Raw genomic sequence first — 72,089 nt, forward strand, 5'->3', positions numbered from 1 at the left:
TTTTAAATTAATTTTTAAAATAGTGAACAAGTCTAATTTAGTTAAAATTTCGAGTTTCCGATGCCATCGAGAGTTGATTATGGTGTGGATAAGTTAATTAATGTCTAATTAATAATTTAGATAACATTTCAGGCAATAGGCAGGTTTACCTCTTGCATAATGTATGTTTAAATCAACATGTCCATAATACTATATATTGGAACTAATCATAAAGACGATATTATACAAACAATATTGTATTATAAGGGGGGGGGGGTTAAATCAAAAATTTTCGACCTGCTACACGAGGACCTATTCAAATTATGTGGTATGATGTACTCGTAAAAAAAAATTGGGGGGATCGGACCCCACTAACCCCCCAGTACATGCCCCCTGAAAGTTCCCACCCCTATTTTCGCCCCAAAATAGTGGTTTTTGGCTTGAAAGTCCCCAGAAATATCTCAAAGGTGGCTTGTATGTTGTCTTTTTGTAGGTTATTAATGATGCCGAGTCTGATTATTTACTTCATAATTATTTTCGATATTCCAAAATGGCGGAAATTCAAAATGGATGTCTGACAGATCTTTCCTGGCTGAAGATCGAGTTGGTGTTTTTGATAAGCTGTACATGTTGGGTATTACACATTGGACGACATCACTAGTACACTACGATAACACCATCTGAAATGTTACGCCAATTGTAATGTGTGAATCGTGCATGGGATGAGACAACTGCAGTGCATACATCTAGTTAATCTAATTACATGATAGACACAGAGACACAAACATACAGACATTACCATAACATGGTTATCATTTAACATTTAAGCCCTAAATTTGAGGGTTTTTTTTCAAATTGTCACCTGATTATGTGTGAGTTTGTACAAAATGACGGCCATGTTTGTATACACCATCGTGAGTTTCTGCCATATTGGATGGTCGAAACTATTTTTCAAGATTCGATTCAGACTTTGCAGCAACCAAAACCTATAAAAAGACATATTACAAGCTATATATTCGAAATAAACAAAGTGCTCGAGCAAAATGGAGGCTATTTTGGCCGCCATTTTGAATTTCTGCCATTTTTGAAAATCGAAAATAATTATGAAGTCAATAATTAGACTCGCCATCACAAAAACCTGTAAAAAGGCAACATACAAGCCACCTTTGAAATATTTCTGAGGATTTTTACGCCAAAAACAGCATTCTGGGAGCGAAAATAGGGGTAGGAACTTTCAGGGGGTTTGTACAGGGGGGTTAGAGGGGTCTGATCCCCCAATTTTTTTTGGTTAAATAATCAGTATAGTAGGCCTCATGTTTCTAAGGGGTCCTCGATCGAAAGTAAAATTATCACCCCCCCCCCCCCTAATTATAAGGTCTGTCCTCCAGTCAACTGGCGTGTTTTCGATTCCCCGGTTGTACGTGACAATGAGTAGGGTCGCATGGCCAACATCGTGGGTTTTATCCGGGCCCCCGGTTTCCTCCCACTACTAAAGACTCCTACGAACAAGCGAATTATTGAAATAAAATGAAAGCACATGTTAGTCCCGAAAGAGCATAGTTTGTGTCAAAGGGCCACTCTGGATTAACGAATTCTCGTAATTTTCACGTCTGTTTTTTTCTGTCTATTGGTTTAGTCAAGTAATATTCTAAGGCCAATTTATTCACAATATGCTTATAAATGATACATTTACTTGATAATTCAAATTTCTCAATACACTCCTGCCTAAGCCTATCAAATAATCTCTGTCTGATGATATGGATACAATTTGTGTTTATGAGATAAAAAGGTTTTTCCTATAAATCTCTCAAACCAATTTTAAAAAGTTCATTCTTAACATTGAGGACCCATAGATATTAGCATTACTAAACAGGTACAAGTTTCCTATATAAATAAGGAACATATTAAGACGTCATCGCAGCCATTTTGAAATTGTGACGTCATCACGTTTTAGTTAAGAGAAACGTTTTCCTGTGTTTAGTTTGTTATGAATAAGTAACACATTTTAAAAAAACCAACCCAAAACCATCATCATATGTAATATGCAGCAGACATTGCCTGAGTAGAGCGAAGCTGATTATTGTCAAATATAAAACCTTCATAATTAAGATTCTCAAGTGATACAAATTTTTTTTATTTTTCCAAATTGATTTTTATTCAGATCTAAATTAGATGATTAATTTTGTTTAAAAAAAAGAACAAATAGTTTGAGAATTATTTTCAAAAGTATGTGATGTCATTGATTGGACGCGTCATAGAAATAGTTCTGTAAAACGCGTAGTTGACATGCGCATGCGCCTTGCATGTTTTGCCCAGTGTATCGGGTTCCTGTCTGAATTTTGTTTAACCAACAGTCTGTGGGTTTTTATTAAGTTACCCCCCTGTGTTACCAGAAAAGAGTTTCGCGGGGGATGAATGTGTTCCTTAGATAATGTTCTTAACCATCAAAATAAAAGGGATCTCTCGCGCCCCTTCCCCACCTTTCTATGTCCCCCCCCCCCCACCCCGTCTCTCTCCGCCCTCCCAGCTTAAATTAAGTATGAATTGTAAGCAGGAAGTGACGTATCTATTATATTGTAAGCGGGTAATTAAACATACATTATGCAAGAGCTAAATCTGCCTATTGCACGTCTTTCTTTAGGCCTGAAATGTTATCTAAATTATTAATTAGACAATCATTAACTTACAATATATTGCGCAATGTCTTGAGCTCGAGACCATTAAACAACTTAAAATACAGACACATGCACGTGCTTTGCAATGAAATACGTCACTTGGGTTCAATATTTTAACTAGTTACAATTGGCACATTGCCCGTACGATTATTTGAAATAATGGTACGTCAACATCAAAGGATGACGTCACATCTGTATTTTAACCCCCTTTAAGGAATGTAACATGTAAGTATATAATATTTTAAATTATTACAATATAAACGGTTTATATTCCCCTTAAAGTTATTTGATTGTTTCCATCAGCAACTCGCCAATATAAACCACGCGGTTCTCTTCTACAAGGCATTAACTGTCATGTTTCTGTAAATCGCTATCTTATTGAATTAGATGTGATTTCATTTGCTCCAAACGATTTTTACGCCGTTTGAAAACAAAGGAGAAAGGGAAAGAAGAGTCTAGCATTCGATCTCGGCGGGAATCGTAACATCTGAGGTCTGTTTTCAGAGCTGAATCGAGTTTGATCGCGTTCGTTAACATAGTTAAAATCCAATTGTAGAAGGCGCCAAAACGTGTCTTGTCATTGCAGACGTCGATTTGATGGTCAGGTTTGTAACGATCTGCTATCATGAAGAGATGAACGCGGGAACGCGACAGACCAAGTGACCAATTGAAGAAGTTTACACAGTCAGTAATCATGTCCCTTAAAGGGCAAAAATTAGAAATTATCAATTTCCCCGTAGGATAAATATTTGCCAATCTCTCTTAATAGGGAGCGAACAGAGATGTATAGAGTCTATTGACCCATAGACGTGATTTAAAAGCAGCGAATGTTTCAGCTAAGCGACTTTGAACTAGGAAAGGATAGTAACCATGAAAACAAGCGATTAAATCGGCAACAATATATATCGAACAATGTGAACAGCGGGCAAAGTGAGAATTAAAACTGATACATACTAAATATCATGAAAGCTTTTACCAAAGTTGATAACTTGCTACAATAAACTTTATGGTGTACCGGTCGTGCAATTCGTATAGGCCCTCCCTCTCGATCTCGGGACTAACACATTTTTCAATTTTTATATTTCCTTTCAATAATTCGCTTGCGCGTTGGGGTCTTTGGCAGTGGGAGGAAACCGAAGGAACCCCCCCGGAAAATACACCATTGAGGTTGGACAGGTGAATTATGATATTGTTTATCCAAAAGTTACCATTTATTGTCATGACGAGAGTAATAATGACGCTTTCAGAAGGTGAATTGTGCCAAGGCAGTGGAGTTTCCGCCTACTCTTCGTGGATTTCAAACTGTTGTGGTTTCTTTAACGTGCACCTGCACGAGTTCAAGTGTGGGCCTCAACCGACTAGACACCTATCCTTACCAGAACCGATGTCCTGCACCACCGAGGGCCTGCACCCCTGAGGTCCTGCACCACCGATGTCCTGCATGCCCGAAGTCCAGCGTCACCGAGGTTCTGCACCACCGAGGTTCTGCACCACCGAAGTCCTACATCACCGAGGTCCTGCACCACCGACAACGGGGGGATTTACTCGGCCAACACCGGACCACTGGGAACTGGGAGCGAACCAGAGACTCCCCGATTACCAACACAGGACCACTGAGAACTGGGAGCGAACCAGAGACTCCCCGATTAGCGCGCCATCGTCTTACTTACCGAACCACCGTGGCTTCAAGTACAGTTGTGACTCATTAAACCATATAACCAGTGATTACCATTTGAATATGAGAAATGTTAATTTGTTTTTTCTATAGAATGAATAAGAGATAAGCTGATGGTAGAACTTAGTCTGTATTATATCAACAATATGAAGTGTTAGAGATATTTATATTATAGTGTTAAGGGTTAGACACTGTGTATTAAGGTCCTGGTAGCCTATTGTAGGATAACACCCTTTCTTACGACCCTTCATCTTACCAACCACGACGATTCAATCGTACATTTACCGAACGTGATGTTTTATTATATCTAGTGTATTTGCGACGACCCGGATGGTTTGTTTAAAACACCTGGAGGGCTGTCTGTTGTTTGTAGGGGGAGGATAATGGGTTGGTATATGTTGCCCTTACTATATACTCCCCAACTATTTCAACATAACATGAGTACTTAAAGTTGTTGTCTGGTATATGTGACTAACGGGAAGAACTTCCCACTAAACCCACTCAATGGCCTAAGGCCGCAAATGGAAGATTACAAAATCATATTCTAAACAGGAAGAAGCTCCGGCTCTCTTACGTCCTGTCTGCGATATCACTTCTGTGAAAGCAGACGTTAAAGCACCAGGTAGTAGTAGTAGATGACAAATTGTCTGCGATATCACTTCGGTGGACGCAGACGTTAAAAAAGCTTTTTCACACTACCTAATAAGAGAATATGGTTTATGGAGAGAGAGAGAGAGAGAGAGAGAGAGAGAGGGGGTAACGTCCACTCGACACAAACTAGGTCATTTCGGGACTAACATATGGTTTATTTATTTATTTTCTTTTTCAATAGTTCGCTTGCGCGTAGGGATCTGTAGCAGTGGGAGGAAACCGAAGGATGCGGAGAAAACCCACGAGGTTGGACAGGTGACCCTACGTCTTGTCACGTACACCCGGGCATTCGAAACCACACCAGCTGACTCAATGACAGGCCTTATGATACAGCGCGCACGTGCTAACCGTTCGGCCACACCCCACCCCCCCATTATGGGGATATATGAGTAATGCTTTAATTTAAATTACATTGAGCCGAGGTGGCTTAGTGAGTAAGACGTTGGCTCGTTAACCTGGAGTTCTAGTGTTCGATTCCTGCGTTAGCCGGGAAAGTTCATACGAATTTGTCTGATGCGGTTCCCCTTTGTCAGTGGTGTAGGAAGAAGGTTCTGGCAAGACACAACGTATAGTTGATAGTTGTTCGAATGGGACGAAAAACCGAGGTCCCGTGTACACATTGACGTGCAAGTAAAAGATCCCTTGACAAATGAAGGGCGGTATCGCAGACAAGTTGTCTTATTTTTATTTGTGTTGTCTTAGGGCACGCACAGTGGTCTTTCCTGTGGGAGGAAACTAGAGTACTCGGAGTAAACCCACGAGGTTGAGAAGGTGCCCCTATCTCTAAGACAAATACGCTAAAACAGGGATCGAAATCACGACCGCAATCCATAGGTGGACTGACAGCTAGAGTTGCACGAAGCGCGACACTCTAGACAAGCCCATGCCGAACACCCAATGGTGGTGGATCATTCTATACACAATGATCACTTATATTCTCAACATGCATGCTTCTGCTCATGTCCGACAAAAGCATCATATTTGTTTTGTTTTTTTGTTAAAAAATACGTTGGTTTTAAAGAATTGATTTTTTTTAAAATTAGGAATGAACCTTATTCTCGTTGGTCTATTTAAAAACTTGTCAGTGGAAATTGTTGATGTATTAAAGGGACAATAACACTCTGGCTGGCTTGACAGCTCCAGAAAAGAAAGAAATAGCCTTATTCTAAGTACTAGATGTGTTAGTGTCCTACCTGTTGTGTAAATTATCCATTAAATCATATTTTACTTGTCCAGAGGGTTCAAAAATATTTTTAAATCCAAGTCACATTTTAAAAGCTTTACGTCAGGCTTTTCAAATCATTTAGTTGAATTTTTCCAATTTTTTAAATTAGGTGTGTTAAGATGAAATTTATATCACCAATTAATTGGAATATTGTAAAATAGTACAATTTGTTGACCAGAATAAAGATTGGGACATATTATTCAGTTACAACGAGAGTGGTATTGAGCCTTTAAGTAAATTGTCGTTCCTATAGTAGAAATGACGAATAAATTGTTTTACCATTTTTGTTAATTTCGACTTAGTGAAAACATTTATTTAAACTCGGCCCAGAATAGAAAAATATTTTTTTTTATTTTTCTTCAACGATTATTTTAGAAAACCAATCTTTTATTTTAAATTTCAAACTTTCAAATTGTTTTAAAAAATACCTTCTCATAATTGTATAAATTCTAGAAAAAAAATAACCTTCCAAATAATGTAAAAACTCTAGAAAAAAACTTCTTAAAAGTGTAAAAATTATATATAAAAAAACCCATCTTAATAAGTATAGAAATACTACATAAAACTTCTAAATGGTGTACAAACTCTAGGAGATATATTCTCAATAGTGTAAAAATTCCAATACTAGAAAAATGATCTTCTTTAGAGTGTAAACATTATAAAAACAAATTGCCAGTCGTGTAAAATTTCAATGCTAAATAATTTCGTTTTTCCATTATAGTGTAAACATTAAAAAACAATTTCTCAGTCGTGTCAAAATTCTACAAAATAACTTCTGAATAGTCTAAAAGCCTTAAATAAAGCTTCTCATTAGTGTACACGTTCTAGAAAAAAAATTCTCAATAGTGTAGAATTCTAAAAGAAAGGTCATGTGTTGGTAGTGTAAAAATTCTAGAAAAAACCTTCTCAATGGTGTAAACATCCTAGAAATTAGCTTTTAATAGTGTAAACATTCTAGAAAAAACAAAACCTTCTCAACAATGTACAAATTCTAGACAAAAACCGTGTAAACATTCTAAAAATTAGCTTTTGAATAGTGCAAACATTCTAAAAATAAATCTCCTTAATAACGTACAAATTCTAAATAAAACTTCTCAATATAGTGTTAAAATTCTAGAAAATAACTTCTCAATATAGTGTTGAAATTCTAGAAAATAACATCTCATTAGGGTAGAAATTCTAGAAAATAACTTCTCATTAGGGTAGAAATTCTAGAAAATAAGTTCTCAGTCCTGTACAAATCCAAGAAAATAACTTCTCATTTGTGTCAAAATTTAAGAGAAACAACTTCTCAATTGTGTAAAATTTCTGGAAAACCCATCTAAATAATATACAAATTCTGGAAAACCCCTCAAAATAGTATACAAATTCAAGAAAATAATATTGTGCGCTAAACGTTTATATTTTATCATTCTTGATACCCACAAGGAACGGATGACAAAAATTCAGTGCAAACTGTCTTGGAACGCCTATCAATACACACCGCTTCTAAATTACCTACAGAAATACAATCTAAGTTAAATATGTAAATCATTTGTTAAATAATTTTAGTTTTTGACTATATAAATCTATCTACTGTGTGTGATTATATTTATATATTTCTAATGCAATGTTTTTTCAGGATTTTCTCCTATCACCAAGTATCCATGGTGCGGACTTGCCATTTAACATCACTTCATTTCATTTTCTATCACCAAATTCTGAAATCTTTCCGCTTGTCCATGTGTATTATTAACCAATTCGCTCTTCTCTATTAAAAGGTGTGAAGTGTAACAAAGGGAGCGGTTATTATTTGCATCCGACACGCGTGTGTTTTAATACTGCTATCCCAATAATCAACCAGAGTTAAATAACCACTCCCCGGGGTAATGATGTTTGGTTTCTGGAGTCGTTATTAAGTAAACGAACCTCTGTGTTATCTATTTTACTAGCGATAGCGAATTAACAAGCAGCTCAATCGTTACTTTTCACACATTCCCTTACCATACCTTAAATTATTTTTTCATAGAAATTTGACACGACATGTTAAAAACACCGTTCTTATGATAGCAAACATTGCTTTCCTTATCTTCACCCTCTCGGGTTCTCCTCGATCAGTCCGAGTTCTGTTAATTCACTTTGTTGACATACAAGTGTTAGTTTCTGTATATTGATTCAGTATTTGCTTCAAGTCATTAGAACTAAATTCCTCACAAGCCGTCTTTAATCATGCATATTTTAATTTTTTTTTTTTTTTTAAATTTTGTATTTTATAATGGTCAATTAATTTTTCTTTAATACTAATAGTCTATAGTTAGTTAAATTCTTGGTTTAATTCAGAAGGGGGTTGGACGGTCCAGTGGTCTAACGTGTCCGCTTTAGATCATAATGGTGTGGGCTAGATCCTAAGCTTGTACGTGACATCTAGTAGGTCGCCTTCTGAACCTCGTGGGTTTTCTTCTGAACCTCGTGGGTTTTCTTCTGGTCCTTTAAGTTCCTCCAACTGCTAATGACCAATACGATCAAATGAAATTGTACCATACGTTAGTCCCTAAATGGGCGCGGGGCGAATTGTTAACGCGTGCGCGTTGCATTATAAGGTCTGTCATTGGGTCAAGTAGCGTGGTGTCGATTACCCGCTTGTACGTGACAAGGAGTAGGGTCGCCTGTCCAACCTCGTGGGTTTTCTCCGGATCCTCCGGTTTCCTCCTACTGCTAAAAACCTCTGCTCACAAGCGAATTATTGAAATGAAATTGAACTATATGTTAGTCTCCAAATGACCTAGATTGTGTCGCGTGGGCGTTAAACCCCACACACCTCTCTCCCCAACTCTCTTCCTTCCATTCGTGTGCAGTAATTACAAACGGTACACGGTTAATATTAGTACGATAGGTTCAGATCACTTCCGCTGTACGTAGAACTCATACAACTGAATTATTTCTATAACGCTCATAATGCTCGGTTTCATTGGTCGTCAATATAAATAACTAGCGGGTAACTCGGTGCAGCTCAGGTGGAGGCAGACCACCATTAATTTCTCCATTGACTTCAATGTTAATTCTGGCCTCTTTGCCCACCTCCAACTTTTCCCAAAATTTTCGTTGGGCTGAATGCTTTTCACTACAGACAGAGGAACAAATGGTCATGTCTTTGCACTTAAATTTGTATGAAGTTGACCACCAAAATTTTGAGATACACAAACTTGAAGAAGCATACTAAAAACATGTAACTAGTTGCCGTACATATCGCCGTAGCCAACCTGATAACCCCGTTATCCTTCCGCCTCAAAATCATTAATATTTACCAAAACTTGGCGGAAAATGTTAATTCAACCCCTCTTCGTCCATTCTAGACCAAAAATCAACAAAATGGGCATGTAAAAGAGGAGGAAAGAGAGAGAGAGAATTGCTATAAATAGACGATGGTGAAATTTAATGGTGGTCTGCCTCCAGGTTGTGCCCGCAACTCCGAAACCGGAAGCGGTAGGCCCACTACACCTAGCCTATGTCACTCCCTGGTCCCAGCTACCCCTATATACCAAATGTCGGTCTCGGGACAGACCTAGTGTATCCGCCAACCCTAAACAGACAGACAGACAGACAAACGACAGTCACGTATAGATATTTAAGATCGCTATCACAGTAAATTTATTAAACATTTTTCTTGACGTACATATTTTACAATTTAAAGAATAAAATTATTTTTACAAAATATATACATATTTACATATCAAATGAACCAATCGAAGATAGCACATTCCACACCACAGAGAAAGCACAGATTCCGGAATCGCTGCAAACATTTCAAATCACGGTAACTTTAATGCATTAACTCTGTAGTAATTCACAACTAAGACGAAATCTAATCTCAATTAATAAAAATAATAAAAATGTATTCAAACTTCCTATCCATTATGATGAAGCACTGTTAAATCTTAAGTAATTGTTCCATGGTGGCCAGTGTCCCGTTGTAGATTCCGGCCCCTGCTGTTGGCCAGTGTGCCGTGGTAGATCGCAGCCCCTTCTGTTGGCCAGTGTGCCGTGGTAGATCGTAGCAACTGTTGTTGTCCAGTTTCACGTTGTAGATCGTGGCCCCTGTCTTGGGGTAAACCTCGCCCGCTACTGGCCATCGGACCCTCATCGTGGCCAGTGTTTCGTGGTAAGCGTTGGCTTCTGCTGGTTGCCAGTGTCTCGTGGTAAACCGCTACTGGTGGCCAGTGTCTCGTGGTAAACCTCGGCATATGCATGTGTCCAGTGTCACGTGGTCGATCGCGGTCAGTGCTGATGGCCAGTATCCAGTGGTACATATAGCTCCCTGCAGGTGCCAGTATCCGGTGGTAAGCTTCGGCTTCCTATGGAGGCATCGACAGGCAGCCACTGTAGCTTGGTGTAAGCCTTGGCGTCTGTAATCCAAGTACATTTAAACCTATCAGAAGTTCCATTTAATCATTCGTGTTGAAGTACGATATCCTAAAACTTTCTAGAACATCAATTCACATATTTATTATACTATAAGAATAGCCATCAATATCCCCCAGGTAACTACTATCAGTGCCACAACCATCTGCTACCACCTTTCAATTGTCTCGGACATCCACAAAGTTAATGAATTTCGTTCTTTAGAATTCACAAAAACATGTTATGTCATAAATAGATATTAAAATTATATGAACTATTGAGGTAAATGTGACGTCATATGATATTTCAGTTCAAATGGTAGGCTGAATGATTTTCCACACACATTGCACGTACATGGACGCTCTTTCACATGCGTCCTTCTCACGTGACTGTCATGAGCCGCGTGTGACGCAAAGGCTTTTCCACAATGTTTACACTGAAAATAACCCAAAAGATGAGATTTAGTACAAGAGGGGCTAATATTCATTGATTTAATTGAAAAAATCTGGCGCCAATTTCAGAAAGCATTCTCAGATTTAAGTTAAAAATTTACTCAAAACTGTTCACCTTATTTTAACTAAAATATAGCCCTGTATAAAACTGTTTTAATGTATCAAATGCATCAATAAGAAACTATGTGCAAAGTTTTGTGTTTCTAGATCAAAGATATTTCTCCTAAACAGTGATTGAAAGTTGAGTAAATTCCTAACTTAAATCTGAGAAGGCTTTGTGAACTTGGGGCCTGCATTAATACAACAAAAAATAAAATGGCGTTTAACGTTCTACTTGTGTGCCCCGTCTGGGCTAATGAAGACGTAAGCGTCTATGGCGCTATACAGTCCCCTAGACCAGTGATTCTCAACCAGTAGCCGCGAAATCTTCCTAAATGGGCCGCGAAATTTTGAACGGCACGCTAAGACAATTTCTCACTAAAAATGCCAGCTATTTGATGAAACTCGAAACACTGCAAAAAAGTAAGTTCATAGCTGTGTTTTTCTTGATAGTTAGTTTGAGTCATTCTGTGTTTTTCTTGATAGTTAGTTTGAGTCATTCTATGTGTCTATGACTAGTCTGTATCTACGGTTGTATGCCGTCTATGAATTGCCATGTTTTTATTTTGCAAAATATATTTCATATATATATATAGCCAGGTGTGCCGCTATATTTTCATAAGTTCCAATGTGTGCCGTTGGCATAAAAAGGTTGAGAACCACTGCCCTAGACTGATAAAATATAAATTTGAATATCTGTATAATAATTGATACCTTGAATGGTTTTTCACCAGAATGTTGCCTGATGTGCGTTCTGAGAATGCTGGAAGCGGTAAATGCTTTATTACAATACACGCATTTATACGGTCGTTCACCGCTGTGGACCTGCAACAAAATAAATAAAATAATATATATTGTTCAATGTGAAACATCTCTCCGTTTATTATTAATAGAGTAAAAATAGGATCACCGTCACCACCCTACATATTTCATCAATACAAACACATTTTATTGTATACATATTAAACATACATTATACAAGAGCTAAATCTGCCTATTGCAGGTCTTTCTTTGGGCCTGAAATGTTAGTCCCTATCTAAATTATTATTTAGACATTTATTAACATGAAAGGACCTTAATCAATTATTGATGCCATCTTATGTGTCGTATTTTCACTGGATTTGTATCCGATTTGCTGCTCAACGCGCCTTGATGATTAAATCCTAAAATTCAAACGCTAATATTTCGGTTCAGAGTGGAGCAATTTGATTGAAATTTTCAGAAAATTCCCTTTACATTATCTAGTTTTTAACTTTGATATTGAGAATGTCAGCTTTTTATCTAATCGTCCACAATGCCCTTTTGATATTGATGTCAACTGGAAACAAACTATGCCATTTCAATTTCAATAATTCGCAATAGTAGGGGTCTTTAGCAGTGGGGGTAGGGGGCGGGGGACCCGCAGAAAACCCACGAAGTTAGACAGGCGACCCTACTGTGTACTCGATGACAGACCTTTCGATAAACCCCCACCCACTCCTGGGTAAAATACCAGAATTCAGCGTAGACAAAATCAGAAATATAAAAAAAAAACAACAAAAGAACAACATAATATCTTGGAAGATCTTTAAGAATTAAAAGGCATTAATATTCGAGTCGTGTGTCGGTTAACTTGTCTTTGTACAAGTAAAACAAGATGAGTATTTTAACTATTTACAGTAAAACAACTTGAAGAATAAATAAAGAAAGTTGTCGGTTACTTTCGAGGACTTTAAACTAAAGAACGAGTGTTTTAGGAAAAGTTCATGTATATTGAATTTTAGGCTGAGTGGTGAGAATTGGGAGGACACGACAACTAGAGACATTCTAACAACCGGCTTGTATTACATCACCTAACATCGTCTAAAAAAATAAATAAAAAATAAAATAAATTAAAACCAACTAAAAAAATTGAAATAAATTGAAACTACCTAAAAAAATTCAAATAAATTGAATCTAATAAATTCATATAAATTGACAATAAATAAAAATTCAAATAAATTGAAACCAAGTAAAAAATTCAAATACATTGAAACCAAGTAAAAAATTCAAATACATTGAAGCCAACTAAAAAATTCAAATAAATTGAAACTATCTAAAAATCAAATAAATTGAAACCAACCAAAAATTTCAAATAAATTGAAATTATATAAAAAAAATTCAAATAAATTGAAATTAAATAAATTTTTCAAATAAATTGAAACTACCTAAAATTTAAAAAAATTAAAACCAACTAGCTTCAAATGAATGAAAACCTAAACAAAAAAGAGTATTTTTAACCTTAATGTTCAAGATGGCGTTCATTATTCAAAACATTGTCTTTAATGAATGAAGAATTAAATAAATAGCAAAATCATATTTTTTTTCCTGTGTGATTTACAGTATGTTTGTAACATTTCAAATTTGGAATTTCATTTTTAAATATTAGATTTCGTATTTTTCATACACACGCCTCAATTAAAAATACAGAGATGCCACACACTTAATTAATTCTCACTTAGAAGCCACTTTAAGATTATGGTGCTAGATTTGGCTAAATTCCTGAATTTTTTATTACAATTTTATTTCCTCAACATGTTCAGACCTATTTGCCCTTGGTCCGGATTGTTAGTTGAAGTAAGGGTCTGTAGTATTTTTAAAAAAAAAATAAATGAGAAGATTTTGTTTGACACATTGTACCACGCTAACCTGGGTATAACACGCCGAGTACTTCACATACACAGAAACATTCCGTACATGTGATACCCTTTAATTAGTCAGGGTATCAGTTTAAAGTGTTACATTTGAAAGTGATGCAAACAGCTCTATTGTACAGCAAGAATTGAAGGATTAAATAAACGCCACGGACCACCCGGTAATAATCGCACCCCCCGTAAAATCAACGCTAGGAAATAAACCACGACATTATCACCCAGTAAATATTTTCTTCCTAAATTGGATTAACAATAGTGTGAATACGTTAGGGGACACAGTTGTGATATGCTAGGACTACTAAAATCATCCCTTGTGTTGACATTGCGTGAAGACCGTGTTGATATATTATTCTATCAGTATCTACAAGAAAAGATGAGGGTCTAAGCGCATCACCTTTGTGAGAGCCCTAATAATGATAATATCGTCAATTGGATCCAAGCGATAATAATAGGGAAAGGTATTACAGGGTGATAATGAAAATACACCCAGGTCATACCAGGCTCGTTAAGACACTCAGGTGCGTGAAATTTGACTCCTATTTGAATTCACGCGGCCCTCACGCGCTGTGCTCGTGTTGACATAACGTCATCAAGTATGGTATATGTATGAAGTATATTGTTAACAAGCTGTGCGACAATCATTAAGATGTTTTTGCATCCAATTTTCACTTTATATTCTCTATTTTTGTTTGGTTAATTTTGTTATCTTAATTCAGTGGCTGATATTTAACTAGTTTTCAATTCAATCGTCGTATAGAAAGAGTAAGTGTGCTTTTTTAAAATATTCAGTATCATGAATGAAGTGGCGTCACTTGGTGCAGTAATTTTAAGTTGTGAAAGTGACATTATACTGTGGGTTTTTGGACATTTAAAGCCCTCGAATGGTCCACTACATACTTTCCTTGTTTAGATTTAACAAACACGACATGAAAAGCGCTCGATACATATTAATTCAAACCATTAAAAATGAATTATGTAAGAGCTAAATCTTCCTATTGCAAGTCTTTTTTTTTTGACTTCAAATGTTAGAATTATTCAGACATTTATTCACACGGCAAACCTATAATCGACTCTCTAGATCATCGGATGACAGAGATTTAAACGGATTGAAACACGGTCCTCATATAATGATTTACTTTAAAAATGGTGAATCGAGGCTTAGTCTCGAATAACAAGTACAGCTGTCTCTGTCTAGCTGTCTCGATGTCTCTCGGTCTCCTGCTGTATGTCTGTCACTAACCCTGTCCCTTTGTCTCTCTGTGTCTCTCTCCCCTTCTTCCCCCCCCCCCTCTCTCTCTGTCTCAATAAGATTACTCGTACTAACTGTGTTTATTGAGGTGATATGAATTACATTACTTACCTGCATGTGTTTATTGAGGTGATATGAATTACATTACTTACCCGCATGTGTTTATTGAATATATGAATAACTTTCCTTACCCGCATGTGTTTACTGAGGTGATATGAATAACTTTACTCACCCGCATGTGTTTATTGAGACTTGAAGATTGACTGAAACTCTTCCCACAGACCAGACATTTATGTGGACGATGTTTTTCATGTACGTGCAATATGTGTATTCTTAATCTGTCCCGTTTCTCAAAAGATCTGAAATGATTAAAATTGATTATAAAACTCGGGAATAGGGAGCACGAAAAGTGTATTAGAGGTTCAAGAAATAGTAAGCATATACAGTCGCGTATAAGACATCTACAGTTTTGACTCAGTGATAGATAACGCATTGGGGTTTAATATCCACTTGGCACTAACCAGGTTATTTCGAGAAATCTTATGATCTTACAGCGCACGCTATCCAGCTCCCGCGACCGACAAAGCTCTTTTTTAATCATGGTATATTATTCTGTAAAGTTAGAGGGGATATATACGATTTATTTTACAAATGCAATTGCCGATTTCATTAAATGTCTGTGTGTTGGAGGGGGGGGGGGTACGAGATGGGAATTTGTCAACATTTCGAGATTTTGATTATTATCGAACCAACGGTAGTCATGATGATCGAGCCCAGTCTAAAATTGAATCGTTAATATTTCGGTTCAGAGTGCTGCAATTTGACTGAAATTTTCATCATATTCTGTTTTCATTATCTACTTTTTAACTATTATAGCGAGAATAAAAAAAATATCACAGATGCATTATGTAAGAGCTAAATCTGCCTATTGCAGTTTTTTTTCTGGCTGCAAATGTTATATAAACTATTATTTAGACATTCATTCGTTTATTATTGTAGCAATGCTCATTGGGACTATGCTATTTCTTAGCAAATCTTGTCAAATCTTCAAACATACATAACTTTGCTCCGAATAAAGTAATTTGAATGAAATTTTCAATATTCATTTTTCATTAACTATTTATGATAACGAGAATAATCAGATCTTTATTTAAATCAATCTGATTACAACACAGATCCTATTTCGTTTCGTTTTTTTTTAGTTCAAAATTTCGTTTTACTTGTCCTTACTACACTAAACGGTCTGTTAAGGCGAGCTTTAGGTGTGTTTTGCACGGAACTGTGGGGAATCCACTAGTAACATCAATGCTGATTGGTTAATCAAATGTCTAACGTCATAGGTCAAACGCCACATGTATGACCCCTGACGCGACCTATCGCTAGAACCGGTCAGATCTTTATGTAGTGTAGGCCATCGAAAGTATAAAAAAACGAAACGAAATATAGATCTGTATTTTAATCAGATTGAGATGTGAACATTATTATTTTATCAGATCCTTATTTAAATCGGACATAATTCATTTTGAGTATAAAATGAAATAAATCATCAACTTACCTGGAACAGAGATGACACGGGTATTTACGATCACCTTGATCAACACACCTGGTGTATTTTAAATGTTTATCCCGGTAATATTTGTAAGCGAAACATTTACCACATCTTTCGCAGCTGAAGCCCTCACTGGCTAAACAGGGAACATCCATCCAAACAAAAATAAAAATGGACAAAAAAATATATGAGAATAGGTGAAGAAATACAAAAGTTTATTAATATCTATCGTTGCTGAAATATTTACTCCTACTTTCAGCTGTGTTTGTATCAAAGATCTGCCGATCATAAGAGAGAGAGAGAGAGAGAGAGAGAGAGAGAGAGAGGGAAGTAACGGTCCACTCGACACAGACTAGGTCATTTCGGGACCAACACACGGTTCAATTTTATTTCAATAATTCGCTTGCGCGTAGGGGTCTTTAGTAGTGGGAGGAATCAGGAGGACCCGGAGAAAACCCACAAGGTTGAACAGGCAACCCTACTCCTTGTCAGTTTTTGTATAAATCTCAGTTTTATTTTTAATAACTATTATTATATTTAAAGGTCATTATGGGAGAATAGATATAGAGTTGACAGTTCTCGCTATAATAGTTAAAAAAAAGAATATGCTGAAATTTCAGTCAAAAACCTCCACTCTGAACCGAGATATTAGCTTTTTAATTTTAGGATAACATCGGTCATCATTATGCTAAAATCGGTACGATGAAAAACAAAGCCTCGATTATCCATTTTAACGTTTAATTATATTTCCAAAAATGTATTCCAAATCGCTAAATATTGCAGCAATGACATCGGGAGTTGATTATGGTCTGGATAAGTTAACTAATATCTAATTGATAATTTAGATAACATTTCAGGCCTAAAGAAAGACCTGCAATAGGCAGATTTAGCTCTTGCATAATGTATGTTTAATAAACATGCACCACGGACCGTTTAAGTACGCTTCGTTGTTGGAAAAGAAAATGGACAAACACTAAACCCAAATTATTTCTGGTGCTGTAAAATATATACTATCTTTGATATTGTCAAAAATTGAATTATCCCAATCTGATTAAAACACAGATCCTATATCGTTTCGTTTTTTATAGTTCAAAATTTCGTATTTTTACTTGTCTCCCCAACACTAGGATCTAGAAGAGTTGTTATATAACAGGCGTTCTGGATGATGTAAGGGATAAATCAATGAAACGTTCTGTTACGGCGAGTTCTTGGCGTTCTCTGCACAGAACTGTCGGTGAACCCTTAGAAACGTCAACCCTGACTGATTAATGAATGTCTGATGTCAGAGGGTCAAAAACCTCTCGCACGACCCCTGACACGACCTCCCAGTACAACCAGTCAGATATTCATGTGGTGTAGGCCATCAAAAGTATAAAAAAAAACGAAACGAAATATAGATCTGAATTTTAATCTGATTCCAATTATCCACAATTCTGTCAATTTTGTCAAATTTTATGATTTGTAAAATATGCATATGTCTGACGCTATTGGCCCCAAAATGCCCTTGTCGGTAGGACAGAAATATCAAAATGTACTCACTGTCGGCTTCCTCCTGAGCACCGCCATCTGCCATTTCTTTAAGGGCTACAGGAACGCCCATAAACTGTAAATAACAATCTCCATACCAGACTAGTAACTCGCTACCCTGGGGTATATCTTTACACACTTCGTAATAAATCTCTCCCTCGTGTTGTACTGCTATCAGGTTCTGTTCCTGGGCATAACGAGCACAATTAACACACGACATCCAACCACCTGTACTACCTCGACCATCAATAAAATGACTTAATTTACCTTCCTGAAATACCTGTAAAAATGTCGAGAATTATGGAAGATTAGACAAAGGGATGGCAATTCTCACTATAGTATTTCAAAACTAGATAATGTAAAGGGAATATGCCAGAATTGTCCGTCAAATTGCTCCACTCTGAACCGAGATATGAGCTGCAATAGGCTGATTTAGCTCTTGCATATTGTGTGTTTAACAAACGTCTAGGAAACATCTACCATAAATAACACGACTTAATTTATCCTCTCGGAATACCTTTAACAAAATATTGTAAACATATTACGAAAAGTTTTGGAATAATATCGGAAACATTTCTGTTGGTTTCTGAAACCCGTATAACCCCAATGGTATCCAATGGTAACGTATGCGATCAGGAAGGAACTTATAAAAGCTTACACACGTACTCATGGTGGAATTTGAACACTGAACTTTTTTTTATGACTGTTCACTTACCTCCCACATAAATGAATTATCATCGTTGGTTTTAACTTCACTAGTATTGACAACTCGACCTTTAAATGGACCGTATCTGGTACCTTTAGCTATAACAGTTTTAGAACAGAAAACACCACAGTGAATGGTGCCAGCAAATCCAGTCTGATGTATCGCTATTCCTGTAGAAATAAAAAATTTATATTGGTATCAAGTAGGCTAATTGGTCTTTATGTTATGACATGGGATCTCATCTTTTGCGTCTACGAACCTCGAATAGAACAGTGGGATGTTAAACCCATTTATTTCAAGGGCGTTTCTTTGGTCAATATCGCCCAAAGTATAGCCAAATGTGATGGACAACGAAAGATATGTTGTACACATTCTACCTAAAGTATTACAAAGGTGACTGGCAAGGTAAGATGTGTTATAGATACGCTCATTCTATCCACCCATCATATCCAAAATTTAAATGGTTTCATAAACCACAGACAAAATTATGGATTATTAATGACCCTTGTCTTTGCGGTCGAGATATTTCAATACTGTTTCACTTGCCTACCAGCTTGACAACCCACGTCTTTCTAGTCAATCGTATGGAACATCAAAAAACAACGTCCCGTGAACAACTGGACCTTACAATTTGAAAACGATAACCCGTGTACAACTGAATCTTGACAATCTGAAATCGAAACCTGTGTCCAGGCGAAATCGACCCTCCCTTGCAATGCAGGAATGAGGGAAATGGGGTTTTACGTCTCTGGTGTACTTTTCTGTTTTAACAGGACAAAAGATGACGGACACATGCAATGCACACAGAATTAAAGAAATTAAAAATTAGGTTACGATAATTGTCTGGACATATTGGGAAATATCGTGATGGCTAGACGGTAATAGCGGGTGCTAAAAGGACGGAGAGCTGGGATTAATATCCTTTACAATATTTAAATTATATATTTCTATAGAAAAAGCTCGGAAAGTACAAAAGCAAAGGTCGGGTATAATGTACCAATACTAAACAAGGTATATATGGATATATTCATATATACCTTGTGTTTTGTTATGAAAAACAATCTAACATTTCTAGAAAGCATTTTCCGTTTTTAATAACCATCCGAAGGACTAGATACTGTTCCTTGCCAGACCCTCCGTCCTGCACTACTAGCAAAATGGTACTACGCTGAAACGATTCGAGAACATTCCTCGGGCAACACCGGGATGAAAACAAGGATTCCTGGTTAGTTTCCCAGCGCGGTCATCACTGAGTCACAGTGCAACCCCTCCCCCACCCCAACCCACCAACTCATCAATAGTGTACATGTACCTTTAACATGTATTTTACCTGCACGTGTTGCGCTACTAACAAAATGCTACTACAATGAAACGTCTCGAGAACATTCCTCGGTCAACACTGGGATGAAACCAAGGATTTCTGGTTAGTTTCCCAGCGCGGTTATCACTGAGCCACAGTGCAGCTCCTCCCCCACCCCAAACCCACCAACTTGACCATGGTGTACATATACCTTTAACATGTGTTCTACCTGCACCGTGTTGCATGATTCACCTGTAATACATGGTGACGTGGAGGAAAGATCAAGTGTTGACACATTCCCGTGCCAACAATCGAAATAAGTTCAACAGGTATAATGCACATGTTCTCTTTGATGTTACCGCTGATTAGTATCAGGTGCTCGTATCTTAATAATCTACCTGTTAACTATAATTAAGGTAAAGAATAGCCAATTACTGTATTCACAGATCTCAAGTCGTCTGCACTACACGTTTAGTCTAAGATGAGTTTTGGGGGGTCTTTTTTATTTACCGCACAGATTCTTTCACATCAGCGAAAAAGATAATAATTAACCAGATGTAATAAAATGAAATGGGTGTTAACATCCTAGTGTTCTGCTCCGACTGGGTTAAATGCAATTGGCTCAAACATTATTTTATGTTCAACTGACTAAGAAAATAGCCTCGTGTCACTTTAACGACTTTTTCTACAAATTGTATTTCAAAGAACACTATAAAACCAAAAATCATACCATCTTTCTTTTCAATTTATGTATGTAAATTTGCTCCTCAACCAAGACAAAAATATGTTCTCTAGAACATCACCCAACCCAATAAAAGTTGTCCATAACATAACCCAGTTCAATAATAGTTCTCTAGAACACCACCCAGTTCAATAAAAGGTCCTCTAAAACACCACCCAGCACAATGAAAGTTCTGTAGAACACAACCCAACCCTATAAAAGTTCTCTGGAACATCACCCAGCTCAATAAAAGTTCTCTAGAACATCACCCAGCTCAATAATAGTTCTCTAGAACACAACCCAAAACAAAGAAAATGTTCTCTAGAACATCACCCAATTCAATAAAAAGCCCTCTAAAACATCACCGAGTTCAATAAAAGGTCCTCTAAAACACCACCCAGTTCAATGTAAGTTCTCAAGAATATCTCCCAGCGCAATGAAAGTTCTCAAGAACATCTCCCAGCACAATAAAGTTCTATAGAACATCGCCCAGCGCAATGAAAGTTCTCTAGAACATCTCCCAGCACAATAAAGTTCTAGAGAACATCGCCCAGCGCAATGAAAGTTCTCTAGAACATCTCCCAGCACAATAAAGTTCTATAGAACATCGCCCAGCGCAATGAAAGTTCTCTAGAACATCGCCAGCCTAATAAAAGTTCTATAGAACACAACCCAATTCATCCCAATAAAAGTTCTATAGAACACAACCCAATTCATCCCAATAAAAAATTCTCTAGAACATTACCCATCTCAATAAAATAAAATGAAAGTTCTCTAGAACATCGCCCAGCCTAATAAAAGTTCTATAGAACACAACCCAATTCATCCCAATAAAAGTTCTATAGAACACAACCCAATTCATCCCAATAAAAAATTCTCTAGAACATTACCCATCTCAATAAAAAAAAACATACACAGTTAAGGAAACAAGCCTGTGTGTGTGCATCAGTTTCTCATCCGAAGAATGGTGTGCGTCGGTTAAACAACTGTCATTTGGAATATGCACACATGGTTCAATTTTATTTCAATAAATCGTCTGCGCGTGAGGGGGGGGGGGGGTCTTTAGCAGTGTGAGGGGGGGGGGGGACCGGAGGACCCGGAGAAATCCATGAGGTTGGACAGGCGACCCCACTCTTTGTCACATACAGTCGGGGAATCGAAACCTGATTCCGTGACAGACCTTATGATGCGACGCGCACGCGTCACACATTCGACCACCCAACTCTCCCAGTAGACACGTTCATCAAGTGATTGGGTTTTATCTCTAATCGTAGTATGCAACGTGACACAGAGGGTTACAAGTTGGTAACATAACTTTAAATGTTTTTGGTCAAGGCATATTCCCTGGACTAATATCTCATATCGACCTATGTTGACCGCATGTCACACTTCACAGTCAGTTACCGGTGGACGACCAACACGTGTCCGGTCAATAATTACCTCTCACAATACGACCACCGGTTAATGAAATAGAAACTCAACACCTTTCTATATTCCCTCTTTAGAACTAGATACAAGTAACAAAATCTCAAGTGTTAGTTTATCTCCGGGTCAGAGGTCATCGTCTAATCACACTCTTTTTGTCACTTGAAAGGGAAAAGAAAGTAAATGTGTATTGAGGTTTTTGACATGTGGATTGGAAGCTGGTCGAATAGAATGAACAAAGATTGACCAAGGTAAATAAACGCTGCCCTCCTGTTTTATTTGTTGTCATTTTCTGCTCGATTCTAATCCCAATAAACTATTTTATCAGCATTCTTTTCATCCCGGTGACGCTTTATATATACACACATACAATATTTAATTAAATCTACTTTCGATTTCATGTTAATTACAAGTATATGGTAATTGTGTTATTTTTGGATTATCTTCCTTTGAACCGTTTTATATACAAATGAGAATCTCAATAAACTAGAAATTGCATGTTTATTGATATATTAATGGTATTATTTCTGGATATATCAGCCTTTATATACAATATTTAATTAAATCTACTTTCGATTCCATGTTAATTATATGTTCTTGGTATTATTTCTGGATATATCTCCCAGATTAAAATACATGTACCAGTCTTTATATACATACATACAATATTTAAGTAATTGTACTTTCGATTTCATGTTAATTATATTGATATGGATATATTTCCCCCCTTTAAACCGCTTTCTACACAAATTATAATCACAATAAAGGATATTCCAGTATTTATTTTATCCTAAATATTTTTACAACTCTACAATAAACTATAAAAATACTTATGGAAAACAGCTACTGATTTATTTAGGAGACGTTTCGAAGAGTATTAGCTTGAAAACGTTGAGAGAATACTCTTCGAAACGTCGCTTAAATAAATCAGTAGTTGTTTCCATAAGTATGTTTATAGTTTATTTATCTTCCCAGTTACTAAATGCCACTTAAAGAATTCTACAATAGTGATGTGATATTTTAACTTCGTAATTTTGGTATTTTTTTTCTTGTTTTATTCTTATTTTATATAATTTATAGATTATATTAATGTGAAATTTTAACCGTGTCTCGTCAGTCGTCATCGACTGGCGTCTACTTTTTACTTTTATATAACTATATGTATTAATATTTTAAAACATTTGTAGGCATGTTGATGGAGTGGTTAAGTTTTAAAAAAAAAATCTTGTTTTAAGATATTTTATAGATGATTTGGGTTTGGTTAGGATATCCACAAAATTATTTTTAAGTTTTACAAATTTTGCTGAAGCGGGTGGGGGTGGGACTTGAACGTCCTGACGGACGGTAAAGGGATATATTATTTTCAATACGAAAAAGACAAAAAAAGTTAAAATTATTCTTGAAATCTGGTTTATATATTTTATCTCTATCTTTTATCTATAAAATATCAATTCTAAACCCAAATAAACTATTTTATTGTAGTTTTTGTTCATTGTACACCAATTAATTATTCGAACCCCAATAAACATAATATTTATATTACTGCATTAACAGAATACTGTTGAGAGAATTCTCTTCGAATCGTCGCCTAAGTATACTAGTAATTGTTTTCCATAAATATGTGTTATAGTTTAATTAGTCTACCAAATTACTAAATGAAACTAGAATAGTATTTATTTTTTTTATCCACTTACTAAATACCTCGATAAGATTAAAAATCAAATTTTGTTCTTTTTTTTTAAAAAAAAATAATATATATATTCTAACCCTAAAAGTTTTGACACATAGAAAATCACTTTTGCGAACGACTGGAATGCGTCTTTAAATAAATAAATAATCAATAATTATTCTATAACTTTAACTGTATATCTAATGTAATTTAGTTAGTTGGCGCGGTGGTTAGAACGGCTTGTTACTCATTTATTTATCTTATTAATTTACATTGTTAAATTGGAACTTTCGTCGTCAAGAAACAAGTATATTATCATATTCTTGAAATATCAAAAGTAAATAACATAAACATATATGAAGCAAATTTATATAAGCTTTTAGTTTGTTTTTGTATCATATCTTTAAAACTGTAATGTATTATATGATATTTTATGAATAAATATTGTTAATCTAACCCTAAAGGTTATCGCGATACTTCTCTTGTTATCCTTCATACGACTTTATTTACGCATATTCAAATTATAAATCTACTTTCGATTTCATCCTAACTCATCTTTTAGATGACAATATTTTGTTTACACATTTTGACAGATTTCACATGAGAGAGAGAGAGAGAGAGAGAGGAGGGGAGAGTGAAATGGGGTTTAACGTCCACTCGACACAAACCAGATCATTTCTGGACTAACATATCGTTCAATTTTAGTTCAATAATTCGCTTGCGGTAGGGGTCTTTAGCATTGGGAGGAAACGGCGGGACCCGGAGAAAACCCACGAGGTTGGAAAGGCGGCACTACTCCTTGTCACATATCATTCGGCCATCCAACCCCCTTTCACATGTATGCATTATATTAACCTAAACATGCTTCAAATATAAAGATTTTAGATTTTAGTTAATGAAACGTTACCCTCCCACTTCGACTACAGCTTATAACAACAGATTATATGGTCTGGTGGTTTAATTATCCCTTCTTATCCCTACCCTCGTATTAATTTAAGTGTTAATTGGCTCCAGGATATTATGGAGTAGTAGTTCTTGTTGTTTAACGTCTGCTTCCACATAAGTGATATCGCAGACAAGGATATTATGGATTGTTTTAAGTAGTTTATATACAGTTATAATTATGCATGGAAAGATTGGATAGGGTTAACACCTATTTCCTATTTTTTGTAATCCAAAATATGAACTATTTTCTTTAATAAAATATGAACTATTTTCGTTAACAAAATATGAACTATTCTCTTTAACAAAATATGAACTATTCTCTTTAATAAAATATGAACTATTTTCTTTAATAAAATATGAACTATTTTCTTTAATAAAATATGAACTATTTTCTTTAACAAAATATGAACTATTTTCTTTAACAAAATATGAACTATTTTCTTTAATAAAATATGAACTATTTTCTTTAAAATATGAACTATTTTCTTTAAAATATGAACTATTTTCTTTAAGATATTAACTATTTTCTTTAAGATATTAACTATTTTCTTTAAAATATTAACTATTTTCTTTAAAATATTAACTATTTTCTTTAAAATATTAACTATTTTCTTTAAAATATTAACTATTTTAAGTATTTTTTATTTATCTGTAATATACGAATGTAAATGCTGGGTTTTTTTATTAAAAAGAAAATAATTTACCTTCTGGAAGATCTAGACTACTAATATCGGAAGTTGTAGCGGAAGGACTAGATTTAACACTACTGGTGCTGCTACCTGGTGTCGGTGGTGATCCACCTGATAATATCTTCTCAATACCTGAAACATATAGGCTTTTATAGTCTAACTCATTCTTCATAAAAATTAAAGGAGCTAAATCGGTAATATTTGGTACCTAGAAATTGAAACAACTGGGCCACAATGCATATAATGACATAATATGAATGTATATAAATTGATTTACATTCAATCGTTTCTGCTCTAATTTTTCAAATCATTTTTGTTCAGCGAAATACGCCAGAAGTCTCAATCGAATGGCAATCCCTAGCGTCTGGTTATTCGAGTCTACACAGAGAGTATTTATTGCGCATGCTTTCCATGGCTTCGCCATTCGATGACTTTGGGTGATATTGAGTTAGAGACTTGGTGACTGCATTTATTGTAAGATCATCTGTCCAACCTCGTGGGTTTCCCTTGGGTCTCCGGTTTCCGCGACTGCTAAGCACATTGCTGAAATAAAATTGAACAAAACGCCCCATACACTAAATATTTTCAAGTGAAAAGCAATACACCCAAACACTAAATGAATCTTTATGGACGTTCAACCTCGTTTCATTTATTCCGTCTACGTCTCAAACCGATAGGACGTTCAACTTCATTTCGTTCATTCCGCCTACGTCTCAGACCGTTGGACAGTCAACTCCATTTCATTAATTCCGCCTACGTCTCATACCTGTAGGACGTTCAACTCCATTTCATTCATCCCGTCTACCTACGTCTCAGACCGTAGGACGTTCAACTCCATTTCATTCATTCCGTCTACGTCTCAGACCGTAAGACGGTCAACTCCATTTCATTCATTCCGTCTACGTTTCAACTCCATTTTATTCATTCCGTCTAGGTCTCAGATACATTTTGTTAAGCGCATCTGTGCTGTGTTAATTTATGAAATCTAGTTTGTTGTTAAAACCCATCGACCAACCATGATGTATTACTATATATGATTATCAATAAATGATGTGGGGATTAAGTGGTTTTATCAATAGCCATATAGAAATCTCCATCTCTAACGTGTGTTTCATCAATATAGATAGAACTCAATGATCATTGAATACCGCTCAAAATACACTATACTATCCAGATTATCAAAAACAAATCGTCAACACTAACGTTAAAATTCATCACAGGTTTCGCCCTTTTTTGCATGTATTTATAGAATAAATCGAAATTTCAATAATCATATGATTTAATGTTTGAATAAATTGTTCGGAAACGCTGCTTTAATTATAGGTGGGAAAATAATGGCTAAATCCACTGATGGACGACAAGTTGATCTTTACCAGATTATTTCCTTGTTTACATAAATCCTTAATATACCCTTTCTAAACCTTTTATTACCCAAATATACACTTAATTAAATCTTTACATCGTTCACTTGTTCACAATGACCTTCTTATCATCGATACAACCATAATCCCATTTGTTTTGATTACTAATAAAAGACTGGATAAACAAATGTAATTAAACTCGAACAGTTTTAGCAGTCATCGATACAATTAAAATCCCGTTTGTTTTGATTACTAATAAAAGACTGGATAAACAAATGTAATTAAACTACTCGAACAGTTTTAGCATTCTAGTGTTATATAGTCATAATCTGGTACTATAATGACGGATTAAATACTCAGTGTATTTGACCTAATCGGATTATATTTTTACAATCGTTTCGTTTAAATTTCACTGCATTCACAAATTTTGTTGATTTCATTTGTGGTAAATTAAAATAAGAGATTGGTACAAATTGATACGGAACGAAATGATAATATTATTGATGACCTGAGGGAACAGTTGACCTTTAACCCTTTGTTAATAGCCAGACTATTAGGATAAACGTGATAACATCTAATCTAACTATAATTAGTTTTACCCACTTAAAGATGGCGGCCATTAGATAACGTGTATTGATCGGAATAAGTTGGCACCAGGATTTTCTGACCACGTTTGTTAGACACCCGAAATGTAAAGAAAACATATAATTGCAATTGAAACTTAAAGATTAGTGTCTCGTCGTTCGTTTATCCCATCGTCGCCTGTAAAACACTCTCTTAAACTTATTAAAGATACATTATGGGAGATTAGATAAAGAGATGGCAGTTCTCGCTATAATAGTTACAAACTAGATAATGTAAAGGGAATTTGCTGAAAATTTCAGTCAAATTGATCCACCCTGAACCGAGTATTTAGCGATTGAATTTTGGGCCTAGCCTCGATCATCATTACTAAAGTCGGCACGATAAAAGCATAGCCTCGATTATCCAGTTTTTGATTTAATCAGAAGCAGCAGACCGGGTTCTAATCCAGTAAATATCACAGGCTAGTGATGACATCGATAGTTGATTATTATCCAGATAAGTTAATTAATGTCTAATTAATAATTTAGATAACATTTCAGGCCTATAGAAAGACCTGCAATTGGCAGATTTAGCTCTAGCATAATGTATGTTTAACGGCTCAATACCACTCTTGTTGTAACTGAATAATATGTCCCAATCTTTATTCTGGTCAACAAATTGTACTATTTTACAATATTCCAATTAATTGATGATACAAATTTCATCTTACACACCTTATTTAAAAATTTTGAAAAATTCAACATAATGGTTTGAAACGTCTAACGTAAACCTTTTCAAATGAAACTTCGATTTAAAAATATTTTCTAACCCTCTGGACAAGTAAAATAGGATGTAATGGATAATTTACACAACAGGTAGGACACTTAAACATCTAGTACTTAGATAGAGATATTATTTATTTTCTGGAGCTTTCAAGCCAGCAAGAGTGTTATTGTCCTTTTAAAGCGTACGAGTCTTCAATAGCGGAACCCTAAAATCCTGTGATTGCCATGGTATTAAGCACAATATAAATAATAATAACGACAAGAGGATACGTGTTAAAACGTTACGCTATCAAAGTTGCTAATGGCTGTTATCCATAAAGCTGTGTTCGTGTTGTTTCAATATTTATCTAACGGTAATAACTTATTTATATTCTTGCCCAGCTATCAGTACCAGTTCCTTCATTCGATTTTTAAGGCTCGGCGATTGTAGAAATGTATACTTTATTAGTCCCATCCGAACGACTAGACAGCTGTCCTTGTCGGGTCCTCCGTCCTGCATCTCTGACAAGGGGAAACCACATCTGAAAATTCCAATGAACTTTCTCGGCCAATGCAGGGATCGAACACGCGACTTCCAGACTTGTGAGCTAGCGTCTTATCCACTTAGCCACCGTGGCTCCATTTTTTTCAAGCAATGTCGTTAGCTATAACATATTTAACGAACAGTCAACATGATATTTATTTACAATCTTATTTAATTAGATAAATATATAATTGAATGGGGATGATTAATTTCGATTGACATTTTAATAAAACCTGTAAATTAAATTGAAAAATACAACAATATCCAGGTATATGGGGACAATTATAATGTAAACAATGTGTTTTCGTAATGGAATGAATCAATCGATTAGTATCGAAAATAATTTAACTGATTTAGAATTGCTAAAAGTTTTTTTTAAAAACAAAAAACCAATAAGTGTCTAATTAATAATTTAGATAAAATTTCAGGCCTAAAGAAAGACCTACAATAGGCAAATTTAGCTCTTGCATAATGTATGTTAAATAATTTAGATAACATTTCATGCCTAAAGAAAGACCTGCAATAGGCAGATTTAGCTCCTGCATAATGTATGTTTAATATGATTAATACAATGACATCATTATTAATGTGACGTCATAATGCATGTTTAATCATTTATTGCTAGAACTGAACGAACAATTAGAAAAAGTGACTTTGATCGCCAATAAGATATTATTCAAGTAATAATAATATATTAATCGATTATTTTTAATCTGAAGTAAGAAACAGGAAATCCCCACACCCCCAGCCCCCTAAAAAAAAAACACCAAAAAACAAAAATCACAAAACAAAACAATATGATACTTACCATGAGTAAGATCTCCAATACGAAGACAAGAAAGGGCGTGTCCCAGACACTGATCACCAGCCTTGCTCTTGGTGTAGCCGTATAATATCATGTCCACCTCATCTTGACTGAAACCGAATCCTGGGAAGGGTGGAGGTAGCGGGGGTACCCTGGGACTCATCATATTCTGTTGTATTGCTGGGTGTGGCATCGGTACACCTGGAAACACGGGGGAATTAAAGGATATCATCTGATGCTGAGGCTGAGGTGTGAAACGAAATCTGAAATAAGAATTTAATTTTATATCCTTACATGACATTAACAAGTAATAAATATAGTTTATTCCAGTGAGTGAGTAGGTCTGGGAAACCATAGTTACAAAATAAAAGACAAGTATGTACAGTAGTGATTTAAAGAAAAAACAAGAGAGAGAGGGGGGGGCGGGTGACAGAAATGGGGTTTAACGTCCACTCGACAGAAACTAAGTCATTTCGGGACTAACGTATGGTTTAATTTTATTTCAATAATTCGCTTGCGCGTAGGGGTCTTTAGCAGTGGGAGAAAACCGGGGGACCCGGAGAAAACCCACGAAGTTGGAAAGGCGACACTACTCCTTGTCACGTACAACCGGGGAATCGAAACCCCGCCAGTTGACTCAATGACAGACTTTATGATACAACGTGAACACGCTACCCATTCAGCCATCCACCCCACCCCCACCCCCACCCAAAAGAAAAACGAAACGAGTAGACATATAAATATAAATAATATATATTCAAGTAGATAAAGCACAAGTACTTCTATGTTTACGGTACATAAATGAATAATAAATAAAAAATATGTCCAGGTAAAAACTCCAACACTTTACTTCAAATATATATACATAAGTAGAATTCTAAATATAGTTTGATCTATAAATTAAAACGGAAATAATAAAATGTGAAATTGAAATTAAATTAATTTATTTTTAGTTATACAAGTAGTGGTATAACATTATTATGTATATATCTGTAAACGTATTGAAACGTTGTATAAAAAAACCCTAAGAAATGGTTGCTTGATACAGATACATGTATGAATATTGAAACTTTGTATGAAATAAAGCTAGGAGTGAGTAAATACATAAAGCTGTGTTTATATTAATGACATTTAATTGGTCGCATTATTTCTGTTACGTCCTTTTTGTAAATCATTTTTTTTTCATTTTTAGTGAAGCCGTAACTATAACAGGCCCGGGACTGTACAGCGCAGTGGACGCTTGCGGCTGCTGGCCGCCGGATCAATTCAATTGATTTGATATTTGTTTATTTGGTGCAATGTCTATTTTCTGTCTTGTTCGCAGGTTTATCTTGTAGATTTTTGTTTTGTCGGTAGTGCGGTCCCCTTGCACTTACTACTAAAGATAATAAATACAAAAACATAAAATGGAACACAATTATTATTTTCATTATCATTTGCTTGATAACGTCGAAAGAACTCTCGATGAAACGTTACTTTAATTAAAATGGCAGTTGTGTTCCATATAATGTTTTTGTGTTTATTAGGTGTGTCAATTATTCAATTACTCAAAGAAGATATTACGGTTTTTTATTTTATATTTAACTCAGTTGTCGTATCTATATCTATACTAATTTCAATACCAATACATTAACACAGTCATCGTAATGTTATGAAAATAAACACGACTATACCTCTTATACAATAATCTTTTTTCTTTTAAATGCATTTAATAAAATTTAATAATATTTAACTTGCAACTGCATTAAATATCTTATTTTGTATGTAATTATAGTGTTATTCCTATATTCTACGTGTATAATGTATATGTTTTGTAGTTTAGGAGTGACTTCCCAAACTTCCTACTGTAAAATGCTATTGCATTTCAAATGATTTTGTATTTATCCTGATATTACATGTATATATGTGTTTGTAGCTTAGGAGGGACTTATGGAAGATTAGTTGTTTTTTTTACAAACTAAATAAGTTGCCTCATTAAATAAAGTTATTAGTATTATTATAATAACTGGATAGAGCAATACACTATAACGCTTGATAAAGGCCAGAGAACCCTCGTCGAAACGTCGCTGTAATAAATCCTTTAAGTAACTTGTATTCCATATAATTGTGTCATGTGTTAATCTTTTATCTTTTAAAGATATTTAGTGGATAGAGCAATGGACTATAACACATACTTATGGAAAAACAGCTACTGATTTATTTAAGCGACGTTTCGAAGAGTATTCTCTCTTAATATAGGATAGTGTACACATTTAATTTAATTCGATCTACAGCTTCTATAACCGCTTATATTACACAAAGTAATTTAAAATATCTAATTTTGTTTTGCCATGAATCAGTGTATCAGCATTCATCGTTTTATGTGAAGATTAAACGAGTCTGGTTTATATAAACGTTATTTCACCCACAAATTTCAAATAAAATATAAAATAATTTGTGTTCATTTTATTAAAAACTCTAAATATTTTCTAAATATAGTATTTTATAGGAATTTTTTTGAGTGGCATTTAGTAATTGAACACTAAATACTATTTATGGAACAACAACATCTTCAAATCGTCGAATGTTAAAAAAAACCCCAAAAAACCCCCCAAAAAACATAACAATTATTCCATGTATCTTTTCATTTTAATTATTTATTTTTTCATTAAACACATTCATATCTATATTTTATTTATTCTATTTTTTTTTCAAAAAACAAAACGTGATATTTATTTTTATTTTTAATAAAACTTGTGATATTTGTTTTTATATTAAAATACTCTGTGATATTTGTTTTGATTTATGCAGATATATGCACATCTCCATAATAATATAAGGATGATATGTCTATACTTATCAGTCTCTATACTATATGGGGGGCTGGAACTAAATACGAGAACAACTGGTCAGGTTTCTAATAAGTTTATATCATTACACATGAAAGAAATAAAAAAAACCCATCAAATATATAAATGAAAATAAAATAATAATTGATAATATCCGTAAATAGTTCTTTATTTCATAGTTTAAACGTTAATAGTTTCTATAATTCATAGTTCAAACGTAAATAGATTCTATATTTTATATTTCCAGCGTATAATTATTATTTCAATTATTATTTCATTTATATTTAATGTTTTATATTTCTAACGTTTTTAATGTTGTAAACTTATTAGAAACCTGACCAGTTGTTCCTACTTTTAGTTCCAGCCCCCCATATAGTATAAAGACTGGATATTAGACAGAGATCATCCTTATATTAATATGGACTACCAGACTAATGAACCAGATTGTGAAATCAGAGGGCAAGTATATCAGAGTTAGCAACAATTTGAATTTTTTTTAATGTGATGCAGAGATAAATTGTAATTGATTGTTATTTTTGTTGCGTATTCTGTATATATTTGTCTACTATTCACATACCTGTATCATTTGCTTGATAAAGACGAGATTATCCTCGTAGAAACATCGCTTAGTATCAAACTTAGTAATTGTATATCCATAAAACTGTACCTTGTGTTAATATGTTCAATTACTAAATGTCAATCAAAGTAGATATATACAAATAGTTTGTCTGATTCAAATTTCACCATATATTTGGCGTATTATAGACCGATTGGAGATGACGTGCCATAACATTTCATTTATTTTCATTTAATATTTTAGAAGTGGAGTCTCGAAGACGTTATAATGAAACCACGCCAATTGACTCAATGTCAGACCTTATGATACAACGCGCCATCGGATTATACGGCAGCTAATCTTGACTTTTTACAGATTCAGGACACTGAATTTTGAGTTAGACTACCCCGGGTTCGATTTTCGTCAAGTCCGACCCTTACTTAATCGATCGGATTAGTTGTTTAGATAGGACAAAAAATCCCCCGATGTCCACCCGTGCACCATTTCACGTAAAATGACCCCCCCCCCCCCCTCACCGCCCCGTCGCCCTTGAAATGTTGGAAACTGAAGATAAAAAGACGGAAACGTCACGGTCCGGGCAAAATTATCAACCGCAACAACAGTAAATGCATGTCCATAGATTTCGTTCAGATGTGACGATGGCAATCCGCGTACACAGTGGCGTCCACGTAAGATAACACCTCCCCACCTCTAACAGTTAGAAATCGACGACGAGTAGACCGTCCGGTAAACTTTGTATCGAGAAAAATTAATAATCTATTAGCAACTTTATTAATATGTTATACTTTTTATCATCACACGCATAGTCCACTAGAAAAAAACACCAAGGACATCTTAAAATCCAATAATATGTAATAAAGAAATTTTATCTTGTATGTTAATTACATCAAATATCGAGAAGAACGATTCCTATCTTAAAGTTACAAATACATTTTAAGGAAAAATCAATTGTACTTGAAAACGATAAATGAACACTTGTTGAAATGTCGTGTTATATCTGTAACAATTGGTCACGTATCAAATGAAATAAAATGGGGTTTAACGTCCTACTTTTCTGCAACGTCTGGGATAATCCGGACAGGGTATACGCTATGTAATGTGTTAAAGGGGATCATTTGAAGGACATCGGAGCTACGGCCTACTCTTATTTCGATATCCAGCTTTTAAGGTTTCTTTTACGTGCACACCAATGTTTACACGGTATACTTGTCAAAATGTCGTGCCACATTTGTCACAAACCATTGCTGTTACTGTTTATTACAAAATTAAGGTTCAATACATGGACAGGTTGATTTAAATAAAGTTATTTACATATGAATGAGTAATATGGGTAAAGCACTTGTATATCAAAAGAGGGGTTGGGTGGCCGAATGGTTAACACGTGCGCGTTGCATCATAAGGTCTGTCATTGAGTCTACTGGCGGGGTTTCGATTCCCCGATTGTACGTCGCCTGTTCAGCTTCGTGAGTTTTCTCTGGGTCCTCCGGTTTCCTCTCACTCCTAAAGACCCCTACGTGCAAGCGAATTATTGAAATAAAATTCAACCATTTGTTAGTTCCAAAATGACCTAGTTTGTGTCGAATGAACGTTAAACCCCATTTCTCTCTGTATATCAAAAAGTCACTTTAAAACACAGTTTTAAAATCGCTGTCGTGAAAGGAGAGGGCGCGTCATCTTCTCACTGTGTGACTGTTTTCAATATAAAGTGTGTTTTTATTTTCCCAATCATTAATTAACATCCAATGATATTAATATGTTGACTCAATGACAAACAGACTTTATGATTAATATGTAACAATATAATATTCGGAATAAAGACCGGGGAGATCGAATTCCAATATTAAACTTACAATAAAATACACGTATTTACAATAAAATATATCCCAGAGGATACTGTTATAATTAATATATTTTCTTATTTCTTCGAGGAAAATATTTAATTTAAAAACCAAAATTTCTTGATTGTGCTGTTCAAAAGTTTTAGTTCTATTTTTTATGTTTTGAGATGTTAAACAAAACATCTTTCATGTGATTCACGTGCTTATTGATTTACCAAGATCCGGAAGAATTGGAAATTAAATTAGTTTGGTCCGAGTACCAAACAAAAAGCAACAAAAATAAACAACAACATTTCAACACATTATCTTAGTTTGGTCCCAATACTCAAAACAAAAAGCAACAACCTTTCAACACATTATTTTGGTTTGGTCCGAATACTCTAAACAAAAACCAACAACATTTCAACACATTATTTTGGTTTGGTCAGAATACTCAAAACAAATAGCAACAACTTTTCAACACATTATTTTAGTTTGATCCGAGTACCCAAAAAAACAAACAACATTTCAACACGTTATTTTGGTTTGGTCCCAGTACTCCCCAGACCCCCCCCCCCCCGCCCAAATCAACAACATTTCAACATATTTTATTGGTTTGATCCGAGTACCCCAAAACAAAAACAAAAAACAACGACATTTCAACATATTATTTTGACTAAAACCTGTAAGTTCCGACATGCGCTATAAAATTATAATACAAATTTTTTAATTAACTTTAAATAATATGATATTTAAAATGAGTCAGTTCGTGTAAATCTTTAAATATTAAACAGGGAATATTATACGTAAATAATACGGATTAATATTTCAAGGATATTAACTTCATCAATATCTTTTTTTTTCTATATAAATTTAACCGACAAATATTCCGAACGAATGGAATATAGGTTGATTAAATTTGATTGAAAATATATCATACGAATTAATAAGAACAATCAAAAGGTAGCATAACAACTGCATGTCAAAACCGCACGTTGGATAAAATGCATGTAATAATATATTTTTTTTTAAAAATTCACAAAATATATTTACCCGTTAAAATTGCCTGGTACCTGTCCGGGGAAAAACGGAAACATATTTGGTCTAAGTTGTTCCATATTGTACAAACGCACGTGCACTAAAGAAGCGATTCTAAAAACCAGTTCCACAAATAGCCGAGTTTGAAGACGGTAGACCACTTTTCACGGGTTTTAACCAAGATCAGTTCATCATAGGACACTTTCACAGAAACTTTGTTAATCTTAACAATACGAGCCTCTTATTTGTCACGTGATAGAATACTTAAACGACTCGTGCGCATGCTCATGTCAAGTATCCTCTGTGAAGTGAGGTAGTATCGTGTTAAAAGTTGTCTTTATTGAATTACGGTGCCCGTGTCGTGTTAAAGTATGGGTTATAAAAGTGGGTGGTTTTCGCAGCTCTAATCACAGTCTCGGATCCATTTAATTGATGTTTAATCCCCATTAACCACACGTTCGTCCGCAATCAGCCTTTCACACCCCTATCATAACCTTATTACTCGCTTTTTAACACTTTTATTCAGCTTAACAACAACCTAACCTCCATCCCCATCACAATCTAGACATCTATACAACATCCCTTTACAGCCAGACATAAGTGATTGTTGTCCTTTATATAGATCACAAATATATCATTAAAGACAACCCCCCCCCACCCAACCACCACCAACTACATTACAAGTTAATATTTAAAAAACTTTAAACGTATATAATTATGTTTAATATCAGGGAAAAAAAGTGTTTTTTTATATGTATAAGCTTACATTAGGTAAATGGAAAACTCTCTTCTTTACTAGATAATAAAAAAAAAATATAATTTTATACATAACTGTTTTTATCAGTGGGGTGGGGTAGGACGGGGAGGAGGTGGGGGGGGGCGGCCTCATCCATTTTCGGTGGGGGGGGGGGGGATCCAATCAAAGAGTGGGATTAAATAAAGTTTTTTAAAATTTGAAATTATCTCCGGCCTCTTTATTTAATTTGAATAAATTGTTTATTCCACCTGTTTTGCACTCCACTAGTTTTTATCTTTAATATGAGAAATTTAGGTTTTTTGTTGTTGTTTTTTTACGATTAGAAATAACAGAACTCCATTTAGAGATGTGTTTTAACGTCCACTTGACACAAACTAGGTCATTTTGGGACTAACATATGGTTCAATTTTTTTTTAGCAGTGGGAGAGACATGAGGACCCGGAGAAAACCCAGGAGATTGGACAGGCGTCAATTTTATAAATTAGTAACATTGCGCTTTACTTTCAATAAATAGAAACCCCACTTTTACTAGTAACTTTAAAAGAAAAAAAAATGAAATCCCGAAAATAAACAAGTAGGGTACATGTAGTTTGGATTTTATAAAAAAAAAAATATATGAAAGTTTCCCTGGTGTAAAAGCTCAATGAAACCATGACAATTTGTCACTTCCAAAAACAACCCCAAACGAATTATACTATTAAAAACATGAAAATAAACAAACCTTTTGGACTTTTATAAATTAAAAATATAACGGTTAACATTAAGTTTGGAAACATCCTAACCATATATACAACGGTAGTAAATAAAAAAACACAAGAATATTCAAGTGGTTTGTCCGTTTTATAAATAAGAGATATACGAAACACCTATTTATATCTTATTTATACAAGATTAATAAACTATAAACATACTTATGGAAAACAGCTACTGATTTATTTAGGCAACGTTTCGAAGAGTATTCTCTCAACGTTATCAAGCTAATACAATATAAGAAAATTTGAAGCAAGATATATATAGACAAAATTACAATAACAAGGTTGAAACCATACATGACAACATTCATTAATTAAATGAATCTAGTATCTTTAATTATAACATTGCTGAGCGCCCTAGATCATAACACCAAGGGCGAGAGCTTGGGATAGAAACCACGAAACTTGACCCAATGCCTCACCCGTCACCCCCCACCACCCTCCCTCGCCAACACGTGTAAATTGTGTTATATATTACAAATTATATGTTAAAAACCGAGAATATAATTAAACAAAAAGAGAAAATATGATTATAAATTATGTATCTATATTTCAAAAGTCAATTAGGTTTTTAGTTTTAATTTTTCTAGCTTAAGTTGTTAGGTTTTTTCTGTCTAGTTTAAGTTTTTAGATTTTGTCTTTCTAGTTTAATCCTTTGGATTTTGTTTTTCTAGTCTCGGTTTTATAGGTTTAATTTTTCCAGCTTCAGTTTTTAGGTTTTAGGTAAATAAAAGACAGAGAATGAAGTCTATACAAATAAAATAAATGTTATCTGTTGCTTTCAAATTGAAATATCCAAAATAAACCGGATAATATGTACTTTCTTTTCACGAAATTAGTAAAGAAAATAACTGTAAAGAATTGAAAAAACAAAGTATTTTTAATCAATGATAAACAAGCGAGGGAAAGATTTGAAAAGTCGGACATGTATTTTCATGAGTACCCCATCCGTTTGTATTTACTATCATTGATGAAATAGAGCACTGTTAGTGCTGATATGACTTTAAATTACATTTACTCTCTCTCTCTTTCTCTCTCTCTCTCTCTCCCTCTCTCCCTCTCTCTCTCCCTCTTATGATTACTTTGGTTTCCTCACACCGGAAAATCCCCCAAGCACAAGCTTATTATTGAAAACAACTGTGCAATATATGTAGTCCCGAAATGACCTAATGTACTTTGTGTCGAGTGGCCGTTAAACTCTCTCTCTCCCTCTCTCTCTCTCTCTCTCTCCCTCTCTCTCTCTCTCTCTCTCTCCCACACCCTTTAACTAGAGGGAAGATGTTATATTATATAAATGAGTATTAAAAGAGCTATTTAAAGGGATGTAACCAGATATGGTGAGGACAAATAAGGGATTATATTAACAATGTTTGCCTGAGTAACGACCCCACGAGTAGAGATTTCCTTAAATTAACATACCGTGTTTACTTTATAACTATTAGTTGTAACCATCTCATCAACACAGTAGTCATTTACTCAATGACCGGGTAATGTCATCAATTGAAAGGAGATGTTCAGCGCCTTGTCAGCACCTTGTTCATTTGAAAACGAACATATGGTCCCTTTATTGCCTTATATAGGTAAAATTATATTATAAATGAAATGAAATGAAATGGGGTTTAACGTCCTACTGTTCTGCTCCTATACTGGGCTAATGAAGACGGGCATACGCCATACAGTGTGCTATGAGGGAAATTTTGCCCGGGCAGCGGCACTATCGCCTACTCTTATATCGAATTCCAACTGCCAAGGGATCTTTTACGTGCATTCCAATGTTTACACGGGACCTCGGTTTTTCGTCTCATCCGAAGGACTAGACAGCTGCCCTTGTCAGGCCCTCCGAAAATTATATTAATTAATTTCAAAAGGTTTCAGTATTCAGTAACATATTTTTGAAAATTTGATATGATATCATGTCGCATACGAGGAATTACAAATTTGATATATGACGCACACGAGGAATTACAAATTTGATATATGACGCATACGAGGAATTACAAATTTGATATATGTCGCATACGAGGACTTACAAGCTTGATATATGACGCATACGAGGAATTGCAAATTTAATATATGACGCAAACGAGGAATTACAAATTTGACACACTACCTAAGTAGCAAATATATTTTATTTCAGGCACACGATGTATTAGATTTTAATATTTTACACCAACCTAGTACAATAATCTTTTGAAATATATTTTAGGCATACGCTGAATTAAAATTTTGATATTTTACAACAAACAAGCTAGTAAAATAATTTTTTGAAAAATATTAAATTTTACGCATACGATGAATTACAATTTTGATATTTTGCACAAACCAAGTACATACGGTGATTTACAATTTTGATATTTTAAACCAGCCATGAACCATATATTCAGAAAATATTATATTTCAGCCAAACGATGAATTACATTTTTAATATTTTACACCAAACAAGTACAATAAATATGTGTTTGAATATTATCTTTCAGGCATATGGTGAATTACAATTTTGGTTAATTATAAAGTTGACTGAAAAGGGTTTTTATGCTCCCTTTGGCTAGAATGAATGGAGGGAATGGGAACTGTCTTGGCCAAAACCGGGATTGAACCATTGACCTTGAAGTGGAGTCGCTTGTCCAACCTCTTGACTTTTCTCCGGGTCCAATAGGTTCCTCGTATTTCTAAAAGACCCCTACGTTCAAGCGAATTATTGAAATAGAATTGAACCATATGTTAGTCCCGAAATGATCTAGTTTGTGTCGGGTGGACGTTAAACCACATTACTCTATACAATGTATGTGTATATATATTTACGGTTCTATCTTATATTCCAATGATATGTGATAGCCGACGACGTTTAACGAACGTTAAATACAAGCCACTTCAAAACTTGACGGAATTTGGACGCCCAGAAAACAAACTCAGTATCTTCTTACTCGATCTTGTTGGCCACAATTAGTGAGCGGAAGGTGTTTGTTTTTATAGATGAGTGGGAACGCTAGATACTAACTGGTGTATACCTACATATTTACTACCAGAAAACAGGCCTCGAGGGTTGGTATGTCAAGTAGGTTGGGTGTCAGGTTATGGCCCTTGGTTAAATCCGGCTTATCTCCCTTCATTACCTACATATTTATGATGCCCGAAGACGAGAGAGAGAGAGAGAGAGAGAGAGAGAGAGACATCCCAACATAAACTAGGTCATTTCGGGACTAACATGTGGTTCAACTTTATTTTAATAATTCGCTAGCGCGTACGGGTCTTTAGCAGTGGGAGGAAACCGTAGGAACAGTATAAAACCCGAGAGGTTGGAGAGGCGACCCTACTCCTTGCCACGTACAAGTGGGGGAATCGAAACCACACCAGGTGACTCAATGACAGATCTTATGATACAGCGCGCACGCGCAAACCATTCGGCTATCCACCCCCCCCCCCGGGCTAATGAAGACGGGTATACGCCATACAGTGTGCTATGGGGGAATTTTGTCCTCACAGCGGCGCTACGACCTACTCTTATATCGAATTCCAACTTCCTAGGGGTTTTTTGCATGCACGTCAATGTGAACACGGGATCTCGATTTTACGTCCCATCCGAACAAGTATATCTTGTCCCTTGCCAGGCCATCCGTCCAGCACCAGGTCGGAAAATTCCGATGAATTTTCTCGGTAAACACCGGGATCGAACACGGAACCTCCGGGTTCCCGAGCGAACATCTTACTCACTGAGGCACTGTGGCCCCGATACCCGAAGATAGTGCTTACATAACAGTAACTCAAGAATACGTAGGAAATGAAATGAAATGAAATGGGCTTTAACGTCCTTCTGTTCTGCTCCTAACCTGGGCTAATACAGACTGACATACGCCGTGTTTATTATTAATATATTTCGTTTCTGAATTTGTTATTCGACCTCAAATTGTAGTCAACCTACTTATTTCGTTTCTAACAATTTACATAATGGAACTTTATTCACCCCAAATTCAAGGACAGTGTGGCAATATGTCATTATGAACGTATTGTGGTTAATCGAACTAATCTTGTAACCTTTCAGTGCCAACAATTAGGGGAGATGGTCTGGCCCGAGTTATAAAGAATTCTCAGACTTCAGTTAAAGATACATATTTATGTAAGATTTAGATACAGAACTAGCCATTCTTTCTATAATAGTTCGAAAGAAGATGATGTAAAATGAATAATTTGAAAATTTCATTCAAATTACTCTATTGCAAGCGAAGATATTAGCCTTTGAAGGTTTGACAGACGTGTGCAATAATTTCAACCACCGTACTGGTTGATCGAAGCTAAGTCTCGGTCCTCCAGATTTGATTAAATCAAAGTATCGCTGAACCATTCTAATCTATTTAATATCGGAGAAATCTGATGCCATCGAGAGTTGATTAAGGCCTGGATCAGTTAATTAATGTCTAATTAATACTTCATAAAACTTTTCAGACCTAAAGAAAGACCTGCAATAGGCAGATTTAGCTCTTGCATAATGCATGTTTAAGAATTTACTTAAAATTGTTCACCTTACTTTAACTATAATATAGCCCTTTATAAAACTTTCCTTGTTTTAGTGTATCAAATGCATCAATAAGTTTTGTGTTTCTGGATCAAAGATATTTCTCATAAACAGTGATTGAAAGTTGAGTAAATTCTTTAACTTAAATCTTAGAATGTTTTGTGGACTTAGGGCCTGGTATGTTTATCGGAAGTGGAGAATATTATATTTAATAAACCTACCTATTCCGTTTCTGATTAAATATATGCTTCAAACTATATTCACGTTCAATTCAAGATAAAATCAGTCTTGTAGAATAATAAACATTATGTGAGTTGAGGGCAGGGTATTTGTTCTGACAGTTGTCAGTCAATATTATTTGAATTTCGCTCTTTTGAAAATGGTTAAATTTAGGAGAAAAGTGACTTTGGTATGCTGGGATTTTTTGTAATGTTACCGACCACATATTTTTTCTTTAATTCTCAGAGTAATTCAACCCGCAATACGATCTGTATCTATCATGACATGTACGTTATCTGGACAAAATACATATTACACATGGGAAATAATTCACCATAGTAGTTCCAGTTTCCTTCCAACAGTAAAATGACACAAACACTCCAACTTATAACAATAAATGTAGATGCATGTTAGGTTGTTTTAACGGAGTTCTCTCATCGTTAATTTTATACCTATCATTATCAGGCTGTATTTTCTATTCCAAGATCAAATCTTATCGTGAACGTTACGCGGTATAATTGTTTTATTTTCGTATCTGGTTACATCCAGTTGTAATGTTTTTATTTTCGTATTCGATTACAGAGAGAGAGAGAGAGAGAGAGAGAGAGTGCGAGAGAGAGAGAGGGAGGGGAGAGGGGGGGGTAGAACGGGACAGAGACGGAGAGTTTAACGTCCACTCGACACAAACTACATATATATGGTACAATTGCTTGGGAGTCTTTTGCGGTGGTAAGAAACCAAAGTACCTGGAGAAGCTGAGAATCAATTTCACGCCACTTGACTCGGTGACAGACCTTATGGTTTAAAGTGGACGCGAGACCATTCGGCCACCCAAGCTCCCCTATTTTAATTGTAACAGACAGGCCGCTATGCGCTAGGTAAAATCTTCTACTTTAGACTTTAGTTTTCTCTTCTGAAGGAGGAAAGTTGGTCATGGAGCAAGACAAAAGTATTTAGAAGTTCAGTGTTTCAAATATTAAACTACAAAGATATGGCATTAGCGATTTTAAATTATCAAAAAATAATTTTAAAAAACTAGAAATATTGTACAGGAATAATTCGTTCGAAATATTTTTAAATTTAACTCTGTGTAACTCTGATTGTAGCCTTAGTAATATATATAAATTCCCTAACTTGAATATTTCAAAATGTAAAACATAAAATTGACCAAAATCTGAATTGTGTATCATTTAATCGACACAAATTAATTCTAAGTTGATACGTCATTTTGAAAAGTTTATAAAGTTTGTTTTATGAAAAGCATCCCCTAAACCCTTAACCATAATAGCTTGACTTCGATACATTCACTGTATTTATAGCGACCGCTCTGTAACATTCAGTGGAGCGTGTGTCTGGTTGACACGTCTGAACATGGATCGCTGCTGTATTCAGTCGGCTGATCTGTCCAGGTTTGATGTCCCACTGTGAACACATTTCAGTATCTAGGTTCTCCCGCTGTCTAGCGCACGGTCGAGTTACCACTCAAAATTGGTCGCATAACGCGTGCCGTAGGGTTTAAACGTTCTGGTCCTGCATTCTAAATTAATCTATGAAGGTAGGGTTATAACTCGATACAAATTTCTGACGCTCTAATTAGGTACTACACGTGGTAGTCTGCCATTCTTTTTTCGTCAAATCTCAGAAAAGATTAACTTCTTTTTTTTACTCTAGTACAATCGCAACAACAAGCTCCTGCAAAAACTCAAGTACAAGGTACAATCGCAACACAAACCATTTTTTGAAAAAAGTCCAGATAGCTAGACTTTCGCGCGATAATGTAATCATTCATTTTTCGTCTAATTACAAAACAAAAAAAGAAACTTAGTACTGTTTTCATTGCAACAACAACACGCTTTACAAAAAGACCACATGGTTAGACGTTTGCGAAGGGAGAGAGGGAGGGGGAAGGAGGGGGGGGGGGGAGAGAGAGAGGAGTGACAGAGACAGAGACAGACAGGCAGAGACAGAGAGAGAGAGTTTAATTTCCACTCGACACAAACTATATATATGGCACAATTGCTTGGGAGTCTTTTGCGGGAAAACCCACGTGGTAAGGCAAGCGACCCTACGCTTTGTCAAATACAAGCGTGGGGATCAAAACAACGCAATTTGACTCAATGACTGATCTTATGATCAAAACCACGCAATTTGACTCAATGACAGCGTTAGACCATTCGGTTTCTTCCCACTGCTAAAGTCTCCTATACGCACCCGAGTTTTTGAAGTAAAATTGTACCATATTATGTTAGTCCCGAAATGACATAGTTTGTGTTGTGTGAACGTTAAACCCCATTTGTCTTGCTGGCAAAAGATCAAGAAGTTATAAATAAAGCAAGTTGGATTAGCCAACACTGTAGTTTACAAAATCAGAAAATCAAATAAACGAAACGAAATTTGTTATTTAATTCGTTTTATTTCATCGCATCTTGTTGTTCCTTTTAGGAGAGTGGGTGGGGGGGTGGATGGCCGAATGGTTAGCACGTGCGCGCTGTATCATAAGGTCTATCATTCGATTCCCTGGTTGTACGTGACAACGAATAGGGTCGCCTGTCCAACCTTGTGGGTTTCCTCTGGGCCCTCCGGTTTCCTTCTAATGCTTAAGACCCCGTCGCGCAAGCGAATTGTTGAAATAAAATTGAACCATATATTAGCCCGAAATGACCTGGTTTGTGTCGGGTGGACGTTAAACCCCATTTCTCTCTCTCTCTCTCTCTCTCTCTCTCTCCTTTAAGAATATTAATTCCGATATAGAGTCTACTTCTATGATATCAGTTTAACATAACAACTGCCTTTAATGTGAACATCACCCATCATCCGTCTATAGATCTAGTTAGACGATCCAATCAATAACCTGATTATGTCGCCTCAATCCCGACTTGAAATCTTTTGTTAAACGGCTGGGAAAGCTCAGTTGCTTAAACAAAAATAGGGAATCAGCGAGCAGAAAACGAAACGCAATGATAGCTGGAAATCGAAGGCGTCTCTGTCGAGATGTTTGTTGTCTTTCAATGCTTTCCGCCGTCTTTTACAAGCCGATATTTGGCTAACAATGCTGACCACGTTGGAAGCAAATTGGCACAGAGGGTTATTCAATAGTGCTGGAGGCGATTATGGGGCAAAGATGTTCTCTAATTCGGTTTGTCAGTCCTTTAACCTGCGATCAATACTAGTGTGTATAATGTATAGCCCAGTTTAATAGCATTACAGAGAATAAATATAGGGTCTGCGAGACGAGAGCCTCATCTCATAGTCTTCAAGTGCCGCTTGTTAAAAATCGAAGTTACCCTCTTGAGGCAAGTAATGAATGAATTGTAAGATTAAACACTGATTTCATCCCGTCTGTAATTCAAGCCATTTATGTAGCTGATTTATTTTTGCTTTATTCGATATTAATTAACACTAGAAATCCGAGCTAAGGTTTATTTTCATTTTCAATTTTCTCCCATTTCTTTTATTTAATGCCCCCGGCAGCAAAAAAATTAAAATGATAAAAATCAAAAAAAAAAATCGTCTCATTCTTTTTCCAATTATAAACCGAAGATTTTCTTACCATGGTTTTTAAATAGGTATAATAAAGGATGTGTGTCAAATAGTCTACAGAAAAATCGGTTTATCTTGAGGTCATTTGTGCGGAGAGAGAGAGAGAGAGAGAGAGAGAGAGAGAGAGAGGGGGGGGGAGAGGTCAGCGCTTCGTCAGTACCATGCGTTAGCCATTTGAAAACGATAGAGAGAGATAGAGAGAGGGAGAGAGAGAGAGAGAGGGGCAGCACTTTGTCAACGCCATGCGTTAGTCATTTGAAAACGAGAGAGGGAGAGAGAGAGAGAGAGATTTAACCTCCACTCGACACCAACCAGGCCATTTCGGAGTTAAAATATGGTTCAATTTTAATTCGCATGTGCGTAGGTGTCTTTAGCAGTGTTAGGGAACGGAGAGTGAGAGAAATGGGGTTTAACGTCCACTCGACACAAACTAGGTCATTTCGGGACTAACATATGGTTTAATTTTATTTCAATAATTTGCTTGCGCGTAGGGGTCTTTAGCAGTGGGAGGAAACCGGAGGACCCGGAGAAAACCCACGAGGCTGGACAGGCGACCCTACTCCTTGCCACGTACAACCGGGGATTCGAAACCACGCCAGTCGACTCAATGACAGACTTTATGATACAGCGCGCGCACGCTAACCATTCAGCCATCCAACCCCCCGTTAAGGAACAGAGGACGCGGTGAAAACTCGCGATGTGGAGAGAGAGAGAGAGAGAGAGAGAGGGAGAGAGAGAGAGAGATATTTAACCCTTACTCGACACAAACCAGACCATTTCGGTACTAGGATATAGTTCAATTTTTAATTCGCATGCACGTATGATGTGTCTGTAGCAGTGTTAGTAATGAGAGGACGCGGAGAACACTCACGATGTTGACCATACTTCGGATGAGACGAAAACCGAGCTTTTGATGTAAACGATGGAAATCAAAAGAATGATAGAGCATCGGATCTAGTCAAGATTATCCTTCATTGTTCATCTTTCATTGATTACTTATTCACTCAATTAAACATTTATATTAATCTTACGTTTCTTTTAATCCTTTTAATCCTTCAAAACTACCATTAGACGTTAAGCTACTGATCTAATGACTGATGGTTGACGGATTAATGACTCTCGTAGTGTATTGTCCATTAGGATTGAATCTTCCCGCTTTAATTGATATATTGTTAACAAGTTTATTGGGATTATAAATTCTTGTCTGCGATATCACACAAGATGGAAGCGGGCGTAAAACACTGCGAACGAACTAACGAATTAATAGAGTAACTTACCTTTATATCCTTTCCAGGATAATGATCTATCTAATTAAAATACAGATCTATATTTCGTTTCGTTTTTTATCCTATCGATGGCCTACACTGCATGACGATCTGCGATATGACCAGTTGTACTGGGAGGTCGCGTCATGGGTCATACGAGCGACTTTTGACCCTATGACGTGCGACATTGTTTAATTAATCAGCGTTGACGTTTCTAAGGGTTTGCCCACCGTTCCGTGCACAGTACGCCAAGAACTCGACGTAACAAACCGTTTCATTAGCTCATTCCTCACATCAACTAGAACGCCGGTTATATAACCACTTTTCCAGATCATAATGTTGTGAAGACAAGTAAAACGAAATTTTGAACTATAAAATCGAAACGAAATAGGATCTGTGTTTTTATAATCAGACTGGGATAATGACCCTTTGTATATACACGTATCAATATTTATATAATAATATATATATCACAGATGGGAAAGATTATAATATTGACTTTAAGTGTATATTTGTAGTTATATGATCTGTAAATAAACTATTTTCTGTGTTTTTTTTAAAAAAGATAATAAAAAAGGATTAAAAAAGAGTAAAAAATGGATAATTCACACTGCTAGCTAGCTTATTTAATGATTTTGCTTTTCGCTATTAAATAGTTGTAATACATTAATAACATATATATAATTATATGTATATCACAGACTGTAAAGATTATGCTTTTGACTTTAAGTCTATATTTGTAGTTGCATGATCTGCAAATAAGCTATATATATATTTTTTTTTCAAATAAAAAGAGAAAAAAAAAAAGAAAAAATTCACAGATTGTCAAGGTTATAATATTGAATTTAAGTGTATATTTGTAGTTTTATGATCTGTAAATAAACTATATCTTTAAAAAAAAAATAAAAAAAGAGAACAAAATGGATAATTCATACTGCTAGCTACACGGCCCCTTTTTGTTTATGGATAGGTTATTTATTTAATGATTTTGTTTTTCATTATTGAATAGTTATAATACATTAATTTTATTCATTATTTAGAATACATTTATAGAAATTATAATAATAAACCTTCTTGTATTTTTATTTGTTTGATATTTCCAATGATTTATCAAATCATGGGTCAGTTTCTAGTTTTAGTTGTTCATGGTTGATGTAGCTAACAGTTTTTGTTGAATGTGTGTATTCTAACCAATATGGCTATTCTATCAACAGCCAACTAATTTAACAATACAATTAAGGTATGGGAAGATCGTCGCCCACTAACAAAACACTGCCGTCTGTCTGATGTTGAAGAAAGCCGTGATTGTACTTAATCGATGCTTAATTTCACAAGATGCCTAACAGTTTTAACTCTAGTGCTTAAATTCCTTTATTCACGAGTGCTTCATGTCCGTGACGTCACTACTTCTTAGCTGCTGTGCAAACAAGCCTCGAGGGAGCGCTCTGATCGGAAAGAGCAGCCAAGCACGAGTGATTGCTAAGCGATCAATGAAAACGAGGCAATTCGCGAACTTAATCGGATTTTGGTTCTACTTAATGTTGATCGTACGAGCTAGTTTGTTTTAATTTGGATCAATTCACGGTTTAGTTTCAATCTGCTAATATCATTTACATTATCAACATAGGCTTTTCTAGCTAAATCTATCTTATGACATTAGAGAGTGGTTGCTCGTGCGCGAAGAACGTTACTATACTGTCAATGTTGCGGCCTTAGGCTATATTACTGTAACGGTATCTATGTCACGTGACTATGTAATAGAGTAAATATGATACCCCATGTTGACACTGATCACTACCACATTTAATTATGTTTATAAAAGTTATTAAATCAGGTTATTTAAAATAATATATTCCGCTCACCAAGTGGTTACAAAAAAATAATTAAAATGAAATGGGGTTTAACGTCCTACTGTCCTGCCCCGACTGGGCTAATGGAGATGCGCATAAGCGACACCGTGTGCTACGGTCTACTCTTATTTCGAATTCTAACGGCTAAGGGATCCTTGTGCCCATCAATGTGTAAACGGGACCTAAATTTTTCGTCCCATCTGAACGACTATACGCTGTGCCTTGCCAGGACGTATGTCCTGCACCACTGACAAGGGAATAACCACCCCTAAAAAAACAAATAAACGGGACTGGGTAGCTTTGGACCTCTGACCCACTGGTTTCGTGGCCCCCTCGCGGTGGTCATTGTATTTTTCAGTGGATACGATGATGTATTTTATGTATTTGGGAAGACAAAATTTATGTCAAAAAAGATTTCGAATCGGGGCCGATGGACCCTCGAACCTCGTCCAACGGTAACATTCGCCGCTGAAAATATGTATGATGGTTCGGGTTATTTCGTCATGAAGATTCGTAGACGAAGCATACTTCTGTCAATTATTTCCGAAAAACGTTCACAAAGTCTAATCAAATACAACGTACATACTTTGCTTAAAACTATGATGCCAAGCTAACCTGTCCTAACATTATGGCAACTGAGCTCCAATAATTTTATTGTGAAGTTCACGAGTCAAAATATGCCGATATCAACTCTCATTTCAGACATCCATACGACCAACTAACACACACATTTGCAACAAAATTGATCTTATGAAACGATACAAATAAATTGGGTTCAAAATAGGGTATAATGAGGTATAAGAACCCAAACTCAACCCCACCCAGTGTCAACTCAAGTCGATCCCTTTCTCTAAGTTGTAACACCTTCTTAATACTGTTATACGTATTCTCCATGGTGATAGCCCCATGTTGATGATGTAATACCACGTGATAATGGTCACTAATGGAATCATTTAGTACGAAGGTGTCAAAAGTACTGATACTAATCTAGTCAGACCATTAAACACCCTTCTGCAGTAATTCAATTAACTTTTCCACCATTATGCAACATTTTTAATGTTAGTACTTGTTAGGAGAAATGAAATGAAATGAAACGAGGTTTAACGTCCTACTGTTTTGCTCGAACAGGGCTAATGAAGACGGGCATACGCCATACAGTGTGCTATGAGGGTAATTTTGCCCGGACCGCGGCACTACGGCCTACTCTTATGTCGAATTCCAACTGTCATGGTATATTTTACGTGCACGCTAATGTGTACACGAGACCTCGGTTTTTCGTTTCATCCGAATGACTAGACAGTTGTACTTTTCAGGCCCTCCGTATTGCATCACTGACAAGGGGGAACCACGTCGGAAAATCTGGATGAACTTTCTCGGCAAATGCAGGGATGGAACACCCGACCTCCAGGCTAGCGAGCCAGCGTCTTACCCACTTAGCCACCGTGATCCCCAACTTGTTGGGAATGCTGGCAGTAAATACTTGTTGGGAATGCTGGCATTAAAAATTAAAGGGGGATTAGGTAAGATTAGATAAAGAGCTGACAGTTCTCGCTAAATTACTTAAAAATAGATAATGAAAACAGAACATGCTGAAAATTTCAAAATGCTTCATTCTGAACAGAGATGTTCAGACTGGCCTCGAACGTCATTACTAACTTTGGCGAGATAATAAACCAAGTCTCGATTATCCATTTTTACGTCAAATTATCCATTACAAAATGTATTCAAATCCACTAAATATCGTAGGCTAACGATGTCATCGAGAGTAGATTATGGTCTAGATTAGTTAATTAAGGTCTAATTAATAATTTAGACAACATTTTAGGCCTAAAGAATAGTAAGAATTAGCTCTTGCATACTGCATATTTAAATGAACCAAAACGTTGTGTAAACGTCCTACTTTTCATCTTCTTCTTGGGTCTGTGATTTGCTTGACTAGATTGAAACAAAATATTTAAAGAGTCGCACTTTGGAGACCTCCGCTAGAAGCACACTAGAGGCTTCCGCTAGAAACACTTTGGCGGAAAAATAATTTGTATTTTAATCTGTTTTTTTTTTTAAATCTGGAAATCGTTAGCATAATGGCGAGCGCACTGATTCTAATGATTTAAGTCCGCTAACATCCAGGCTAACATTATAAGTAAAGCTGTATTTGATTAGTCAATCAACATCCAATAAGTGTTTTGTAGTATTTGATTGGACGCCGCTAAATACGAGTAATGTATTCTGCCGCGGTGACTACATCCTCTCAGTCAAATTACTTCTGATTAGGTGTTTGAATACAACACCGTAACCAAACAGTTCGGTGCTTATCTTTTTAGTTATCCGACTTTCCTTTGATATTCTGGCTTCCCTCGCACTTTCGCTCTAACCTCTAACTGAACTGCGTTGCAGAAAAAAATTCAAGCGCAATCGTTTACTTCGCCTTAATGTGTGTTCAGGGCCGACGCTTCAACATAAGGGGTTTTCAAATCAACCCGTTTCCTTTTAAGACACGTTTCCATCTTTTTGTAGAAACCCTCGCTCAATTGTCACTGTTTGCACGAAACAGGTGGCCGGTAGCTATAATTAAAAATATAAATGTTCTTGGCTTTTTTCTCTCACAAATCAAGTCCGGCCTCTTAACTCTCTTTTAATACGCTTCGTGCTGGTTGACATAAAATTCAATATTTTCAAGAACCCGAAAGGCAAACATATTAGTAATTAAAAACGAGTTAGATATTGGGATGCATGAAAGGAAACAACGATTTTATTATTCTGTTTTACTTTTTAAAAGGTGTATAGATTGGTCCCTCATGCTGGGTGGAGGCGACGTAATTCAAGGAGGATAACTCTGAAGTAGACATGTATTAACTTGTAAACAAAGGATTTGATCATAAATCTGCTGGTTAAAGAGCCTCGACACAATCAAAATGGATGACGAGACTTTAAGAAAGCGAATATTAAAGACTTATAAAGACTTGTGATTCATATTGCTTTATTGTTTCTACAAACTAGAAAAAAAGGTTATTTCGTTTCATTGTCTGTTAATTCCATGTTTTAGAAGGGTGCCATGGAGGATCTGGTTCGACATCTTACTAGGAGAGCCATACATGTACACATGTCATAAATTCTATGGAAGGTGGGGGAATCGGCGGAATGGTTTAACGCCAGAGAGAGAGGTTTAATATAGGCTATGCCTGTTTCCCAATCCATTTCCAGATACAAATCTGAATAAAAATATTGCTTATAAAAATGAATAAGGCCTGTCATTGACTCGAGTGGCGTGGTGTCGATTTCCCGCTTGTATGTGACAAGGAGTAGGGTCTCCTATCCAGCATCTGGGGTTTTCCCCGGGTCCCCCAGTCTCCTCACACAACTAATGACCCCCACGCACAAGCAAATAATTGAAATAAATTAAACCATATATTAGTCCGCAAATAACCTAGTTCGTGTCGAGTGGACGTTAAACCCCATTTGTTGTTAATGGTATTACATTTTTATATATACTTTAACTGTGTCAACACTGTATTTTGCAGATCTTGAGAGAGACAGAGAAATGGGGTTTAACTTCCACTCGACACAAACTAGGTCATCTGGGGACTAACATAAAGTTTAATTTTATTTCAATAATTCGCTTGCGCGTAGGGGTCTTTAGCAATGGGAGGAAACCGAAGGACTTGGAGAAAACCCATGAAGTTGGACAGGCGACCCTACTCCTTGCCATGTACAATCTGGGACTCGAAACCACGCCAGTTGACTCAATGATAGACCTTATGAAACAGCGCGCACGCGCTAACCATTCGGCCATCCAACCCCTCTTCCAGATCGTACTCTGCCGTATACACATTTTAGTTTCCAAAGAATTCGGGAATAAAAAAGCATTATTATTATTTTTTTTTTGAGATTACACGAAAAATGAATGACTACATAATCTCGCGAAAATCTAACTATATCTTGACTTTTTGCAGGAGCTTTTTGTTGTTGCGATTGTACTAGAGTAAAAAAAAAAAAAAAAAAGTTAAACTTTTCTGAGACTCGAGGAAAAAAGAATGGCAGACTACCACGTGTAGTACCTAATTAGAGCGTCAGAAATGTGTATCGAGTTATAACCCTACCTTCATAGATTAATTTAGAATGCAGGACCAGAACGTTTAAACCCTACGGTACGCGTGATGCGACCAATTTTGAATGGTAACTCGACCGTGCGCTAGACAGCGGGAGAACCAAGATACTGAAATGTGTTCACAGTGGGACATCAAACCTGGACAGATCAGCCGACTGAATAAAGCAGCGATCCATGTTCAGACGTGTCAACCAGACACACGCTCCACTGAATGTAAGCCAGCGGCCGTTATAAATACAGTGAATGTGTGTGTGTGAGTTAGTTTTATTTAACGTCCGCTTCCACCGAGGTGATATCGCAGAAGTACAGTGAATGTATCGAAGTCAAGTTATTATGGTTAAGGGTTTAGAGGGATGCTGTTCATAAAACTAACTTTATAAACTTTTCAAAATGGCCTATCAACTTAGAATTTATTTGTGTTGATTAAATGATAGACAGCTCAGATTTTGGTCCATTTTATGTTTTTAAGTCTACCCAATCAATAACCGAACGAAGAGAAAGAAGATGCACGTTCCTTGGATAAGAATCCGAGTTATTTCGAGTTATAATTAATCGGAAATAATTTTTATGTATTGTTTTCTGTATGAAGTTTCCAATTATTAATATTTTGTTATGAACGTTACGTCGCGGTTCCATTTGAAAGATATTGTTTGACTTAGACTAGAGTGGGATGGGGTAAAACGTCCAATCAACGCTTATTAGTTCATTTATGGCTATAATAGCTGTTATGTCTTCTGCAGACTAATAAATTGCCTGCGAACTTTTTTTTAACAATGGGAGGAACTCGGATAGCCGGGAGAAACAAAATTATGTTAAACGGGCAAACCTACTTATTGGAACGCATAAATGTGGGACAGAAACCCCGACACTTGCAAATCTGCAAATCAGTAAATGTTTACGTGAGTTATGGGAGGTAACTCCAAACAGTTAACTAGTTATTGGAATCAGACCAGTAATTCTCTCCTCATTGACTGAAAGTAACGGATCACGGTGAAAAATAGAGGATAAGGATTCCAAATTAGCCCTAGACCACGAGCAGGGGCGGTATTTTCATATTGCAGCTACATAGGAACGGATAGGAACGGTCAGCGGACAGGCGTCCGATCAGAGACGGGGTGGAGGGGGGGGGTGGATGGCCGAATGGTTAGCACGTGCGCGCTGCGCTGTATCATACGGTCTGTCACTGGCAGGGTTTCGATTCCTCGGTTGTACGTGACAAGGAGTAGGGTCGCCTATCCAACCTCGTGGGTTTTCCCCGGGTCCTCCGCGCCGCTTGCTAGGGTTAGGGTTGGGTTTGATCCAAAAATTCGGGTTTTGTCCAAAAACCCTGACGTCATGTGCGATTAAAAGTGATTGACTCCGCGAGGGATGTCTCCCCGGCGACCAAGCTCTAATTGGCCAGTTGTATGGAAAAGTGTTTTTAAGAATTCTAAAAATCGCAAGAGTATTGATTTAGATTTTAAAATTGCTCATAATATTGTTTGGACTATGGAAAAATTATATAAAGTAAATGCTATTGATAATAATATGTGCCCTGTTTGTAAACCAGAAATAGAAGACATTTTTCATATGTTTATAGAATGTAATTGTCTTCCAAATTTAATTGCCTTGTTAAAGGAGATCATTAATGATATTTTAAAGCATAAAATTAATGATAATGATTTAAAATCCTTTTTTACTGTTAGGAATTCAGTCTACTAGCGAGACTAGTCATGTTGAACTGTGCGATGTTGTTTTATCTGCAGCACGACAGTCGATATATAAACGCCGAATGATTGTATTACATAAAATAAACTAAAGATTGAATATTTTTTCGTTATTTAAAAACCAACTGAAGGATAATCTATATTATCTTAGTAAATGTTTTAAGAATAAGAATAAGTTTATTGACAAATTTATCAACCCATTATTACTTATTGTTTATGATTATGATGGAAATATTATTCTAGATTTTTGAAAGAGTGTGTAAATAAACCTACCCTTTTAATTGTAAACAAATAGTTTTTATCTCTCTCTTAAAGCGGAAATTGCAAATTTTTAAGTTATATCTTTAAAATTTATTAAAATAAAGCCTGAAAATAGATGGTATCCATAAACAGTCCTACCTTGTTAAAGAATAATCCTATTAATCCTATAATTCACTATTATCAGCTGAGAAATTGGCAAAAATATCATTTCCTCTTCATTTTCAAACGTTTGTAAAAAAGCTACTCCATGGTGGAGAATAGAAAACAAGGGAGGTAATTGGGAGGTAATTGTGTTACTATTTCCTGTGTAAATGAGTTTTAAGTGTGAGAATGACACCTATGATCGTATAATTGTGAGTTGACAACCTATTAAGCAAAAGACATAGAAATAATTACGTTTTGACTTTCTTAGATAATGCGCAATTTCCGCTTCAATGTAAACACTGTATATACATGTACATATCCTATTCATATCTATAAAAGTACAAAAATATGTTTTTAGGATTTCACGTAATTCTCTCTTCAATGTATATAGATGTAATTTTGTTTAGTATTATGGCTTTGTTTATTCATGTATGACATGTTTGTACATATATAATACCTGAATAAATATATTTATTAGAGAAAAAAAGGTGCGCGCTGTATCATAAGTCTGTCATTGAGTCAACTGGCGTGGTTTCGATTCCCCGGTTGTTCTTGACAAGGAGTATAGGATCGCCTGTCCAACCTCGTTGGTTTTACTCCTGGTCCTCCGATTTCCCCCCACTGCTAAAGACCCCTACGCGCAAGCGAATTATTGAAATAAAATTAAATAATGCGTTAGTCCCGAAATTACCTAAACGTTAACCCCCCCCTCCCTCTCTCTCTCTCTCTCTCTCTCTCTCTCTGGCTAGGGTAGATGTGGATGTCAGGTGTGATTTACCTTTAAAAAGGTAAAAATTTAACCCATATCTTACAATTTCACAATTCTAAAAACAAATGGAACTAAAAGGGGGTGGGCAATTGAATATATAAAGTGACAAATAAATTGAACGATATGTTGGCACCCGCAAATGGTGTTTGTTTTCAGTAGTCTCAGTCACCCAGAACCTCCTAGTCATCAACACGGAGGGTCTGGGACCGTTGTAAATATATTTGACGAAAAGTCCATAGCCCATGCGTAACCGGGAGTTTGGCGTTTAATGTGATTCATTATCAAGTATCTTCTGGCCACGTAAATTAAGAGTTGCCTCCTTCCCGCAATATAAATCCCATAAGTCTGGCATTAATATAAGGCCACAGATCACTAAACATTTGCCCATTGACTTTAATGTTAATTCTCGTCTCTTAGACCGGCTCTTACTTTTTCCCAAATTTTCGTTGGGTAGAACGCTTTCTACCACAGATGGAGCAACATGTGGCAACCTCTTGCCCAAAAGCGCGTATGAGGTTCACCAATGAAAACTTGAGATACACAAGCTGGAAGTAGAGACAAGAAAACATGCAATTTTGGACCCTACATTTCAACCTAACCGACCTCTCAACTCTTGTATCCTTCCGCCTCAAAATCATGAATATTCACCAAAACCTGGTAGAAAATGTATTTCCAAACCCTTTTCTTCGATTCTACACCAAAAAGTCAACAACAATCGCCATGCAAAAGGGAGAAAAAGGGAAAGGGAAAGAAAGAAATATTTGGTGAGTTGTGTCCATAAACAAACATGAATCGTGACGATTATCACCCTTAGACGCTGTTTATGATAATGTAAAAAGACCGGATAATCTAGCCAACGACCTATTATTCTCAATTGTTGACAAGGCATTCGGACTAATATTCGTAGAAAATTTTTCTGTATGATAGTGACTAGTTTCCAGTGGAAAGTACCGCCCCCCCCCCATCCTCCCCTAATTATGTGATGCTTAACGAACGGTGTTCTTTCTCATCTACATAAAATCTCCCGGCACTAAAAAAACAAGACAAAAAGAATTCACAACAATCAAAATCGCCACACGAAATTCCACTCAAGACACTTAATTATAATTGAACTGCAAACACTTAATCTAACTAACAAATGGAATCCATAGCTGCTGGGACGTATCACATGACTACAGATAGTTGGGACGTATCACATGACTACAGATAGGTGGTACGTATCACATGACTACAGATAGTTGGTACGTATGACTACAGATAGTTAGGACGCATCACATGACTACAGATAGTTGGTACGTATCACATGACTACAGATAGTTGGGACGTATCACATGACTACAGATAGTTGGTACGTATCACATGACTACAGATAGTTGGTACGTATGACTACAGATAATTGGGACGTATCACATGATTACAGATAGTTGGGACGTATCACATGACTGCAGATAGTTGGTGTTCCGAGAAGCGATGCAACACTAATTCCAAAAAGTCTATACACGTCACAATGCTATGGAATACAATTACTGCTTAATAGTGAGCGACGCTGGTTCTTACAAGAATATATTGTCTTGTTATATTTTATCATAAAGAGGGGGGTGGGGTGGGGTGGGGGTGGCCGAATGGTTAGCACGTGCGCGCTGTATCATACGGTCTGTCATTGAGTCAACTGGCGTGGTTTCGAACCCCCAGTTGTACGTCCCGAAATGACCTAGTTTGTGTTAAGTGTTTAAACCCCATCTCTCTCTCTCTCTCTCTCTCTCTCTCTCTCTCTCTCTCTCTTTTATCATAAAGGAAATGAATTGGGATTTAACGTCCTACTTTTCTGCTCCGACTGGGATAATGAAGGCGGGCATTCGCCATACAATGAGTTATGAGGGACATTTTGCCCGGGCACCGGCATTATGGCATATTCTTATATCGAATTCCAACTGCCAAGGGATACACGGGACCGGGTTTTTCGTCTCACCCAAATGACTAGACTGTTGTACTTGTCAGGCCTTCCGTTCTGCACCACTGGCAAGAAGAAAACCACGTCGGGAAATCTCGGTGAACTTTCTCGGCCAATGCTGTGATCGAACACCCGTAATCCAGGCTAGCGAGCCAGCGTCTTTTGTTTTGTAAATATGTTTATTCAGATATTAAGATATAAACCGCCATGTCATACGTGAATAAACAAAAATATACTAAACATATTTATACTTGTACATATGAAAGAGTTAATCGGTGAGGTTTATAAAACATATTTTAGTGGGGTTTATAGCTATACACAGTATAAATATTTACAGTGTTTAAATTAAAAGTAATTAAAGGGGGCAATTTACAAAGTAAAAGTCGAGGGTATATGCAAACTCTTTCAAAAATCTAATTTAATATTTCCATTATCTTCATATATTATAAGGAATGATGGCTTAATGAACTTACCCACTTAGCCACCGTGGCTCAATAATGACCCGAGAAGCCTATCGAAACGTCGTTCAGTAATAAGCAGTAACTGTATTCCATAGAATTCTCACCTGTATATCACCTGTATATTCCAGTTCAATCATTAAATGACATTGAAACAATTTATCCAAAGTTTGTTGATTATTTTAACTTGCCACACGACTGCATCCGATAAGAACAGTGACGGACTAGGTCTGAAAATATTGGTTGCCAGGAGACCAAGGGGGCCCACCCACCAATACAATTCTATCATTTAATTTTTTAAAATGAAAAAATTAAATTTTTAAAAAATATGTAAGTGGAAACAAAAAGATATAATTACAATTCTATAATTTAATTTTCAAAACGAATAAAATAAATTTTCAAAAAATATGTAAGTGGAAACAAAAAGATGTAATTACAATTCTATAATTTAATTTTCAAAAGTGGAAATAAAAAGCTCAATTAGAATTTTCCCGATTTTGTTTTCTTTAGTAATTACAGTTTACATGTACGGTAAATATAGCTGGCAGTACACAGTAGAATACAGTAGATACAAAATATAAGTACAGTGTTATTAATAGTTTACTACTGCACATTAACAGATAGTTCAAAATATATTGTCTAATGTCTAAGGGGCCCCACTTCCGAATGGGCCCACTTGCCATTGGGCAAGCTGACAACCTGGCCAGTCCGCCACTGGATAAGAATAGACGTATGTGTTGTTTTACAGAGCGAATATATCTGATGAGCATAGTTTGGTGTACCGAAAATAGGTACACTAATCCTAAAGGGTATTGAGTACCTGTCATATGACAATATCCAGTAAGGTCGGCCACATGGTTTTCCTTAAACAGGGGCATGCACTGCATCGTGCATATCGCCCATATATTCAATTCATGACACACTGTGGGATCACGGCAGAGTTTAGGTCAAGTTGGTATTGGTCGTTGATCTCGAGGATAATATTTTTACTTCTACACCCTCCGTTCTGGTTGGGTACAGCAACACCTCCACATCGACCATCAACGATTTGATTGTTATCGGAAAATGTGATGTTATCTATAACGGACCATGGACTTTCGTTGGGCATCCATTCCGTGATGCGATTGACGGTGAAGCTCGTATTCCGTAGATCAATGCGAAAGTTTCCAAGGGATGGACAGGTGGTATTAACCGATTTATTTGCATCTCCTGCAGATCCGTAATACGTCCTGTAAGTATAATTGGCAAATGTCACAATGCCTCGTCGGATTCGCAATAGAGATGTGCGAAGTCTCACTTTTAGGTACTGAGTGTCTCCAAGCTTATTGTCAGCTATGGTTTTAGAATCAGCAAGGACTGTGGTGCACGTTGAGTAATCAGAATAAACATATAAAGATCTAGAAGCCACATTAAGATGTGGCAATGTGATGTATTCCTTGGGATCTGGTGTGGTCATGTTATAGCAGAAAATCTTCATTCTTTTCATAGTGTTTTGGTCAGAACGATACAACCAATATTCGCCATCCCTGTAAGACGTGTTACAGTGTTGTAATTCAGCACAATCGCTAGGCAATCTTAAACATGTAAACGCCGTCCAGTTACCATCGTGTTGACAAAAAACAGTCGTATTGGCATAATAACCTTCACTGCAGACATCTTCTAGTTCGTATCCCACTTGGAATAGGGGTTGATCTTCGGATATGGTGTTGATTTGGTTTCCAGTACCCAAACATCCGACAATTTTACATACATATCCACCGGAACTAATAGCAGAACATAAAGCATTGGCGGGACAGGTGTGATACACGCAACTTCCGGCCAAGCTACCCGGCCAATCTGCTACATCAGCGATCACGTAATTTAAATTCTCTTCCGTATCGTAATCACCACTCCGTCTACGATATAAGGAACATGTCCCATTGCGTATGTTATAATCAAACGCCTGACATACTGAGCTCGAAAAACAAGTTTTAACGCACTGAAGAATATAAAGATCACCCAGAACCAGATATGATTCATTAGTTATCTTTTCACCCTGCTGAAGCTGTGGATATTGTAAATGTGTACATGTTTCGTGACATATTATAACAGATACGTATGCCACTATTACCCCCGTATCCCTTAAACATCTTATCCAATACATTCTGAACTTAAAGGCTCAATTTGTTACACAACATGAATTCCGAAATGTATAAAATCTGTTCCATGAATGTAACACATATATATTCTGAATTGTTGTTCAATGTAACGTCCGCATTGACAATATAATGTTATTGCAAACAATTTAAATCGTCGATGAATATAGCTCTTCTTCAGTGCGCATGTACAACACAAATGGTATTTGCCACTTCACCGCGTTTTCAAGTCTGAATTTATACCTCTATTTAGCTCACAAACAAGTGATGTCACAGACAGTCCCGTCTTGCTTGCTGTGTAATATAAATTCAATACACTATTCGTCTGCAGTGTTAATCTAGTCTACCTGTGACGTGATAAAAATTCAATACACTATTCGTCTGCAGTGATAATCCCGTCTACCTGTCATGTGATAAAAATTCAATACACTATTCGTCTGCAATGATAATCCCGTCTACCTGTGATGTAATATTATATCCAATATCATATTCGTATGTAGTGATAATCCCTGCGTGATCCAATACAATAATTGTATGTAAGGATAATCCCGTCTACAAGTACCGTGATCCAATACAATATTCGTACGCAATGATAATCCCGTCTATCAGTGATGCGATAGATATTAAATACAATATACGCTTAATACGTCTAGACAGAAAATCGTAAAAATTAAACTGGACACACCGATGTGAAAGTATAGCTAAACGATAAACTGGACACACTGATGTTGAGGTACAGCGGAACGATAAACCATGGGCACACTGATGTTAAAGTACAGTGAAACGATAAACCATGGGCACACTGATGTTAAAGTACAGTGAAACGATAAACCATGGGCACACTGATGTTAAGGTACAGTGAAACGATAAACCATGGGCACACTGATGTTAAAGTACAGCGGAACGATAAACTGGACACACTGATATTAAAGTACAGCGAAACGATAAACTGGACACTGATATTAAAGTACAGCTAAACGATAAACTGGACACACTGATGTTAAGGTACAGTGAAACGATAAACCATGGGCACACTGATGTTAAAGTACAGTGAAACGATAAACCATGGGCACACTGATGTTAAAGTACAGCTAAACGATAAACTGGACACACTAATGTTAAGGTACAGTGAAACGATAAACCATGGACACACTGATGTGAAAGTATAGCTAAACGATAAACCATGGACACACTCATATTAAAGTACAGTGAAACGATATAGTTCTGTTGGCGGGCGGGATGCACCCTCGCCTTAAATTGATATTTGTTAATGATTTAGTATTCTGTTCTGTTATTCTTCATAAAGTTCAATAAGATCAACCTGAAACTATCTTCTCTCAGAAATATCAAATTAAAAATTAACGCAACGTAAACCTTATACATGTAGTTGCTTAGCAACATCATTGTGAAATTGAAAAAGTGATTTTTATTTGAAGCACACAACAAGATCAATCAATGCAGTGTGAGGTACCTTACTTATATATTCTCCTGGTTCAATGACGGTAGCTGAATATTTAGTTAAAGATACATTATGGGAAATTAGAAAAAAAACTGGTTGTTTTCACTATAATAGTTAACAACTACATGTAGATATTTGCGGAAATTTTCAATTAAATTGATCTATCCTGAACCGAGTATTTAGCAATTGAATTTTTGGCCTAGCTCGATCATCATTAATAAATTAGGTACGATAAAAAAAAACATAGTCTCGATTATCCACGTTTTTGATTTAATCAGAAGCGGTAGACCGGGTTCTAATCCTGTAAATATCGCAGGCTAGCGATGCCATCGAGAGTTGATTATGGTCTGGATAAGTTTTCGAATGTCTAATTAGATAACATTTCGGGCCTGGTCTAAAAAAGACCTGCAATAGGCAGATTTAGCTCTTGCATAATGTTTGTTTAAGGGGTAAGTGTCAATGGTAATTTTGTTGCTTATCTGGACTTTATAATCTTATTTAGGGGGAGGGGACAGGGTCCATAGGGCCCCGTCTTCATCCAGCATGGTTCTTATTCTATTATTATAGAGATCGCTATAGTAACGGTATTTAATATCACTTTAAAAGACGCCCAGGGGCCTGTTTCACGAACTTTTAACTAAAATAAAAGCCAAATTTTAGTAACTTGATTGGATAATATTGAATTGATTTTAGTGCTTAGCCAATCAAAATTGAAGTATCTACTGAAATTGGGATGTTATCTCTAGTTAAGATTTCAAGAAACAGAGCCCTTGTGCAACATATATAATAATGTCGCGCTCTCGGTAATTGTTCGTAGAACCGCAATTATCGTCGTATTCCCAGTGTCAGGGCTTTTTGCACGTGCACGCCAACGGCTGGCCCTACACCCTGAACAACTTGCCAGACCCCCCCCCCCCACCCCACCACACCCCGTCTTACTGACAAATGATAAGCCAGACTGGATCGATACCAGTACTGAACCCGGGAACATGTGTTTATTGAAACTGCACAACAGAACCAGGATCATCGCTTTAATTTGATCGATTATTGGCAATGACACGTCTTTAAATCTTTATTTTTAATCGAAGTCATGTTTTTGTTCTTAGCGTTTATCGTCCGCTTCCACCGAGGGTGATATCGCAGACAAGTTGTCTTATTTTCATTTTCTTATTAGCGCACGTGCAGGGGTCTTTGCTGTGTGTGTGTGGGGGGGGGGGCGGAGTAAACCCACGAGGTGGAGAAGGGGGCCCACATTAATGTAATTGGGCCTACTTGTATGCCATAGGGACCCATGTCTCGTCGATCTATGACGGACCCTTTATTAATGCTAGATGACCCCGACGTATTAGTAATGGGACCCATACCACGCGTGGGCGTAGGGGTCTACTCGTCAATCTTTGTGGGGCCCTTATGCTTATCTATATGAGCCCACGATGAAACGCATCACCACGGAGCCCTTTCTCTGATTTTCGTGATCCGGCACACGCGTCAGAAATGGCGTGTACTCGTCAACCCATGTGCCCCCTTGAACAAAGCAACATCGGATCAAGTTAAATAGTATCGAGGCCACAGATTCACACTGCTGATCCTATTAACTAAAAAAACAATGACTGCGCATGTCAGTTTCCGACTCCTAGAGGTGTTGGATGGTCTAGTGGTTAACGCGTGCGCTTGACATCACAAGGTCTGTCATAAGGCGCCGATGAAGAACCACACGAAATAAATAATCACTTCAAATACTTCAGTGATGTTTTCGCTCACTTACATGATCTTGTAACAATAGTTTGTTTTTTGATGCCAAGAAATTTCGACGAGATCAACAAAACTGGGATCGGACATCTTGCCGAATTTTACACTGGTTGCGCAGGGTCTTTCATGTAGATATCGCCGTTTTTATCTTACGCCACTGTAATCTTGTATGCACCTAAATTAGTAGAAATATTGTCTCAAGGATTCTGAGACGTCTCCATCTTGGACCCCAACACACACCGCCCTGCTCAAATTCCGGGAAACGCCCCTGTCACGAATATGTCATATTGAAACCCCGACCAGGGATGTCCTGTGTAAGTGGTAAAACACAATATAATATACAGATGTTAATATAGCTTGGCTAATTCTTTTATTAAAATTCATAGTATATGATGTTAGTATAAAAACGATATGAACTAAAAGATGATATCAATATAAAACTTATAAATATATAACACAATAATGAACACAAGTTCAAACAAATCAGAGTTTATACAATATATATCATAAGCATTGTAATAATTAAGCAAAGGTATTATGAAAGATACACCGGAACACTATTTTGATTCAAAATAATGTCAATTAAAAACCAAACAACTAGATTGATCAACATTTTGAAAAATGCGTTACAATCTACGAAAAGAAACATCAGTTCAATAAGGGTTACATATCGACCAGGGCCCTCATTCACGAAAACTTAACCTAAGATAAAATCGAAATTTTAAGAAATACTGCAATTCGATTGGCTGACCAGTAAAATCAATTTGCATATATCGAATGAAGTTGCAGTATTTCTTAAAATATTCACAATTAAAATACAGATGTGGCGTCACGTGTGGTAAGGTGTCTTTATTTTAGGTTGTTTATATTTTAATGGTTTTGTGCAAGACATGGCGTAATATACTGATTTAACACTCGGGCTGGCGTCCTTGAACAGTATCCAAAAAATACTTAACGTCTCGGAGCGGGGTTGGATGGCCGAATGGTTAGCGCGTGCGTGCTGCATCATAAGGTCTATCATCGAGTCAACTGGCGCGGTTTCGATTCCACGGTTGTACCTGACAACGCGTAAGGTCGCCTATCCAACCTTGTGGGTTTTCTCAGGCTCCTCCGGTTTCCTCCCATTGCTGAAGACCCCTACGCACATGCAAATTATTGAAATAAAATTGAACCGTATGTTAGTCAAGAAATGACTAAGTTTGTGTCGAGTGGACGTTAACCCCCCCCCCTCTCTCTCTCTCTCCCTCTCTCTCTCTCTCTCCCTCCCATTAAACCAGTACCACAAAGATAGAACTAATTAAACATTCAACAAACGATGTAAACAGCTAGCACCACCTCTAATCTTTGTAAAATGTTCATAGGTATACATGAATATTTAATACGATTGAATCAAGCCGCTAAACCATCTGCCGTTGATTTATTGATTTTGTTTTCTAAATAATCAATTTGTGTAAGATTTTAACTTGACTTAAGTCGTGTTAATATGATTTTTTTCGGAAAATGAAAATGACGCATAGAGACATTAATGGGATGTAGCCATTTTTTGATAATTTTTATTTATCTTAGTTAATTCGGTAAGCGGACGCTAAACTAGTAAAATGACACTAATAATTATAAATAATTTTATTTTCTTCATTAAATGCATAACATTTAACGTATTAACAAATGGCACACATTTACTTAAGGAGTGCCTCCCGATTGGGTGGCAAGACTTAAAACTTTAGTCGTTCGGATGGGACGTAAAACCGAGATCCCGTGTACGCATTGAAGTGCACGTAAAAGAATCCTTGGCAGTAGGAATTCGATATAAAACATAGGACAAGTAGAATACAAATAGTTAGGCTTAATGGTCGATAACATAACTTAATATCAATCGATGGACATTGCTTAACAACACGCGGGTCACTGAAATCTGAGTCAAGGGAGGTAAGTCACATATTCAACCGGGAAACACAGAAAGGCAGAGAGTTGAACGTTCCGAAACGATTCTAAATAATTTAACTAAAATGAAAGGAGTTCACCCGTGAAATTCCTAATAAAACATAAAAATGGAATATACGAAAATTTTGACTCACGTGGATTTCTCCGCGGTCTATACTTATATTTTCATCTCTTTTACGTCAATGTTTAATGACAGTAACTACTATGTAATGGCAACCAGTAGCATGGCAACGAAATGAAATGAAATGAAATGGGGTTTAACGTCCTACTGTTCTGACTCGACTGGGCTAATGAAGACGGGCATATGCCATACAGTGTGCTACGAGGAAAATTTTGCCCGGGTGGCGGCTCTATGGTCGACACTTGTATCGAATTCCAACTGTCAAGGGATCTTTTACGTGCATGCCAATCTATACATGGGACCTCGGGTTTTCGTCCCATTCGAACGTCTAGACAGCTATCCTTATCAGGCCCCCCGTTTTTGTCAAAACATATTTAAATGATATGGTGTCATTTTAGCTTAAGAAAGCTATGTAAGCACATAAGGTAAATAAATCGATAACTTTAAGTCAAAACAAGTTTTCTTTAATGCTGGGGGTCTGATCAGCAATGAATATTCGCAACGCCGCTACAGTCACTGATAAGGATGACATCGATGCGACGTAATGATCCCCAAATATTTACTTTTTATCCTCCGAAAAATTAAATTCTAAAACATTTTTTTTATGTATTAGAAAAGTAAAAAAAAAGACGTTTGAAGCATGATATGACGTCATGTGTTGAAGGCAATCATCTTTTACAGAGATATTAGAAGACTTTCTAATATTGGGTCTGTGTAATTCACATTCGCATCGATTTCTCATTTTATATTGTTGCTGACATACTTGAATACCAAAGGTGGAAGTATGAATACAGGACAAACGTTAAAGTATAATACACACACACACAAACACAAACAAATTGATCCCACTAATCTCTAACGTGATTCAATTCAAGAGCTTATTTCGTTTCGTTTTATATTTTCATATATACATCTGACGTATTATCATTTAATTCCTCACTCGGCAAACCTCGGCAGATTCCGATACCTACATGTAGCCTCGGCTGTATGACGGTAAGTGATATATACCTACGCCTATTAGGAAAATTTGTCGCTTCTAAAACCAAGTTCTCAAAATTGCGTCTTTCGCAGAGTGTGTAGAATTTTCAGTGCAAAGTTGTCCTTGTTAGAAGAAAATCGGATAAACAGCTTCAGACTTTGAAATATTTGTATGATAAAACATTCTTTAAAGGCGTCGTCATGTGCAAGTAGTCCCAAGGCTAGATGTAGGGTACAGGAATCTGCTGAGTGTTAATTCCTGTGTTCTGAACACGTGGTTTTTACAAGCCAATCAAAACTGTCTTTTCTGGTTTGATGATAATTGGCTGATATGAACTGAAATCTCATTGGGCAGAACAACGTGGTGATAGAATATTGGTCTGATTATGACGTAGTGTAAAAAAGCACGCAAAGCAAACAAATACACGAAACAAAATGGTAATCGGATTGTAAACTAAGATTATAAAATATTTGTAGACTTTTGGTAACATTTCTCACAAACATAATTATATTAAAATGTAATTATGTTACTATAGAGATAATTACATTAAAGGCATTTAATGGGGATAATGCTGTTTTTATCACAAGGCTGTTGGCATGGTAACAATAACACAATGGTGGCATATACTGTCGGCACTTGATTTTAACCCGAGCTGATGATATTCTCGCTCTCAGATTCCTCTCTGATCTTCTGTGGTCTCTTTGAGATTCTCTCGCGACTATTTTCAATACCTGAATCTCCACTCTTCACGTCTCCTTCAGAATCGATATCTTCGCCATTATGACGTAATCCCGAGCTGGAGGAATGACTTCCGTTAGATGACGCACTATTCGGACGAGTGTCGGCGGAAGTGGACGAAGTGCTGGGTAATGGATCTTCAATAGAACCAGGATGACTGTGACACATGGCTTTATGTACGGAAGTATGGCTGATTGTTCGTTGAGGTGCTGGTTTTCGATGAATATCAATAAACTCATTATGAGAATTATCGGGAAAATCGTCGTCCTCGCTATCCGTCAAGTACTCATTACGATGATGCGATGTACGAACGAATTCGCTATATTCCGGTGGTGGTTCCATACCACCACTGCTAGTTCCCGCCATCACGTGCTCGTAAGAAGGTGGTGCATACAGTCGTTCCATATCTAGGTTGGTTGTAACACTACAAACACCACGACTTAATAAGGCACGAACTTTAGTTAATGGATATCTGTAAAATACGACCATTGTATAAATTAATAAAATTTTAAAAATGGAAAAGAAACGTATACTATACATAGTTCAAATTGGGTAAACCCATTTGATTTGATCCTCTACTTGTACGTGACAAGGAATAGGGCCGCCTGCCGAACCTCGTGGGTTTTCTCTGGGTCTTCTGTTTTCCCAATACTAAAGACCCTTATTATATGTAAGTCCCATTTATTAAACTCTAATTTGATTTGAGACATTTTAGAGACAAAACCCATTTTGTATTCGGCTGCCGAATGGTTAGCGCGTGCCCTTTGTAGCATAAGGTCTGTCATCGAGTTTAGTGGCGTGGTTTCGATTCCCTGGTTGTAGGGAGTAGGGATGTTTGTCCAGTTTCGTGGGGTTTCTCCGGGTCCTCCGGTTTCTTCCCACTACAAAAGACCCCTACGCGCAAGCGGATTGTTAAAATAAAATTGAACCATATTTTAGTCCCGAAATGACCTGGTTTGTGTCGAGTGGACGTTAAACCCCATTTCTCTCTCTCTTTGAAACTACGCCACATGAGACCACGTGTTAGGCTAATTCACCTATTTTCTCTCTAAAGACGCATTACGTAAGAGCAAAATCTGTCATTTGCACTTTTTTTTGTCTGGCACCAAATGTTATATAAATAATTAAGCATTTATTCACATGCATTCATTGAGCTATTATAGTAAGAACGACCAGCTCTATGTCTGAATCACACATACTGGATTGTGGTCACCAACTTGCTGAACCTTGTTGAACAACATGTATTATAGCAAACACGACCATACAGTGCATCTTTTATATTGATCAGAACGTATATAAAAACATAATGCATTTTTAAAATACATCAGCACGTATATAAAAACAAGACACCTTTAACATAGCTTAGAGCGGATATAGACATACTTCATCTTTAATTAAGACTTTACTCAAAATTTTAACTAAAATATAGACCTTTATAAAACTTTTGTTGTTTTAATGTATCAAATACACGAATAAGAAACAATGTGCAAAGTTTTGTGTTTCTGGATCAAGGCTATTTCTCATAAACAGTGATTGAAAGTTGAGTAAATTATTAACTTCAGTCTGAGAATGCTTTGTGCACTTGGAGCCAGAGCGTATATAAACATAATACATCTTGGATATAGATCAGAGCGTATATAGAAATAATGAAACTAGCTCACCTTTTCCTGTTATATTTGGTAACAAATAGGCCAATCAGAGCCACACAAATTAGAAACACGAGTACAGCCACGACAGCAGCAATGACAGCATGAGCTATTGAATCTACAAACAAAAAAAATCCAATAAACTTTGTTATACGGGGATATAAACAGGACCACAGCTCAAAGATTCCATTTAAAATTATTACGTGTTTATGTAAAAATGTTACATTATCATCGAAAGAATGTTATATGAAGCTACAGTCATTTAGTAAAGACGTTACACGTTTATCAAAATAATGTTATATGAACCTACAGTAGTTTAATAAAGGCGGTACAGTTTCTTCAAAATAACGTTATATGAATGTACACTGACTCAAAATAACGTAACATGAACTTATATTCACAAAAAATAACATAATATGAACTTATATTCACCATAAATAACGTAATATGAACCTATATTCACCAAAAATAACATTATATGAACTTATATTCACCCAAAATAACGTTATATGAATCTATATTCACTCAAAATAACGTTACACGGATCTATTGTCACTTAGAAAAGACGTTACAGTTTCTTCAAAATAATGTTATATGAACCTATATTCACTCAAAATAATATTATATGAACCTACAGTCATTTAGTAAAGATGTTACAGTTTCATCAAGTTCAGCACATCCATCTTCATCTGTGTTATCATATAAACCACAGTTAGGATTCCCATCACATCTCAATTCACCCGGGATACAAATTAACTGTTTGGAACACCAAAAATATCCCGTTTTACAACCGCCATTATGACTATCTGTTAAATTAAAAAAATAATAATAATTATACATATTTGATCACAGACCTATATAGGGACGTTCACGCCTGGCCAGGGGATCCATTCATTTGATTTGACATTTGTGTTATGTCGATGTCTGGGTAGTTTGTGTTACGTGTCCGCGGGTTTGTCTTATGTTTATTGTGTGTGTTGTGCGGTCCTCCTTCACTTACTATTATCATTCGATATATTACTATGGGTACCATTTTTCGTTGCTAACCGTATACTGCCGGTCTGGTAATAAGGTTGGTTATGGTAACACTTTTTAAAGCATTTAATTAAGAAATAAGTTCGACTCTCTCTATAGAACAACCTGATGGTTTCCAGCCAGTTTCGTCAAGTTTCGTTCATGAACGACTGATTCTGTCAGAAACGAGCTATCCAGTATCACTATAGTGCTAGTTTGACGGGGTAAAATGATTAATCGTCAGACAATGCAGTTCTCAAAACAGGCACATACATTATGATCTTAAAGATATCATTTGCGTTGAAAATGTTCGGGGATTTAAACGAGTTGTCCCCCTTATGTCTATCAGCGAATCTTCAAAGGACGGTTCAATGCCTTGATCAATTCGAAGACCTTATGGTCTATAGCCAGCGACTTTGCCCATCGTCCGTGGGAGGAAGCAGTGGGGCCCGGAGGACATCCACGAATTTGGACAGACGACCTATTCATTGTCACGTACAAATGTGGGATCGACACTACGCCACTAGACTCAATGACAGACCTTATGATGATCTTAAGCCCACATGTTAAACTGTTCGGTCACCCATATTTAGCTTCAATCTGATTAAAACCTATTTCGTTTCTTTTCGATTTTAATGGTTCAAAATTTCGTTTTACTTGTCTTTATATAACTCGCGTTCTGTATCCTGTGAGGGATCAGCCAATGAAACGGTCTGTTGCCGCGAGTTTTTGGCATGAGGTGCACGGAACTGTGGGTAACCCACTAGAAACATCGCCGATTGGCTTATAAAAGGTTGACGTCACAGGTCAAAGGTCACTCGAATGACCTCTCACGCGACCTTCCACTACAACTGGTCAGATCTCCATGTAGTGTAGGCCATCGAAAGTATAAAAAGACAAAACGAAACGAAATATACAGTAGATCTGTATTTTAAACAGATTGATCTGGACTATGTCCGTTTCGAGGAAGTAGACGTACTATATGCCAACGACAGGCCGACATGTTCCAAGAACACCCGATACCACATATCAAGTAAAACCAACCTTTAACTGATGTTAGAAGTATTTTGAATCCTTGGTACATATATGTTGGTTTTCCTAGATAATCGAGACTAAATTGTTTGCCGGAAGATTTATAGTCCCGAATAGACAAGTCCTCCGTGTTTCCTGCATAGTATGGCCTCTCGTACACACCATATACACCATCACTAGGTGTCCGTTGAACCTTCGCCCCATCATCGTTGAGCTCATAAATATGCAACCTAAAAAATAATTTAAAAGAATGTCAACAATTAAACACAGTTTACTACAGTACGACGATAAATCCTAAACATTGTCATGGAGACAACCATGTATCATGGCGGCTATCATTTATATAACATGGCGGCCCTCATGACGGTATCATGGTCACAATCATGCAAATATGGCCATAGCAATCATTCAAATAATATGACCACCACCATGATAGTATGATGGTCACAATCATTCAAATAATATGGCCACCACCATGATAGTATGATGGTCACAATCATTCAAATAATATGGCCACCACCATGATAGTATGATGGTCACAATTATTCAAACAATATGGCGGCCACCTTGATAGTATGATGGTCACAATTATTCAAACAATATGGCGGCCACCTTGATAGTATGATGGTCGCATCACATAACCATATGGCGGCCACCCTGGCAGCATCATATCAATATTCGGGTAGCGCATGGTCTAACAAGAACTGGTGGCACGCACTCTCCTCCACCCAACCCCTCAGTTTGTAGAGGGATGAACATATAATATTAAAGAAAACTAGTTTTGATTCATACAATGCATGATGTAGACCTAAAACCCATTAGTCGTTCGGATGGGACGAAAAGCCGAAGTCCCGTGTATACATTTGCGTACACGTAAAACATCCCTTGACAGTTGGAATTTGATATAAGAGTAGGCCATAGTACCGCTGCCCGGTCAAAATTTCCCTCATAGCACACAAATGGATCTATATGCATAAAACTGTACCTCTCTGAGATCTGCGACGCCCTCATTGGCCTAATGATAGCACCGCCCCTGGGTCTAACGCATGCCTTTCTTTGATTCAAGTGCTGCGATTTCGATTCGTGTATCTGACGAGAAGTACGC

The 72,089-nt window shown here is 36.4% G+C and overlaps 2 protein-coding genes across 2 annotated transcripts in view; both read right to left on the reverse strand.

Annotated features, from left to right (window-relative positions):
• Positions 1-10,743: 10,743 nt before the first annotated feature.
• Positions 10,744-29,789, reverse strand: LOC126827868 (PR domain zinc finger protein 14). Its single transcript, XM_056102344.1, has 8 exons — positions 29,627-29,789; positions 25,664-25,717; positions 18,846-19,006; positions 18,143-18,410; positions 16,610-16,739; positions 15,287-15,413; positions 11,848-11,958; positions 10,744-11,018 (listed from the first exon to the last, which is right to left on the reverse strand). The coding sequence occupies exons 1-8, from the start codon at positions 29,787-29,789 to the stop codon at positions 10,857-10,859; spliced, it is 1,176 nt and encodes a 391-aa protein (XP_055958319.1). The 3' UTR covers positions 10,744-10,856.
• A 34,065-nt stretch (positions 29,790-63,854) lies between these two features.
• The window catches only part of LOC126827867 (uncharacterized), a 9,258-nt gene continuing 1,023 nt past the window's right edge, over positions 63,855-72,089 (reverse strand). The window contains exons 2-5 of the mRNA XM_050557436.2: positions 70,997-71,214; positions 69,574-69,744; positions 68,954-69,056; positions 63,855-67,764 (exon numbers count right to left, since the gene is read on the reverse strand). Of these exons, the coding sequence (XP_050413393.1) occupies positions 67,197-67,764; positions 68,954-69,056; positions 69,574-69,744; positions 70,997-71,214 (1,060 nt within the window). The 3' untranslated portion in view covers positions 63,855-67,196. The remainder of the gene's footprint in view (positions 67,765-68,953; positions 69,057-69,573; positions 69,745-70,996; positions 71,215-72,089) is intronic.

The sequence above is a fragment of the Patella vulgata genome, chromosome 7 (assembly GCF_932274485.2).
Source record: "Patella vulgata chromosome 7, xgPatVulg1.2, whole genome shotgun sequence".
In the NCBI taxonomy this organism is placed as follows: Eukaryota; Metazoa; Mollusca; class Gastropoda; family Patellidae; genus Patella; species Patella vulgata.

Bases quoted from the DNA above. Each gene is read 5' to 3' on its own strand.
- LOC126827868 (XM_056102344.1), bottom strand. From the start codon at position 29,789: ATGATGAGTCCCAGGGTACCCCCGCTACCTCCACCCTTCCCAGGATTC. The intron at 16,740-18,142 runs GTGAGTACATTT...TTCCCTGTTTAG, and splicing joins TGCTCAGGAGGAAGCCGACA to CCAGTGAGGGCTTCAGCTGC. The intron at 11,959-15,286 runs GTGAGTAAAGTT...ATTTTGTTGCAG, and splicing joins GTCTCAATAAACACATGCGG to GTCCACAGCGGTGAACGACC.